This window comes from Molossus molossus, unplaced genomic scaffold (assembly GCF_014108415.1).
Source record: "Molossus molossus isolate mMolMol1 unplaced genomic scaffold, mMolMol1.p scaffold_m16_p_17, whole genome shotgun sequence".
Classification (NCBI taxonomy): domain Eukaryota; kingdom Metazoa; phylum Chordata; class Mammalia; order Chiroptera; family Molossidae; genus Molossus; species Molossus molossus.
The window spans coordinates 14,486,577-14,558,224 of record NW_023425352.1 but is presented as its reverse complement, the minus strand read 5'-3'; the positions used below and the strand labels follow the sequence as shown (position 1 = coordinate 14,558,224).

The following is a 71,648-nucleotide window of genomic DNA, read 5'->3' as shown; positions in this document are numbered from 1 at the left end:
ACCCACTTTCTTCTGCAAAACAGATGAGTCAGTGCGATGGCTTTGAAAATAATTCAAGAACTTGGGAAATGACTAATTGTGTTGAGAAATGGGTCTTCGGGGCTACAGAACCAAGGCACGAGGAAGCTGAGCAAAGCTGTGGAGCATCATTTTTCTCTCTGACTGTGAGTATTATTACTTTTTGTCATGTCAGGATGCAGACACATGGCTGAGTAATGACTGGAGCTGCTGGGGCCATCAAACAGCGCGGTGATGATACCGAACATTTACGCATTTCCTGCCACTGAGGTGTTCAGAGGCTCTTGACTAAATTTTTAAAAGCGATTTAAAAACATCCCTGATGTCTCAGTGCAAGTGGTGATTGGTATTCCCACCTCTGTAGTAGAGATTAATGAGAGTCCAACAACACTGGAAGCAAAAACTGGACACACCCCCACCATGCACACTGTGACCCGGCACCCTCTTCTTGCTCTGAACCCGATTTACATGAGCTGCCTCTGCTTCAGAGGTAGTACCTGCTGTGGCAAAGACAGTCCGTGCTCAGGACATTCTCCATGGGTCCCCAACACTTCCTGGGCTCTATGGAGTTAGGGCCAGGTGAGTTCTGGTCAAGGGACGATGAGCAGAAGTAAAGGATGTCACTTCCCGGTTGAGGAAATTCACATAAATGCCTCCCTGTCATTCTCTCCCTTGTCCTGTGGCAGGATGGAGCCCACATACGATGGAGGGACATGGGAGCGTGGTTCCAGATCAGCTGCTGGAGGACTTCATCTGACCTGCGTCAGACTTTAGGACTGCGAAGTGAACTTCAACTGTGCTAAGCCGCTGGGATGCAGACTGTCCTACCCTGCCAGGTGCTGTCCATCACTCATTCCTTCCTGCAAAAATCCGCAGTATCTTCTTGGTCACATTTTCAGAGTAAGTGATTGTCTCTCCAGCCCCAGGAGGGTGAATCGTAAATTGATCTCAGTAGGTCACAATCATTTTACTTGCCTCACCAAAGACTGGTTTAGGCTTGGTCATGTGACTACTCTGGACAAGAAGTTATCAGGGAAATCTCCTAGAGAACTTCTAGAAAAGGCTTTCATCACTCTTAAAAGGAAACATATATGGGAAGTCATTCCTCTTGTCTCTCAAGACTCAACTGATATGGAAGTGATGTTTGGCACCACTGCAGCCATATTGCAACCATGAGGCTGAGGCAAAAGCCAACGCAGCAGAGAAAAAAAGCAAAAGATGGAAAAGAAAAAAAAATGGAAATAGCATGTGTTCTAGAAATAATTAAGCCATAAAATTAATCAACTCTGGAACTACTCTGCCTATTGTATTATTTGAGATGTAAAAAGTACCTGCCATTCAAATCAGCAATTCTCAACCCTGGCTGAACATAAGAAACACTGGGGAACATTTGAAACATCCCCATGCCCCAGTTCCATTTCCAGAGATTCCAGTTTAATCAAGCTGAGTTGGAACCCAGACATCACTTTTTTTAAAGCTTTAGGTGATTCTAACATACACTCAGTGCAAAAGATCACCATAGAAGTATAAGCTTCCTGAAGACAGGAGCTGCATCTTTCTCATATTTGATGCCCCTACAAGCACCCAACATAAGGCCCAGTGTGCAATCAATATTCTATAAAGCAGATAACATGGGTTCATCTCTCTGGAGGTATATTTTCTCGTGGAGGAAACACTGAGTGCACCATGGGAGGAGATTCGTTGTGACTGGTAGCAGGGGCCTGGGAAGGGGGTCAGAAGCAGCTCCGCTAGATGTCCACATCCTTTGGTGCTCAGTGTGCCCTTCACGCCCTGACACCCACCTGGCTTCTCTGTGCCTTCAGCAACCAGGCTCTCAGCCCTTCCCAGGCCGGGGGTGTTATCCGGGTCAGGTCTGCACAGACGGTTCTCTACAGTGAGTCTGTTGAAGCCTGAGAGAGTGACATTCACCAGCACTGCCGCCATCTAACAGAACAAACAGCAATCTGCTGTTCCTTTACTTTGAAGCATCCAATTCCATCAAGGAAATGATTGCTTCACTTACTGCTGAGAGCTCAGATTTCGTCCAGCAAGTGAAAGCAAGTCTGGGCTGCAAGAGCAAAGAGCCTGGACCTGATGCATCCCCTACCCCCACCCCACTGGCCTGGGAGCCCCCACCTCCAGGAGCTGGGGCAGACTTTTCTCCAAAGCTATGACCTGCCTCTTTCTTCCTATTTCCCTAGAGCTGGAAGAAAAAGCCTGAATTCCACCCACTTGCTCACAGTTTCCTTTTCACAGGGAACACAGTCGGAGGCTGGAGCTCTCAGACCGTCATCGGTTACCAGCACCCTGCAAAGGAAGCTCAGACCGCGCCCTCCCATACACCTGTCCTTACACATAATGACCGATGTCTATTACCATGTACTGTGCACTAAGAGCTTCACAAGTGTTGCTCTGAGATAACATTATTATACTCATTTTACAGTTGAGAGAACAGGTACAGAAAAATGAAGCAATGTGTCCATGGTCACATCACTAATGTATCAGTTAGCTATTGCAGAGTTACAGAAACTCCTGAAAGGTTCGGCCAGGCTCAGCTATGCATTTCAGCTACGGATGTTTCTAGGCATCTGTTCCTGGCTGTCAGCTGACGAATGTCCAGTAGCCTCCGGCAGGTGAGGTCTGGCCAGGCCACAGGTTAGAAGCAGTGTTCATAGCGACAGCAGGATGCAGGAACTCTTGAGGTCTAGCCTTGGAAGTCACACAACATCACGTTTCCCACGGGCTGTCGACTGGAGCAGGTCAAAGGCTAGCCCGTGTTCATGGGGTAGGAAAACAGACTCTACCCCTTAAAGGGAGGAGCAAAGACACATCACAAAGACATGGAGTTGAGGAAGGCCATCCACCTCCCACATTTTATTATTATTATTTTTATCCTCACCTGAGGATATTTTTACATTTATCTTCAGACAGAGTGGGAGGAAGGGAGAAAGAGTGAGAGAGAGAGAGAGAGAAACATCGATGTGAGAGAGACACATCGATTGGTTGCCACCTGCACCACCCCAACCGGGGCCAGGGATGAACCACAACCTAGGTACGTTCCTTGGTCAGAATTGAACCTGGACTCTTTGGTCCATGGGCTGATGCTCTAACCACTGAGCAAAACTGGCCAGGGCATGAATCTTTAAAGCCAATCTCATTCCACCCAATAAACATGGTCATGGTGGAAACCGCTCGCACCAACGAAGGGCAGGCTAAAGGCTTTGCGGGAGTCTCTGGGATTCAGGCCAGTGTTTCCCAAATGTAGAGGGCCAGCAGCAAACCTGAGGGAACCCCTCACAAGTTCAGATTCCTGACTCATCAGACCCCCCCCCCATCCTCGAGAAGGCTGGGCACCTCCACTTAATCCCTATCATTCTGATGATGGGCCAAGTTCAGAAACAAGCAGAAAACCTTTGAGGAACCAGACATTAGCAAAATGACATCAAACAGGGACTGCGTCTCAGGAGGGCTCTGAGGGGCACACTTTCCCCGGGTACCTGCTGCTGTCCCCGGACTTCATTAAGAAGTGGCCCACCAAGCCCAGTGGTGATCGAAGGCCACCACCCCTACTTTTTATCTTAGATGCTAAATTGCCAGGGGCCCATAGAAGAAAGCCCTCCAGATAGTACATAACATTTTTAAATTGTTCTTTCTTTCCTTTCAGGGATGAGTCTGTGACAAGCTGAGCAATAGCCAAGGTACACCTTCCCCGGCAGGTCCAAAGAACAGGTAACTGCGACAGATTCCCACCACCATAGGTAGTCACAACTGCTGAGCCTGCTCTCTCCCCAACTTGCCTTGAACAACCAAGGTTGACTTTGTCTCAGGGGACAATTGTTAGCATCTGGAGATATTTTGGTTTTTCATCACTGGGGTCATACTGGGACCTAGTGGGTAGAGGTCAGGGGCTCTGTTCTGTACCCTCCAAGGCATAGGACAGCTTCCGCAACAAAGTATCCACCCAAAATGTTAACAGTGCCCAGGATGAGAAACCCCAGCTTAGAACAATGTTCTGTGTCGTATTTAGTCAGCAATTAATACGTTTCATTTCATCCTGAAGCAATAAAAATTATTTTCTAATCTGATGGTGGAGTGGTCGATGTGACAGATCTAGAATGCCACAAACCTTTGTTCATTCACTCAACGACTTTCTTAAATACCAACTGCCCGCAAGCATCATGCTGGAAAGAGGGGTGTAGAGCAAAGAAGACATGGTCTCTGCCATCGTGAAGTTTGCAGCCCTGTTGGAGAGCTGGGCGCTGGGCAAAGAATCACCTAAATCAGGGTGAAATCTCACTATAAATATTGTAAGAGTGCCCGGCTGGTGTGGCTCAGTGGTTGAGAGTCGACCCATGCACCAGGAGGTCACTGGTTTGATTTCTGGTCGGGGCACATGCCCAGGTTGTGGGCCTGATCCCCAGTGAGGGGCATGCAGGAGGCGGCCAATCGATGTTCTCTCATTGGTGTTTCTATCTCTCTTTCCCTCTCCCTTCCTCTCTCTCTAAAATCAAAAAAGAAAAAAAAAATTTTTAACTGTAGGAGAGTAATGGTGGGATTTCCTCTAGGGGTGTGCATGTGTGTGTGTGTGTGGGGGGGGGGGTTGTCAAGAAGCTTTCCTGAGGAAACAGTGGCTGGGTTCAGTAGGATGCATAGGAGTTCACTGGGGTGAGGAGGTGAAAAGAGCTTTCCAGCAAAAGAAAGTACCTCCCAAGGTCATAGAAGGGAGGAGGGTGTACCTGCAAGAGGCTACGGTGTGTCAGAGGAAATAAGAGCAGCACCAGAAGACACCAAAGTGGAAATAGAGTCCAGGTCCTGAGATGCTTTGGCTTAGGGGCGTTAAAAGTGTTGGTCTCTTGCCCTGGCCGGTTTGGCTCAGCGGTTAGAGTGTCGGCCTGCGGTACAGAGAGACCCGGGTTCGGTTCCCGCTAGGGGCACATACCTCAGTTGCAGTTTGTCCCCAGCCCTGGTTGGTCGTGCGGGTGGCAACCACTCAGTGTGTCCCTTTCACGTTGATGTTTCTCTCTCTCTCTCCCTCCCACTCTATCTGAACAAAAAATGAAAAAATGTCCTTGAGTAAGGATTAAAAAAAAAAAAAAGTGTTGGTCTTTCTCTTCATAGCGATGGGAAATCATTCAGGTCTTTCCAACTGGAGTGGGGGTGATGAAGGATTGAGGCTCCCTTAGTCCATTGGCTCCCAACCCTATTTACACATGAGAATTGCCTGGGGAGCTTTTAATTTTTTTTATCCTCACCCAAGGACATTTTTTTTCCATTTTTTGTTCATATAGAGTGGGAGCGAGAAACATCAACATGAAAGGGATGCATCGAGTGGCTGCCACCCGCACAACCCAACCAGGGCCGGGGACAAAGTGCAACCGAGGTACGTGCCCTTAGTGGGAACCAAACCCGGGTCTCTCTGGACCGCAGGCCGACGCTCTAACCGCTGAGCCAAACCGGCCAGGGCCTGGGGAGCTTTTTAAAAATACACATCCTCAGGCCCCACCGTAGACCAAATGAATCAGCATTCCTAGGGGTATGTCCCAGGCATCAGTAATTTTTTACAAGTTTGATAAACAATGTCCTAAACTATCATAAACACATAAATTCACATATTTGTCTATAATCTATCATTCCGTCATAAACATGTGCTTGAGGATAAGAAAGAATGACGTTGCCCAGAGGCAGACAGAACCTTCCCTCAATGGAGAAGTGATTCCATGCTAAGGGCTGGAGTCAACCTTTGTTAGCAAAGGGCCCCTCTCTCTGCAACACCAGCCTACAGGAAACACAGCTCTAATCCTTGTCTCCACAAGGGAATAACTGCAGGGCCCCTAGAACCATCGACCTCATGAGTTCAGAAATCTGCAAATGCCAAGGATCTACTGTATTCAGAAGATGGCAGTGCCAAGGCCGAAGTCAGGCCTACATGGCACAGCAACGCAATGGTCAAAACAAGAGAAAGAGCCCTGGCCTGGTGGCTCAGGTGGTTGGAGCATCGTCCCATATCCCAACAGGCTGCAGGTTCAATCCCAGTCAGGGTACATACCTAGGTGGCAGGTCTGGTCCCCAGTCAGGGCACATACAGGAGGCAACTGATCAATGTTTCTCTCTCTCTCTGTCTCTCTCTCAAAATCAGTAAAAACATGTCCTTGGGTGAGAATTAAAAAACAAAACGAAAACACAACAACAGCAAGAAAAAGAAAAATTGAACCAAACAGCAGACTGTGCAGTCATGTGGGGAGAGGGTCAGGTTTTAAGCCATTTCAGGGGGAACAGGGGAGGAATCAGTGTCTGAAGTTTGCAGTCGCCATGTTGCCTGGAATTACAAGTAATTTTTGAAATGATGTGAGATACCGTAACATAATACTCCCGAACAAAGGAGACGGTCCTCTGCTGACTTGCTTAACTATGGTGCAAAACAGGCAATTCCACCTCACGGGTGCGACAGAGAGAGAATGCCACAGCATGTTGTCTGAGCACCACCCACAAAAAGACTCGGATTTCAAACTAAAAAAGACAGGCAGAGCATTGGGAAGTATTTCAATGAAACTTATTATGCCGAGCGGTACAGATAACTCAATTAAACAAACTACTTTCGTGTTGTCAGCTTTACACCAGCAGATAATTCAACCACTTCGCACCACGCACGTTCTGCACCCGCACCACACACGTTCACGGGAGCCGCCTGGGGGCAGAGCGTGCGTGCGGGGAGTTCATGCCTGTGGCTCCCGGTCAAGGCCACCGGCAAGGAGTCGGAGGTGGCCAATGATTCTTCTGGTGTTGCTTGTATAAGGAAGGGAGGGAAGAGGCAAAGAAAAGAAAGAAAAGGATGCATTTGGTATCTTGGGTCAACGTTAGGCTCAAGTACCTCCAACTTTGAATACAGGACATCAAAATAGATGGTAAATCTTTTCAGAAGGTTCCAATCGAGGATGCTCTCAAACTAAACAACAGCATTGTCTCCATGTGAGCTGACATTCTGTGATTCCGTGACACCAGAGAGCTAACTTTAAGAGAAACAAGGCAAGGGGCAATGCCCAGGCAATGGCGAGGCAAAGAAATTTGGAATAATTTCACCAAGAAAACGATGGAGTCTTATTGTTTATATTCCAATTCTTTGTAAAAAAAAAAAAATCAAATCAGTAGAAACCTTTTAGTAATCCAGTGATCTGTACTCATTCATAGACCAAACTCCTCTGGCAAAAAAACTTCCCTGTCCATCACAGCCCCTCTTTGCCATTCAAATGATACACACTTGAGAGTTATAAAGGGTAAATTGCTATTAGGATCATGGATTATGTTATCACCACTTAAAAAATAAAATTGTCTCCATGCAAGGAGAAAATATAATGACTACTTCATAGGAATTGCTTCTTTATTGTTTTTACCAGCCAATTAATTTAGTGATAGTGAATGATGCACACGGCCTTTTGATTTACAGGACAAATAGTGACTTAAAGCATTAATCAGGAAAACACCACATAGTTACAGATTTCCGCAAAACGAGTGTGTACGCTGTTTGTTTTACCTTTAAGACATATTCCTCTAAACGCAAAGATAGATGTAGATGATATTTACAGAAGGTACACGCCATTTTCCAGACCATGGAGGATTTTGTCTTTCTCTGATTCGATTTACAGATCCATCAGAAAATGAACAGATGGCAGGATCCTTTTGTTTATATTTTATTTACAACCAAATGAAGCTGATAACGAAGAGCAGTCCTGGAAGGGCCCCATTTCCAACCAAACAGGCCCATGTCCCTCGTACGTAGGCAAGAACAATGACCCCAACAAACAGCAAATCGAATAATAATCTTTTAGCAAAACAACAAGCCTATATCCTCTGTATATGTTCTTGAACAAACAACTTAATTTTGTGAGGGTTTGGTGTTTTTAAATCTACAGTTTTATTTTTTGAGATATGTTCTCATACATCAGGAAGAAAGACAAGACGAGAGCCAGTCTGGCGGCCTGAGGAATGGGGAATTAGGGAGCACACTGGGCTCTGTGCACTCATCTCCCTCTTTGTCCCAAGCCCCAGGTCCCCACCTGGAAGATCCCCTCTCAATCATCCCCTCAAAGGGCTGCAGCTAATTGATTTCCTGAGACCAACCGAGACACAACAGGAAGCTACGAAATGATTTCCACCTTTCTTCGCAACTTTAATTCCACTCGCTTGTAAACAGTGACTAAAAGTCTACTGTGGAGTCTACTATTTCCCCAGCCTCGTTCTAGGAACTAAGGAAGCAAAGACCAACCTGTCTTCATCAGACCTGATCTAGCTGTGGACTCACAAATGTAACCAAGGACACACGAGGTAAAAACCCGCTCAGAAATCTTAGGGGTTCCAATCACAGCGAACACGGACGGAGGGCTCCGCATCCGGGCACTTCCATGCATCCCCTCATTGGATCCAGAAAATAATGTCCTGGGCAGGGCACTGTAATCTCCACATTTCAAAGAGGGAGAGACCGAGGCCCAGAGAGGTTCTGTAACCAGCCCGGGACCTGGCAACTCCCCACACTGAGGCGCAGAACATTCGTCACAACTTTTCCACGTCCTTGCCATCCCGGGGCCCGTCACTAAAAAACACCTATTTCCAGAGGGGACCAATGATGAGCCCGATGGGGGCACCCGCACTTTTCAGTTTCCTTCCGCTGCGGAGGGCGAGCAGTGTCCCAGATGGACGTCTGCAGCCTGAGTTCCCCAGGGACTCGTGGTCTCAGACGCAGAGCCAGAGGCTGCACCTCGCTCGGGTTGCTCCCGAGTGTGGTCCTGGAACCAGCCACAGCGCGTGGAGCTTGTCGGACGAGCCGACGCTCGGGCCCGCTGCAGCCCCTTGAATCGAAGTCCGCCTGTTAGCAAAATCCTGGTTCACGTCCTCGTGAAAACTCAGCGTGTGCTGTTCTTGCACGGTGATTCTCAAACGCGCCCTCACACTGGCATCACGGAACAGTTTTTACATACAATCGATGCCTCATCCCACGCCTAGAGATTTTGCTATAATTGTTGCCAGGTGTGGGCTGGTCATCAGCATTTTGAAAGCTCCCCAGATAACTAATAAAAAGCCAAGGTCAAGACCTGTTTAGGAAGGCATGACTACATCCAGTCCAGAGCACCCTTGGAATGAACACATACTCATGAAAACTGTGTCAACGCACGGAGTCACATCTCAACCTCTCCCTCCCAGCAGGAATGCATTAAAGGGCCATCCCTGGAGAAGTCATTTTAAAAGCCACAGCACTGATTGGTCACTGTCACTCTGAGCTACTTACTCTGGAACTTGGTGGCTTCATGTTTCTCCCTAAAGCAGTCAAGTTAAAAACAAACAACAGGAACAACAAAAACAGTAAAAGGGACCCCAGAGGTCATGGAGTCTAACCTTCTCATTTTACAGTTGTGGAAACTGAGACACACAGAGAGGAACTCAGTCTCCAAGCATAACCAAGGAGAATTCCAACCTTCTGCTCTCCGGGCGGTCCCTGTCCACCACCACTGCCTCTCCAGCGAAGATGAGCAAAGGATGTTTGATGAGGGCCTGGTCAAAGTTCATCACCAAGTGGCTATTGTTAATAACGAGGTGACCAGCTTCCAGGGCGGTCCAGGGCCGGTGGCGCCCATGAACACCATTCTTCCCGTTGGTTCTCACCTAGTTATGGGTGCAGTGCAGGGTCGCAGGGGATGGAACCCTCTACTGCAATCTGCCTGGGGAGAGTCAGCTTCCACTAGCACGTGCAGATTTGCCCTGGGGGAAAGGATAAAAGGAGTGGGGACAACAGCCTTAAAAGACAAGATGACCAAGGTCTGGAAGAGTTATGGTCCCACCAGGAAAGCCACACGCTGGGCTCCTGGGCAGTGGGGCCTCTGGGCTGTGCCAGGGCTTCAGGGGCTGTTACTATGTCCGGAGTTATGCAAACCCCTCATGGGTGTGATTGGTTATGGTCTTGAAGTGACACTTATGACTAGGTGCTAGGTACTAGGTACCAGGTACTGACCTAAGTACCGCTTATATCACCCCATTGAATCCTTGCCTCCATTCCATGAGATAGGTGCCCCCCTTTGACAGAGGAGGAAACTGAGGCTTAAAAGAGCTTTGAGTCACTTGTCCACAGTCCACAGATGGAGCTGGAGCCAGGACTGGGGGCCAAGTCCTTCGGAGCCCAGAGCTCCCACATCCAGATGCTCCCCTGTCTGGCCCCGTGGGTGCGGCAGCCTGGTCTTCGCAGGGGAGGGCAGCAGGTGCACAGGCTCCCAGGAGCAGAGGGCCAGACGCGGGTCCGAGGAAAGTGGCCGCTGGAAGGAAGATGATGGCACACAGAGTGAACAGGAACACATGTGTCTGTCCAGTGCCCTCGGAGTGCCAGCCGCATGGGTTCAGCTGGCCCGGGCGCCGCCAGCCCGGCATCTGCCGCAGGACGTGTCTGCTGCCGCGGGGCCGTGGTCCCACTGCCACCATTTGCGCCATCTGGCCCTCCAGCGGCAGAGAGGCTGCGGCTGCGGCTGTGCGCACGCTGACCGGGGCTCCAGGGGCGACCACGTAACAAGTTCCTGGCTCAGTGTTTCCCGAGATGGATTACTGGAAGCCCGAGCTCGGGTGCCAGGCTTCGCGGAGCTGCAGGTGGCTTATCATGGTTGCCATCAGCCTCGTTAACAGGACTGAGCTGCGGACAGTCGCTCCCACCTGCTGCCCACCAACTCGGCTGCCGGTGCTGGGGGTTGATTTCCATCCCCCTCCACTTTCTCTCTCCTGCTCCCTCTCCGCATTTTATTCGAAGCCTCACCATCCATTCAAACCCTCATACCCCGTTTTGTCCCCGTTTTTAAACCCAACCTCAAGTCCGTGTCAGCTGGGAGTGCGAAAATACTCTTTTTTGTCTAATTAGGGTGGTGGATGAACATCAGGTAATTCAAGACCACCCTGCTTTTCCCCCGAGGTGGCACAGAAGGTTCCGGAAGGCCAGTGCAATGCTGAGGTTTTGGGGGGATGGGGAGGAGGAAAGGGCACCCAGACATTAATGTCGTCTGCGTGTAGGTCACGGCCAAGCCTCCCCACCCCTGCCCCTGAGCCCCCTGCTGCTCTCCGGACCCCCCGCATCATCTGCTCCTTTCATTTCGGGTGGGGGCGGCCTGAGGCGCTGCGGGGTGTTCCCTAGGAAGTCATTCTCCCTGGGGTCCTGCTGCTGCCCTGGAAAACAGCCACGAGGCTCCTCTGCCCTCGGTCCCACAACCATCTGGCAACGTGGCCACTTCTTCAAGGCTCGGCCTCGGGAGCGGAAAGCCAGGCCCTCCAGGGTCTATCCTGTCTGCACCTTCCCGTGTCCCCACCAAGCTGCCCTCCTGGCTCACCCCTGGTCAGAGACAGAGATACAAATAGGGACCTACTCTCGTGTGCCTTGTTTCCTTCTAAATCTTTTCCCTCTGATAGGAGTCCTTTCTGTCCCCCAACACTGAAACCCAAAAGCCGGGAAGGGAGTTCCTATTATCACAGGGAGGCGGATGGAGAGAGCCAGGACTCGAACTGACAACTGGAAGGAAGGGCCAAGGAGGGAGAAAAACACAAAGATGAGCTAATATTTTAAAAGTATGGAAGAACCAGGCTCAGAGACGTGTGACATCTTACCCAGAGACAGAGCAAATGCTTGTGGGAGAACTCGAACCAGAAGTTAGCACCGAGAAGATGAGAAATGGGCGAGAATCCAGCCCCTTTAATCCGGTGGGTCGGGCTGGGAGGCAGAATCACTGGTCTCACCGGGGAACTCGGACTTAACAGGACGCAGGGAGACTGCGGAGTAAGTCCACACTCTTTGGAAACCATTTTCCAGGTGGAGAGACTAAGGCCCAGAGAGAACATCCTCTCACCAGGAGTAATAATTTATTACCTATCTACTTCCAAAGAAAGCGAGGCCATTCAGAACAGGTTTGTGGCATCAAGACCAGAACGCGAGGCCTGGTTCAGGTTCCTCCAGACCAGCCCTCTCCCGCCTGCATCCCCTCTGCTCCGGGCAAGGAAACATTGTATCCACTTGTTACCGTCTGTAACCCATTCATTCCCCCAGATCATCCAGGAGGGCAGTAGGGCTGGGAGAGAAACAGAAGAGCCTGTACCCAGGTGCAACTGTGCCAGGTTGGCTGTGCCCAGGTGTGACTGTGCCCGGGTGTGCCTGTGCCTGAGTGTGCCTATGCCCAGGTCTGACTATGCCCAGGTGTGCCTATGCCCAGGTCTGACTATGCCCAGGTGTGCCTGTGCCCAGGTCTGACTATGCCCAGGTGTGCCTGTGCCCAGGTTGACTGCCATGACAAGAAGTGATATAAACACACAGTCAACATCCACCTGTCCTACCCCGGGGTGTGGCGGTGTGTTTGGGGAAGCAGGCTGACGATAATTCAAACAGACTAACCTGACCAGCAGCCATTACTCAATCAGACCCACGCACGCAGGCCCTGCCTGTGTCCACGGAAGGACTGGGAACTTATCCCAAGTGCAGTGAAAGCCCTTGACAGTTTTCAGCAGAGAACAGATATGAGTTGAGAGACTTCCATCTAAAAAGCGTCACCTCTCTTAAAGTGGCTTTGGGAACCGTGGACCATACGGGAGACAAGGCATCTGGGACAGTAAGACGGCTTCTCTGAGCAGCCGACGGTGGGGTCGGGGCTGCGATGGTGGCCACAGCGACAGAGAGCAGAGAGGCATTCAGACCATGGAGCCGGTGCCCACGGCCCTCGGAGGTGGGTGGCACGTGAAGGAGAGGAGAGGAAGGACGAGGACGACCGTCAGGGTCCCCGTCAGAGCGGGCGGGTGGGGACAGGCTCCAGGGTCCTCCTAGCTCGGAGATGCCACATCCCTGTAAGTGAGAGAGACTTCAGGGAAACGGACTGTGGCGTAAGTTACAAACAGAACCATCTAAACTGCAGGTGCTCACACCACCCCTGGCTGTCTGTTGCCTTAGTCAACCTTAATGAGGCACCAACGGTGTGCCCAGCCCAAAGCCAGGGTTTTAGGCCTCTCCTGGATGGGTGGGCAGTCTAATGAGCCATCAGGACAGGTGAGTGAGGTCACGGGCCTCCTCTGTGGCCATGCCGGTCTGCGCGGCCCCACCCCGTTGTCTCAGGTCCCAGGCAGGCAAGAATCAGAAGGTCAGCGTGGCAGATGCTGCAGAAGGACAGAGTGACCCGCCGGCCTCGGCTGTGACCATGGGAAAACTTAGGGAGACGTGAAGTTTCACTTCAAAGCAGAATAGAACTGTCACCTTCACCATCATTAAGGAAAAGCCGGGTCCCATGGGCAAACCTCAAGCTGGGAGAGATGCTCCTCAAGGCCCTGGCATCTTGTCTGTACCATAAATCTGCTCTGCTGGGTGACGTAACTCACCCCAGTCCCTGGCCAAAGGGTCCACGCCCAGGTCCATCCCCATCACCTGCCTCCGTCTGGGTCTCAGCAGCCACGGCGCAGAGAGCGGAGAGGCCCTGCCAGCTCCATCCAGGGCACTTGTCACTGCAGGCAGGGCCGCGTTCTGTCCTTTGGAGAGGAGCCTGGCGCACGGTGACAAGCGTACGCCACCCGAGTTTACCGTGTAATGTGGAGAGCTGGCACTGACCTCCGTCATCAACCTGTTCTGCCAGCCCTCTGGACTGGGTCTTCCCAGACTGCAAGCCCCCCCCCCCCGTCCCTGCCCCTGGACTCCTATACAGCCGCGTCGCATGAAGTGTTTTCCCTTGAGGACACGGGCTTCACTCACTCGACACGTTTTCACGAAGCGCCTGTGAGGTACCAGATGCGGAATAAAGAGCTGGGGACATGGGACACACAAAACACAGACGCTGTGCCCCCCGGGACCCACAGTTTACCCTAAGTGGTAACTTGTAACAAGCACGGTGAAGGAAACTGGAAGCAGGTGGGGTGAGGGAGACCTGAGTCAGGCGGGCGCAGGTCAGGGGCGGGGGCTTCTGGGAAGGCCTCCCAGGAATGACATTTGAAGTAAGACCTTGGGGTGACCAGGAGGACCGGAGGCACATGAAGTGGGGGAGGGCATGGGCCGGGATGACAGGGGAGAAGGGGCCAGACCATGCCAGGCCTAGTGGGACATGCGAATGCTTTTAGATTTAATTCTAGATAGAAGTCTGAATGCCATTTATTAAGGGTATGTATCCGTTTTCTAGGATGGCCACAACACGGTGCCCGAACTGGGCAGCTTAAAACAACGAAATTTCATTCTCTCACAGTTCCAGAGGGTCAAGCCTGAGATCAAGGTGTCGGCGGGCCACGCTGCTTCTGAAGGCTCACTTCCGTGAGTCCTCCGGCCTCCTGGTGGCGCCACAGTCCTTGGTGGGCCTTGGCTTGTCGGTGTCACTCCCACCTGGCCGCTCTGTGTCCTCTCCTCTTCTTGTAAGGACACCAGTTGCTGGGCCATAGGCTCACCTTAATCCAGTGGGACCTCATTTTAATTACATCCACCAAGGACCTAGTTTCAAATGAGCTCGCATTCTGAGGTCCCAGGTAGACATGAAGTGGGGGGTTAGAGAGGGGACGGGTGTGCTGGAATCTGTGTTTGAGGTCGGACTCTGGCTGCGGTGTCAGGAATGGGTGGGGAGGTGGGGAGACGGAGACCGGGCTGGGTGGGGGAGATGAGAGACAGAGGCAGATTTGAAATCTGTTTGGGAGGTTGAGCTGACACCGTTGGCCATGGTTTGGTGGTGAGTGAGAAGGGGGAGGGGTCAAGAATGCCTCCTGCTGTGTGGACGCTGGGTCAGACCCTGACCACACACCCTCTGAGGGCATGAGACGATCCTTTCTTCCCCTGGGTACGTCTCCCCTAGTTCCTGTGCACTGGCCGGGGGCTCGCAGAGCAGGGCATTCTGTTGCCAGGGCAGGAATCTGAGAAGCTGGGTACAGGCCTCTCTCACATTGCCACTGGCCCCTCCGGCTCAGTGTCTGGCTTGGCGGGTGGTTCCCATCCAGCTGGAGAGGCAGAGGGCAAACCTGTGCCCAGCCCCTCCCCGAGCCCTGCCTCTCCTCCCGGGGCTCTGGGGCATCCACAGGGCCCGGGCCACAGGCTGGGGTGTGGGTAAATGTTGTTGCTGCAGTTTCCAGGTTAGACCATCCCATCAGCCACAAGACCTTCTGGCAGAAGCAGAGGGCGTGTCTACCTTCTTGGGTTTGGCAAAGGGCTGGTACTGAGGGAGTCAGGGGTCCTCAGACAGTTAGGGTCCCTGACAAGGAAGAGCCTACGTCAAAATCTGGGCAACAGAAGGAGACAGCGGGAGAGCAGACATTCCCCCTGCAGAACACAGCACCCTGGGCACTGGCTTCGAGAAGGGGCACATTCCCCCTGCAGAAGACAGCACCCTGGGGACCGGCTTCGAGAAGGGGCACATTCCCCCTGCAGAAGACAGCACCCTGGGGACCGGCTTCGAGAAGGGGCACATTCCCCCTGCAGAAGACAGCACCCTGGGCACCGGCTTCGAGAAGGGGCACATTCCCCCTGCAGAACACAGTACCCTGGGCACCGGCTTCGAGAAGGGGCACATTCCCCCTGCAGAACACAGCACCCTGGGCACCGGCTTCGAGAAGGAGCACATTCCCCCTGCAGAAGACAGCACCCTGGGGACCGGCTTCGAGAAGGGGCACATTCCCCCTGCAGAAGACAGCACCCTGGGCACCGGCTTCGAGAAGGGGCACATTCCCCCTGCAGAACACAGTACCCTGGGCACCGGCTTCGAGAAGGGGCACATTCCCCACTGCAGAAGACAGCACCCTGGGGACCGGCTTCGAGAAGGGGCACATTCCCCCTGCAGAAGACAGCACCCTGGGCACCGGCTTCGAGAAGGGGCACATTCCCCCTGCAGAACACAGCACCCTGGGCACCGGCTTCGAGAAGGAGCACATTCCCCCTGCAGAAGACAGCACCCTGGGCACCGGCTTCGAGAAGGGGCACATTCCCCCTGCAGAAGACAGCACCCTGGGCACCGGCTTCGAGAAGGGGCACATTCCCCACTGCAGAAGACAGCACCCTGGGGACCAGCTTCGAGAAGGGGCACATTCCCCCCTGCAGAACACAGCTGAGGCAGCACCCTGGGGACTGACTGGCTTCGAGAAGGGGCACCTCCTGTTTGTTCCTTGTCTGCTCTTCCGAATGTAGCCTTGAAGCAGCTTTGTAAGCTTGAGAGGAGCTTGTGGCCATTGGAGGGCAGTGGTTTCTGGGAAGTGGCCCAAGGGGGTAGAGACCAGCCCTTAGGCTTATATGCACATGTGTGTGCACACACGCGCACACCCATGCACACACACATTGCTCAGCAGGCTGCCTTTTGAGTTTGTGCTCTAAGAATACCAGCACTGCAAACCTGAACCCGAATCACACCAAGGCCCCGGATCTGAGCACCAGCTTGCAAGTGCGGGGGACAGAGGAACATGTTATGCAGGACCCCGAGGGTACCAACAGCAAGACCTGGTGTGGGATAACTGAGCAGATATCTCGAATACACTGCATGGGGGAAGAAAAGGAGAGAAAACCACAGCTCAAGAGGAGCACAGAAGGCGTAACTGCTTGCCCTGTATGGCCCCTACTGGGATGCTGACTTGAGCAAACCAACTGTTTAAAGAGAAAAACCGGACAATGGAACATCGCTCCCTGGCGGGAATGACGGCTGATTTCAGGTGAGATGATGGTGGTGTGATCATGCCTTACAGAGAACCATCGTCTTCCAGAGCTGCCTGCAGACACACTCCTGGAGGAGGCGCCAGGCTGTCGGGGACTTGCTATGAAACCGTGGGCGTGGAGAACACAGAAGTGGATGGAACGGGCCGAGCTGGCCATTGTTGACGCTCCGTGAGGGAGCGTGGGGCTTTGCTACGTGCTCTCTTCACTTTTGTGTGCGTTTTTGTTCTGCAATGAACAGGAATTTTTTTTTTAACAAGCCCTCTGGCTAGCAGATTCCCAGCTCTGCCCCTGACCAGCTGGGGCCCTGGGTGCCCCCTGGGTAAAGGACTCCTGCCTGGCAGGGACTGGTACGTAGTAAGAGCCCCATCACTGTGAGGTATTTCTGTTGTTTGTGTTTTTGTTTGCATTTTGTGTGATTCTTTGGGGATACTTTCCACAGGGCATCATCCTCCAACAGGACTCAACCATTGTTCACTTCCTCCAAGGAGGCTTGCTAGCTACCCCACTCAGCCGAGGGGAGTTCCTCCTCGGGGTCACCCGGACCGGCTCCCGGGACTCTCGCACTGGTGCCCCCATCGCCCTGATGCTGTGATGGCTGGTGACTTGCCTGCAACCCCCACTAGACTCCGAGCTGTCCCTGAACTCAGTAAAAATTATTTGACCCCCTGAATAAATGAACTCTGGGCGGCAGACTCTTTGGTGTCCCGTTTTGCAGAAAGAACTCTGAAGATTAGGATGCAGAAATCTGCCTCTGAGCCTTCCTGTCTCTACTTTACTGTGTGGCCCTGGGCAAGAATCTCAACCTCTCCGATCCTCCCCCCTTCTGTAAAGTCACACTTACAGTCACACCGTAAAGCAGAAGGGAGGGGAAATCAGCTGCTGCTCTCTGCTTCCCAGTTTCTGGCGAAGCCTCATGTGTAACACGGCCCCTCCATGCCGCCTCCAGCCCTGCCTTTGATTCCCTCGTATCCACACAGGCTCGGCACGCATGCCCAGGCTCTGGACCAGCTCTGTCACTAAGGCTCGTGTGATGATGGGAACCATCCACCACTGACATTTAAAACATATATATTAACAATCAGACAAGCCCATTGTCCAACGGACCCAGTGAGGGATGATCTCAGACAGGAGAAATGGCTGCTGGCGACCAGCAAACAAGAAGCATCCTCAGCAGCCAGAATAGAAACTAAATCTGCCGGGAGAAGAAAATGCAGCCTGGCCAGCCTACCTGTGCCCACGATGCCACGGGGCAAACCTGCACCAGAACTGCACGGACCTCCATGCCCAGTTGGCAGTGCTCAGAGACGCTGGTGCTGAGAACCACACCAACCCAAATCCTGCAGAGTGACCCCTGCACCTGCAGCTGTCAGGGCCTCTACGGACCCTGCAGGGCACACAGACCCCAGCGGCCCCTCCAGAGAGCTTGGCCCCATGGCTGGAGCTCAGGGCAGAGTGAGGAGAACTTCCCCCGGTGTTTCGCTGGCCCCAGCAGCCCGGAGGAGAGGGCTGTAGAAGCGGGAGCAGGGCCCTCATGGAGCCTGGTGTTTTTGTTCCATAATAATGGCAGGCCCCAGAGGCCAAGGCCAACCCTCTGCAGAAAGCAGGTGCTCTCGGCCCCCCAAACCCTCCTCCAGGCTTCCCAGAGCAGCTCACCCCTCTCCCCTTCCTGCCCCTCCTCCTCCTCCCCTTCCTCTTGTTCCTGCTGCTCACTCAGTATCCCCAGCTTCTGAGCCCATTCTGTAGGACCAGCTAAGCTCTCGTCCGCACCACCTTCTCACCCGGGCACCCCCACCACCCTCTTCAGGACCTGCCAGGACCTGACACCCAGTAGGCACACAGGCCCAGTGGATGCGATGAGCTCCTGTGAGTGCAGCACCCAGCTAGGCCCTGAAGGGCAGATGGGCATGACAAATACGCCCAACACCATTCTCTTCCCCAGGAAACCCACCATCCAGGGAGGAGGCCATAGGCACCACAGGCTCCTGGGAAGGCAGACCCGACTGCACACACTGGGACTGGCTCAGGGAGACCCTCTGAAGTTCATCACGGCAGGCCAAAGTCCCCGGGGCTCTGGCTAGGGGTCCCCACTCCCCAGGGCCGCACCAACTATGCTGGGTCCAGAGCTGGTCTGTGAAATGCCCCAGGAAACAGCAGCCACATTTGAGCAGCAGAGGGGAGGAGGGGCGTAGGGGATGTGAGGCATCAGTTTCAGGCCCCACAGTATTTGTGAGGTTCCTGAGACACCCCAAACATCTCCCACTATCAGCAACTTGGAAGCACGCACCAGCACCCCACAGGCTCGGAGGGAACAGGCGCCCTCTAGTGGATGGAAGAATCCTGATTCTCAGGCTCTACCTGGAGCCCCCAGCTTTAGGACCTGTGTCCCTGTGCCCTGATAGTGGGTTTGTTCCCAGAGAGGCATACCCCCACCCCAGCCAGAGCAAAGAAGCGAAGCACAGGACACTGCCTTCCAGCCTTAGCATCCCTCCCCTCGCCCCTCCTCAGCATTTCTCCCCCTTCCCAGAGATCCAGACACAAACCTACACGCTCTCCCAGGGCCCTTCCCGGTTTGCCCCGTGGATCTCAGCTATTCTAAGGCACAAGGTCTTGCTGTAAATAAGACTTCGTGCAGTGGCCTGATCAGGAGGAAGTCAGCTTATAGCTGCAAAGTCTTTGTCAGGAGAGCTGCCGATGGGATCGAGGCTCCCAGGAGGCGTTTCCGGGTGGCATAAGAGGCACCTATTCTCCCGATTTGCAAGGCAACCCCAACTATAGGACTCCTGAAACCACTGACACCCCACTTTCCAGAGGAGGAAAAGTACACAGAGGGACCAGAAGGGGTACTTCAGCAATAGCAGTGGGGCCAAGTGGGCTTAGAGTCCCGGGGTTCAAGCAAAGGAGAAAAGTGATGGCCTGCCCTGGCCCCCTCTGTGACCACTGTAGGCATCCTACGTGCTCCGAAGACAGCAGGTGGCAGGCAGCAAGGGGGCCTGCTTCAGTCCCATTGGTACCCATATTTCCAAAAGTATCACATCTTTATGCATGTTTTTCCAAAGAGAGGCCACCCCAGAAAATGCTTTTTAGTGACACTTTAGTTAATCAAGCACAGTCCCTGCCCTCAAGGACCTTTGAGTCCATCAATCAAATGTCAAATCAATTGTCCACGCCCTGCTGCCCCTCCTGCGCCCACACAGAGCTAGCTGCTCAATCGCATCACTTTGCCATTGAAGTTGACATTCAATGTGACACTGGACCCCATCCCTTTGTGATAAAGAAGACCTGCCAATCAATCTCCAGAACATACCCGAATCCACCCACCTCCAACTCTGTCTCCACTGTGGTTTCATTTCTTCCCCTACCCTTCAAAAGGCTGACACCTCCATGGTTTCCTTTCCATGGCTTCCCTGCCTGGGCTCTGGCGCCCCCTTGGCTCAGCTGCTGGGTTCCAACCTTCTCCCGGCTCCTCTACAGAGCAGCAGGGGGTCAGACTGTCTCCTCTGCAGGAACGACCCACTCTCCCTGGCCCCCTTCGCAAAGCTGGCTCTGTCTCAGCCTTCAGGCTCTCAGGGTAAATCAGCTAGCTGGGGGAAAACTGCCCCAGCCCACACCCCGCAGTCACTCACCTACAGCCCCCCCACCCAGGCTCAGCTGCAGCGCCCGGCCCCGGCAGCACTCTGTGCACTCCTGTCTGCTGCTGAGACCACCTCACCACCGGAGCGTGAGCTGCACGGGCAGAGGATGTCAGTCCCAGCCGGCACTGCGCCCCCAGCACCTTGCTGCATGCAGTAGACGCTCAGTAAATACCGCAGTGAATGAATGAAGCTCTGTGGAATGAGAGCTCAGCAGAAGGAACAGTCACCTCTGGGTGACCCAAGGTGGTGCCAAACTGCAGCAGCAAAGGTGCAGGGGGCAAGGGGGCTGTCTAAGAAGCCTGGAGGGGTCGGGTTTGCCGGCGGTGAACAGTGATGGCAAAGAGAGAACAGGTCATCTTGGAGGGCTCTGGGGGCTATTAACAGAGGGGTAGAAAGGCTCATGGAAGATGGACTATAAGGCAGAGGTGGGCCAGGGGACACCTGTGCTGGGCCAGGCATCCCAGGGAGGAGAGTGGCCAGAGCCCGGCCCAGCACAGGATGATGGGCATAGACAAGTCCACAGAAATGAGACGGTGGCAGAGGCTGCCTCCAGCCATATCAACTCACATCTTTGTTCCAGGGGGACAGCAGACAGGAGATGGAGACCAGGAAGACAGACCTGGGGCAACAGGCGGCCCCTTCATTCCCACCATCCCCACTGCCTCTCCCTTCCCTTTCCTCAACTTGGAGGACCCATCCTGGGGGTCTCATTTGTCCGTGAGAAGCCCCAGGGCTAAGGAACATCCCAGGGCCCTCCTAGGAAACACACTTTAGTCCCCTGGTCTGGGCGGTGGCCAAACTTTCGGCCTGAGTCTAGGAGCCCTGGATGGAGCTCTAGCGCCACCTCGTGGCCAGTGCCGGAGGCGCGGCGTGACCACACCCTGCATCCCGGGGCAGGTGGGGCCAGATTCCAGCAAATTCGCCTCGGGAAGGTTGCGGGGGCCTGGGAAGCACAAAGCACCGTCCTGAGCATGGCCGCCCCATCTCCACCGGGGCTCGCCTAGCGTCTGTCAGAGATTCCCAGGAACCCCGGCCAGGGAGCCAGGGGCAGGTGGCGGCGGGAAACGCTGGGGGAACCGACGACACTTCTCTGGGGCACCGGGAAAGGCGCCCCCTGCACAGAGCTAACGTCTGTGCGCCAGGCTCGGCCGGTCATCACCCCACTGCGTCCCCTAGTGTGTGGGGGCAGCTGGTCAGGGAACCGGAGGAGTCGCTTGCTGGCGGGGCCCAGCCCGGCGGCCGCTGCCAGACTCCGGGCACCGAAGCGCGAAGCCAACACCTGGGCGACAGTCCTGTCGCCAAGACAGCTAACCCAAAGACCCAGACTCCCGCGAAGGGCCCTCCCTGACCGAACTCGAGTCTGTTGGCAGTTTGGGGCTCTGTACCCTAATAAAGCCATGGAAATGGACTCACCCCTGACGCCGGGGCACAGCCTTCTTCTCATCATCCCGAACCTGGCATGGCATCGGTCCGTCATCGCCCTCAAGGCCAGCCCTGGCATCCCCTCCTGCAGCAGCTGTGCCTCTTGGTCCCAGATTGGTCCTGGGAGGCGGGCTTTAAATAACGGGGGTAATCAGAATGCCCCACTGCCTAGGGCATCACCCCCTATTTCTCCCTTCACTCTCATCCCTATCCCACCCCCAAATGTGGTGACCGTGGGGACTTACCACACTGCAGGTCCTGAAATTCAGACACTCAGGAAGAAACTCAAGGCCAAGGAAACCCCAGGGTTCGAGGAAAGTGCAGGGGTTCGAGGGCCAGGCTGGCTATGCTTCCCCTAAGAAACCTGAGGTTTTTCCCAGACTTGCATAGCTTCGCTCCCTCTTCTGTAGCGGGAGCAGTAGCTGGTTGTGCCTGCAAAGCTGTTGGCGGCGGCTGGCAATTACTTCGCGCTCAACACGCGTTACTTTATTCTCCCACCGGAGACAAACTGCCCATCCGCAGGCTCACGTGGCTTCTTGTTTCCGTTTTAAGCAAAGGCGTGCATTTAGAACTACTGCTCACTATTTCGAAAAATATAAACAGAGTAAACTGAATAAGTCTAATGTTTTCATGACCCCCTGACCCTTGGCCTCAGGGCCGGGGACAATGGCCAGGGAACACTATAGCAAACTGGAAGGCCACGCCCTGTCTGAATGACCTCTGTTCATTCCCAGCCCATTGTTCCACGTGAAAGGCAGACCCAATGCTGCCAGGCCTAAGTTTTAACAGAAGCTAGAATTGTAGACTTTAGAAAATCTGACCTCGTTTATTGGATGATTCCAAGTTACCAACCTAGGCAGGTCTGTGGTCTGAGTGAAGCCTACAGTTGACCAGTGTGCACAGGGCAGGGGAGGCCGTCAGCCGGGAGGTCCAGGCAGACGGGAGCACAGGCGCATCCCACAGCGTCTACTGCAAGAGCCCTGCCTCGAGAAAACTCAGCGCATGATGCAGTCCTGACCCTTGGAGAACAAACCACACTCTCAAAGCACTGCCCACGGGCTCCCAGCACTCAAGTGTTTGCCAAAGTCATGCAGCCGGTTACTAACTCTAACATGCAGACTTGATGAATTTCACGTGACTAAAGACCTCCCCAGGCGCTTACGTTACATAACAAAGCATTTCATCCTTTAAAATTACTTTGTAACTTTTTAAAGCTGACGTCCTCATAACTTTTCAGGAATTTGTCTGGTTGTTGGCGTCCCATCTTTGTGCTGATGTGGCTGTAACCCCAAATTCAGTGGCTGCCCCTTCTGGCCCATCACAGTGTCCTGAAACCCAAACGCTCCTTGTGACAGGTCCTCTTCTTTCAACCTCTACATTTCACCTTTATTTGTGTAAAATTATTTTCTGGGCACTGACAAGATTTTATTGTTCATGAAACTGAATTAAAACAACAACAAGGACACAGCCTATAAGCGGACCACCCTCCTTTAATAGATTAGAGCAGCACACTGAAGTCTCGCTGAGAACAGGCCAAGGGCAAGGTCGAGGCCAAGAAGAGGGAGGTTCCGTGTGCTAAGCACCAGGGCTGTGTTCCGTTGCCCGGTGTAGACGCTGTCCCAGTTGGTTGGCTCTGGGCCTGCAGTGAGGAAAAGTCCAGGAGACTGGGAGCCTCCGACAAAACCTTCTGCAAGAATTCCCCACCCGGGCATGAACCAACTTTCCGAACCAAATGACTTGTCGTTTAGAGCTCTAAGCAGAATGGAGCTGTGGCCCTGTTAACCATTCTGGTCACAGGATTTCAGATTCAGAAGTGATTCATTCAGTGGGTTGGAGGGGAGAGGATACCTCCTGACCCCGGTCAGAGGGGCCAAGACGACAGCCTGACGTGTGGGTGGACAGGGTGGACAGGGCGGTGTCTGTCTTCTTCCCCCACAAGACACAGCGGCTTTTCCAACCCAGTGAACACAGTAGAATTCAAAGTGAGCCCAACCGAAGCCTGCCTTGTGCTCGGAACACCTCCCAAAACGTTACCATCTGCAGATTCTGTTTCAATGTGTTTCGTTCTCTCTTCCAGACACGGACCCACCAGGGATAGTGAGTGTCCCCACTGAGCTCTTTATAAATGACAGTGTTGAAGATCAGGTTGAAAACCCAGCCCCACAGCCTGCCAGCAACATGACCTTGAGCAATTGCGTTAGGACCACCACCAAGAGGTCAGCATGGGGTCTGGCAGACAGGATAACAGAAATGTTATCATACTGTTGGGTCTTAAACTGGCCCTCGTACACAGAGAAGGAAGAGAAGCAACCACTCCAGATGGGTAGGTGGCAGTTTTAATGAGCAAGGGATGTACACACCGGACCTGACCGGGGCAACTGCAAGACAAGGAGATTTCTGCACCCCCTTCCAGAAACATAAAAGTCTATGCAGAGGCCTTAACCTGGTTCAGTCCCATGCACAGCCCAGATAGTCTGGCAGACAGGATAATAAAAATATTTTCATACTGTTGGGTCTTCAGCCAACTACCTGACCCCTGAGCCTGTTTCATGCTGGTAAGATGGGGCTAACAGCACCTGGCCCAGAGGCATGAGATGATGCTTAGCACACTCAGTACCTACCTCTGTGCGCACAAATGCCTCCCAGGCATGAGCACATCAAATGCATTGTTTTGCTGGTGCAACTTCCTTCCAGTTGCACAATATTATGTAATTTTCCAAGCTCCACACCAAACACACAGATGATCTCTACCTCACTGGCGGCAGCTAGACATTCTGCTCATGTGTTCACATTCCGTTTGGTTGGTGGTCATAGGACCGAAAGTCAAACAAGGTTTCTGTTCTAGACTACCATCAACTGGCGGCGGGAGCCTGGCGGTTTCCCTCTGCAAGCTTGAGGGCCGAATGCTGGGTGAGTCCTAATTCCAGGTGCAGAGCTAAACTTTCTGTCCTAAATAGGAAATAGTGAGAAACAAACACCACACAGTCGCAACTCTTTCACACTTGCCAGACGTATTCATTCCACCTAATTTCCTCCTCAGAGCTCCACTGTGAGGCCGTCTGTCCACGGCCGGAGGACAACGCGGTCACCGAGGCGACCAGACTAGTCTGACCTCCTGCAAGTGCACAGGGAGCCAGACGCCGCCCCAGGTCTACTGCTCCCCGACTCCGCTCTGCCTGCTGTACTCCTTTTATCTAAAAGGATGAAAACCGGTTTGAAAGGCTATATAAAACCCACAGAACAAACTTGGGCTAGCCTTTGTTTTCACAGATGGAGGCCGAGGAGCACCCAGAGGACAAGCCCCACAGTGCAGGAGCTCCCCCGTCGTCCAGAGAGGCGGCTCCGCAATGACAGGGTTCGAGACCACCGTGACCCAAAGTGGAAGCGTCTCGATATTCACCGAGGGTCCGAGCAGCACCGTTCCTTAAAGCTGAGTTCGGTCAAGTTAATTTGCTGGCTTTAGTACTTCTCTGAGAAGAAGCCGGTTGGGAAAGGGTGGTTATCACCATCCCCCTCCCCTGTTTTCGCCTCCGGATACACGCAGAGCTGAGACTTCCGCTCCGGCCAGGCAGTGTGCCTGGAGTAGGGTTCTCACGCTCATGCGCGTACAATCACTAGGGGTTCGTTAAAATGGGTGCGCTGGGCACTGGGGTGGGGCCCAGAGTAGCTGCTTTTCCAAGGTACCAGGTAGTGCTGAGCCTCCTGTGCAGGGAGAACAGCCACATTCCGCCCGGCCTGGAAATCCCTACGATGGCCTGTCTGCTTCCTCCTCCCGAGGGCACAGGCTCTGCCCGCCGTGCACACCTGGTCACCCAAACACAAGTGGGACGTTTTGCTCACCACTGCAACAGTGGAGAAAGGGTGCAGGACGTGGCTTTGGCCTCATATCTTCCAAAAGTCCTAGGGTGGGTGGGCTTCGTGGGGCCCTGGGAACTGAGAGACCCCCTGGGGAGCACCTGGGCCGATTCTCTGCTGTCTCCCAATAAGCGCTGGCTGGTTCGAGCAGCAGCAGTTAGAGGTCTATGAACAGTTCCTTACAAGTAAGTTTGAAGGTGGCTAAATTCTCAGGGGATAAACACGTGTGTGTGTGTGCATCACGTTACCCAGACCTAGACTCTTTGGGGAGCAAAGGGGGCATTATTAATAGTTATGAGGGGACCGTTGAGGCAAACAAGGATCCAGGTGCTGGATCATCCCAGTAATAAAGACCCCGGAGAGAAGCAAGGAGAAGGTGTCCGTACCTACCTCACTCTCCCAAGTTCTCTCTCTCAGCTTTGTGAGTTGAGAACTTGCAGGGGGCGTTTGAGGGCGGAGTCTTTTCCTTCTTTTATCCAACTACCCTGCAGCAGGAATGGCCAGGTATTTTCCCAGAGGGCTGGAAAGTGACTTTGTTCACTTATTCACTCCTAGCACTTCGAGTCGTCCTAAGTAGCTTTTACGCTAATACCACGCCCACTACCTGGCAATACCGGCTCGTTTTGACACGTGCTTTCCTTGACATGGGCGACGAGGGAGCTGGACATCGAAGGCCAGTCGGGCCCACTGCGTGGTGGACATCGCGGGGGCCCCACCGAAGCCGTGCGTCAGAGCTCGTGCCCGCTCCACGCGGTGAGCACGGCCCGCGCCCCAGCGGAGCTTAGCTCGGCTCCGGGAGGGGCACCTCCAGCGGATTCTCACCCACCCTTCTCCGGGCCAGGAGGCGAGATGGAAATGACCCAGGGATTTCCTGGGTCACAGGGTCCAGTTTGCTGTACCGACATGAAAATTGGGGATTTTCACATTTAAAAAAAGACAAATTTCAGACAAAGATTTACTTTAAAAAAAAAAAAGCTCGGGCAACACCACCAGGCCCGTCCGGTAGAGGAGGGGGCGGGGAAGAGGGGGAGAAGCAGACACCCAGGACCGCGGACGAGAGCGCCGTGGGAGTCAGTGCAGCGGAGGCGTCTCCACGCGGCCAGGCCGGGTCTGCACGCCACGGCTGCTGCCACGACGTTAACACCATGCCTGGTGCTTGTGGAGGAGGGACACTGGAATTCCACTGGACACCCGTGTACCAGACAGTGCGCGGCGTCGGACAGGGATGGACTGGAATGAGGGAGCGCAGCACAACGTGGGATCAGGCCTCAGAAGGAGTATCTGCTTAAAGAGACAGGGCCGTGGTAAGGGCAGGTCGTGTTTGGGGAGCAAGCGAGGGGCTACAGCAAAGAATGAGTGCCCCAGAGTGTGAGGGCCTCGTCATGGCAACATCCCAGAGGAAGTCAGGGACCGGCAGAGAACGACGGGGTGGTGGTGGGTGTCGGGGTCACGGCCCCGTCCCGCACCCCAAGGTCACGGTCAGCATCAGCAGGCACGGGTGGACCCCCTTCCAGAGGGCGCCCTCCGGAGCGAAGGCTGCATCTGAGTGCTTTTCAAGGACCCACAGAAAGCCGTGCTTTAGTAATATGCTTGCCTTGTCAAAAAAGTAAACTAATACTTTTGAGCAATTATGAATTAGTAGGAAAAACCATCAGTTCACTACATACTTCTATAAACTTTATAAAAATACGACAGAAGGACCAAGCATAAAGGGGTGTTTACAGACACCCGGAGAACCTCTGCGAGGTGACTGTTCACTGCGGAGAGCAGCTGAGACAGTCACCTCTCCACATGCTGCATCCCGTCTCCAGAGCTGAGTCAGTAATAAAATCACACGTCGCAGGCTCTCACATTTATGTAAGATTATTCTTACAAGCATTTTAGTAAAGTTCTGTGTAAATTCAAATAAGAACAATTGTTTATATAATGAATTATATGAGGGAAACTTTTAACAACAAATGCAAGACATCAAGAATATATTTTTTTGGTTTATTAAAACAAAACTACAATTCTGTCTTCTTACATTAACAGGCATAAAAATCAATTAATGTTTCCAAATAAGTCTTGCTCACAAAATCACACAGTGTTATTTCACAGTCAGAGTAATTCTTTTTACAATTTAATATTTCTTTGTACAATAGGCAAATAGTTTAACACCTTCCCTCAAGGCATTTCTGAGCTTTAGGTGTTTAGAAATAAAGTCAAGTCTCTTTCCAATGCAATCATTAGTTTGTATTAAACTAAAATGCCAGATGCCAAGTCTCAAGTTCCTAAAAAGAATGTTTTAAAAAACAGATTTACATCCAAATTAAGTCTTATAAACTTCAGTAATAGGTCCTGTCCCTTCTAAACACTAAAACTATTTGGATAAAAATCTACATTCAATTGTGCAATTTTTTTTTTCTAAATCTGAATGAAAATCTTAATTATTTACCCCAGTTAATCTTTATGTTAATTTTGCTACTTTCAGCGAAAAAGCCAGGATCACTGATGGCTGATCTTCCCATCAAAGGACAGGACCTGGCCTCCTGTGTTAGTTTTCTGTGCTCAGTCTCTAGGGGAAGACGTGTACACCATGAAGTGTAGCGTCTGACTGTACAGAATTCATGCAAACTCGCCTCGGTGCTGTCTGCTGGTTACTGTTTCATCCCCGTAAAGAACTACCTACCCTCATGTTTCCCGAGGGAAACCAGTCAGAGGCTCCCAGATGTCCTGACGGGGGAAAGGTCCTGGGGTCACAAGTTTGGAAATGCTGGATAAACAGGCTTAGTCCCGGACCCTGAGCCCTTCCTGTGCTGAAGCGGTTTCCAGGGAAGAGATCCCCATCCACATTCTCTCGTAGTGACACTTTCTGCTACAGAACAGGTAGGGACCTCAGAGCCCTCAGGGCAGGTTGCAGGAGAACCGTGGGCCAGGCTGGGGGGGCACCGCTGAGCGCACTCACCTTCGGGTGATTCCCCACGTGTTTTCTCCCCTCACTTAGAAGGAAGGCTCATGGTATTTCTGCTGCTAGTCCTACACATTCCACACCAGTTCTTTCCCTTTACTTTTCTTAAAATTTAAGAGATCACAAATTCCTTCCCTTCCTCTGGATTACTTAGGACGTTCTCATTTTGAAAGCCTACGGTTACACATTGTTTATCGTTGGGGGTTTTTTTGTTGATTTTTAACTTGACTCACAGTCCTTCCCTGGGGGGCAAGTGTTTCGGTTCCAGAGTAAACTGTAATAACTTATTTACAAGCACCTAGTTTGTTTGATCGTACATGAAGCCATTCGTTTTTGGAAAACAATGAGAATAACCCTTTCAAGCAGAACTGCCGTGAGGCCTGCGGCGACGGCGCATGCGTTCCGTCCCGGCAAAGAGGCACTGAAGAATGCGCTGAAATTAGCTCAAAGGTCCGCTTGTCTGGATGAGCATGACTTTGGTTGAGATTTTTCTTCCTTAGAAAAGGTTTTCAAAGCACCAGATAATTACAAAAAAGCATGCATGTTTACTCTCACAGTGAGCGAGGTGGGGGAGAGCTAGTGTCATACATCGCATTCCCCGAGGCAGCCGACTGGATTCTTAGGGAACAGTGCAGCCGAACGGGCAGTAAGGCCTGAGAAGCCCCGGCTCTGCTCAGGCCGGGGCGGCGTGGCTCCAGCGGACGGCACAGGCAGGGCAGCAGCATCGCCAGGAAGTCAGGGCCGACCTCGATGTCCCAGATAACCAAGGGACAGTCTGAGTCACCCTGACCTTTAATTTAGGGGATGAATAGAAGAGACAGTGAAGGGTCTGCTGGCCTAGGTAGGGAACACCCAAGGGGATCAATAAGCCTCCTGCGTACTCCCCCAAGAGCGGAGCTCCGGGCTAGTGAATGGAAGCCCGAGGCGAAGGCCCGCTCCACACCGGAGCCGCTGCAACCTGGCTTAGTGGCGCCCGAGTCCTGTCAAGGAAGAACTGCCCCTAACGGGGAGCCGGAGAACAGTGCCGGTCACAGGAGCACAGCCTCATCGCTGCGAGTTCAAGGAGACATTTCATACGAAATGAAGTACCAGCCGGTGAGTACCCTTCCCTCTCCCAACACACACTGAAGAGTCATGAGATATGATTAGTGTTTAAAATACAAGCCTAGGAAAGTACAAACTTCATTCCCAGTACTTTCTATCAAATGCAAAGACTATATCAATATTCATTAGGAAAAGTTCCTCATTCCATATTCCTATGGATAGAAGGAACAATGTGCTAGCAGAAAACATTTTAATGTCACATGATCTTTAAGAAATCACCACAATGACAGCCGACTGACACGTATGTCCCCAGCTCACAAAAGGCACCTGTCATGAACGAACACGTTTCCACGATGACTTGCCACTACGTGGCCTTGGGGTTGAGCATATAACCTGCTAAATTTTTAATGAAGCACGATTTTCCCTCCAAGCTAGAAGTCCACAAATGCCCCGACCACTTACTGGCCGGCCAGCAGCACCCCAAGGCCGCGCAGGGGACTCGGCACCCTGAGGGGTGTCCGCCCCCGGGCCGGGCTCGGCGCGCAGGCTGCGTGCGGTGCAGGGAGCCCGGGGCCAGCGGCCTGCAGCCAGGGCACTTTCTGCCAACAGCCTACCAGGCCGAGCCGAGCCGGCCAGGACGGCTGCTGCTCGGTTGGAGAAGCTCCAAAAACAGCTGGCCTGGAAGCAGGGGTGCCTGAGGGGCGGAAGGGTGCAGACACGAAACGGAAGTCATTCCTGAATACTTGCTGGTCACTGAGACTCTGTGGTACTTTCTATCTGAGCAAAAGTTTTCCAAGTCAGTTTTCTGGCCAAGTTCGCCTTGGATCTTGCCTGCCAAATGTACTTCTTGGTGTTAGATGTTTGATCATGTTCTCTCTGTCCCTGACCTCATCTAACACATTTTCATATAGCCCTAGAACACTTTCTCAATCTGACTGCACAGGACAGCCCAGGGGTACCCGGGTGCGAGGTGCGCCAGCCCATCCTTTCTGAAAGCGCTTTGGAATGAAAGGGGTTCCCATTTAAACTTTACCTTCTATTGACAAAGATAAAGCTGGGGTGGGGGTGGGGGGGCAGTAAATGGATGACTCGATTATTTTTAAAGGAAGATTAACAGTTAATCAGAAAATACACCAATGAGTTCCCGACAGCCTTACGTACACCACACAAGATTCAGTTCTAAAATACAACTACATTTTTCTGTCCTTCACAGTAATTAGTGCTTAACAATTATACTTAAAAGGTAAATCTTTAATAAACTCCAAAACCATTTTTGAGATCTCATTTTTAACCTACTGATCAGGAACTGCAAATCAACTTGCTGGCGGAGATGGGGACGCGCAAGGGGGTCAACAGGCCCCTGCGCGTCCCCGAGGGAGAGCCCCGGCTGGGGCGACGGGAGCTCCGAGGTGAGGCCCAGGTGCTATCTGGGCTGCTCCTCATCTCAGAGCAGGGTGATCACAGATCCACGGAGGGGAAGGCACTTGTCTTCAGGAGGTCACCTCAGGACAGGTCAGGCCTGGCACACGGGGCACCTTCCACTTTCGAGCCAGAGGCTGGAGCTCACAGGACTCACCCCAGGCCCTTCACCGGCCGGAGGGGCCGGGCGGTACCTACAGCACCACAAAGCTCAGAAGATACTCCAGGAGTCTCTGCCGGTTGCTCTGAGGTAGGAACGTGCTGCTGAGTTCTAGAACAGACACTCTCTTTTGTTTGGTCTCTTTGAAAACCTAGAGAGGACATTTAAATTAGACACAAAGGAAGGGACGTTTCTGTTACCAACCTGACCCGCATCCTAGCCCCCAGAAAGCAGGAAGGCGTGTGAGATCACATCCTGACTGTAAGTACACGCTCTGCACGGACACGAGGAGGTGCAGGCACGGGCGCAGGCGGGTGCTGCTCTCCGTGGGGCCAAGGGCACGGTCCTCTCACGTTAGTGAGCAGTCACATACAGTGCCTGACAAGGACCACGGCACCCCCACGCACTCATGCCCCACTGACCGTGAACGTAAAGGGCAGCTGAGGAAGCATCCAGCTGCTCTGGTAAAAGCACAGCACAGCCCGAATCGTAGGGCACAGTCAGCACCCCACCACCCTGCAGCAGCACCCTGAGACACATCGACACACTCTGCAGAGTTCTGGGAGGAACCAGCAAATTCTGGAACTTCCAAAAAAAATCTGTACTGACGAGCCTCACCTTTAACATGTCCCCCCGCCCCTGTCCCCAGAAACGCCTCCATGGTTAACCCAGCAGCAACTGCTTCCCTCAGGGCCCCCCACACACAGGTGGCTCAGACAGACTAGTTCTAAACAGAAAGTGGACATGCCCGGCCAGTGTGGCTCAGTGGTTGAGCGTCTGCCCCTGCACCAAGAGGTCACAGGTTCGATTCCTACTCAGGGCACATGCCCAGGTTGTGGGCCCGATCCCCAGCGGGAGGCATGCAGGAGGCGGCCAATCGATGTTCTCTCTCATCGATGTTCCTCTCTCTCTCTCTCCCTCCCCCTCTCTCTAAAATCAATAAAGGAAAGGAAAGAAAGAGGACGGAAGTTAACGCCACGTTCGCACCACGCGCAGCGGGCACTCACCCCAATGTCCTTGAACATTTTCACGGCGTTCTTCACGAGGCAGTAGGTGGCGCTCTCAGCTGTGGGGAGGAGTAAGAGCCTGTCAGGTGCCCAGGCCAGCAAAGCCCCAGCACCCACAGTGGGAAGGGGCAGAGGCCACAGAGAGGACTACAGCAAGTCGGCAGGCGGGTCAGGCTCCATTTCTGCTACTGGGGACCTGCCTGTGAGGTCTCAAATGATTTGCTGTTTCTCTTTTTCTTTCTTTTTTTTTTATCCTCAACCGAGGACATTTTTCCATTTTTTGTTCAGATAGAGTGGGACAGAGTGGGAGGGAGAGAGAGGGAGAGAGAAACATGGACGAGAAAGGGACACATCGAGTGGCTGCCACCCACACGACCCAACCAGGGTCGGGGACAAACTGCAACTGAGGTACACGCCCTTAGCAGGAACCAAACCCGGGTCTCTCCGGACCGCAGGCCAACACTCTAACTACTGAGCCAAACCGGCCAGGGAGGTTTGCTATTTTTTTAAACCTACTTTGTCATCTTTTAAGAAGAAAAAAGAGAGAGAAGGTGAGAAGAATAAGGAGAGAGAGAGGAAGGAAGGAAGGGAGGGAGGGAGGGAGGGAGGGAGGGAGGGAGGGAGGGAGGGAGGGAGGGAAGAAGGGAGGGAGGAGGAAAGTTAAGAAGAAACACCTAAGCTCCTGTCTTGAAGGGGTTTTGTGAGGCTCACATGAGACATGGGCAGAAATCCTCTTAAACTGCACAGATGATTCCCACAGCCGTGGAACCAGAAAGAGCACTGGCCTAGAGGTCAGAAGAGTTCTAACCCAGGTCTGCCCGTTAATTAGCTATGTGACAGGTGATTTCCTCATCTACAAAGCGAGATGACTCTATTTCTAGATATCGATCTAGATCAAATCTAAACATCTCTCTAGGTAGAGCTCTATCTCTAGATCCTTGTCTGTAAAACTTACTGATCCACAGCAGTTTCGGCCCTAAACCATAACTGGATAAAACGCGATCCCACCCCAACCACACCTCACACGGCAGACAGCTGCGTGCCGGCCGGGGTGTGGAGCCCGCCCCCTGAACAGACTCTGTGGTGGGAGTGCGCACTGCACCACCCAGGAAGCACCTGCAGGACCTACTAAAGCAGAAGGCACCACACCCTGTGACTAGACAATTCTGCTCCTGGACGTGCACCCAACATAATGCATGTGTTCGCCCACAGACACACTCAGACACGCATAGAGCAGAACTAATCACAGTGGCTCTGAACTGCAAACAACCCAAATATCCATCAACAGCAGAATGAATAAACAAAGTGCGGCAAATACACAGCGGACGACTACAAAGCAACAAGAATAAACAAATAACCGCATGCAACATGCGTGAGTCTCACAAAGGATGGGCCTGTGAGTGAGAGGTCAGGGTAATTTTGCAACTTTTTTCCCCAATTTTGTACAACTGGCAGGTGCCTGCAATCAAAACAGGGCAGCACTGTGAAGGGAGCCAGAGCAGTGCGCGCTCACCGTAGACGGCCACGCTCCGCTCCGTCCTGGTCAGGAGGTACCTGTGCAGCCGGTGCAGGTACTCCGGCTCCGGGACCGGGCCGCTGAACGTGTGCACAAAGACGGCCGCGGAGCTGTAGGCCTCCAGCAAAGGGCCCAGCAGCCTCTGCAGGAAGGTGATGAACTGCTGGTGCTCCTTGGACTGGCTCACCTGTGGGAGCGGAGACAAAGTCAGAGGAGGGACAGAAGAAGCGACACGCCGGCAGGGGCACCTCCCAGGAGCCAGTGGCACGAGAGGGTGGCTGTCACCGTCACTGCCCAGAGCGCCCGCTGCACCTGTGCGGAGCCCCTGTTGGAAATGACAGGGTCTGAAATGTGTTTTCTTGTAATCATTGACTTTTACAGTCCTCGAGGTTTGCGCTCATTGAGCAGCTGCCTAGAAGGGACGGTGGGACTTGAATGGCCTGATCGTGACACCCTGTCACCACTAAGCAGGTGGCCCGGGTTAGACTCCACAGCGGGGACGCCTGGCTCGACAGCCACTCCAGTGCACAAAAAGGTCACATGGCAAGACACGGATCATCGCAGGCCTCCCCAGCTCCCACTTCCTGTCACCTCCCGGGTCCTCCAGCCCAGGCCGGCAGAGGCAAGGTGACGGCGCTGGTGACGGTGAGGCTCCCACTGTGCCACCGGAACATGCGCACGCAGCTAAGTCCTCTGGGCTGTGGGAGCGAGATCGCGGCCCCATCTTGAAACAGACAAACTCAAAGTGGAAAAACTCATTGTCATTTGGAATCTCCAGAAGCTATAGCTATAGTCATACTTCCTAACGTGTGTGTGTGTGTGTGTGTGTGTGTGTGTAAGCCAGGAGTGGCATCCACTCTGTGTGTGTGTGTGTGTAAGCAGGAGTGCCATCCACTGTGTGTGTGTGTGTGTGTAAGCCAGGAGTGCCATCCACTGTGTGTGTGTGTGTGTGTAAGCAGGAGTGCCATCCACTGTGTGTGTGTGTAAGCCAGGAGTGCCATCCACTGTGTGTGTGTGTGTGTGTGTAAGCAGGAGTGCCATCCACTGTGTGTGTGTGTGTGTGTGTGTAAGCAGGAGTGCCATCCACTGTGTGTGTGTGTGTGTGTAAGCAGGAGTGCCATCCACTGTGTGTGTGTGTGTGTGTAAGCAGGAGTGCCATCCACTGTGTGTGTGTGTGTGTGTGTGTGTAAGCAGGAGTGCCATCCACTGTGTGTGTGTGTGTGTGTGTGTGTAAGCAGGAGTGCCATCCACTGTGTGTGTGTGTGTAAGCAGGAGTGCCATCCACTGTGTGTGTGTGTGTGTGTGTGTGTGTAAGCAGGAGTGCCATCCACTGTGTGTGTGTGTGTGTGTGTAAGCAGGAGTGCCATCCACTGCAGAAAAAGTTATCCACTTAGGGTATTTAGAAAAGATGGGTCATTATTACTAATCTCTAAACTTACAAATTACACAAAATTAATTTTTCTAAATCAGGGACAATCAAACTTTTAAAAATCCAAATTGTCATCCAGCCAGTGTGGCTCAGTGGTTGAGCATCGACCCATGCACCAAGAGGTCTCCGGTTCGATTCCCGGTCAGGGCAAACGCCCAGGTTGTGGGCCAGATCCCCAGTGGGGGGCATGCAGGAGCCGGCCAATTGATGTTCTCTCTCATCGATGTTTCTATCTCTCTCTCCCTCTCCCTTCCTCTCTCTCTCAAAATAAAGAAATAAGAAAAAAAAAAAGAATCTTGTCAAAAAAAAAAAAAATCCAAATTGTCTCCTGGGCTAGGATTTGTTTTTGCTGAAGGGGAAGAGCTGGATGTACAATCTGGAGACGGCAAGGCCGAGGATGACTCCGAAAGAGCAGCCAGGCCACCAGCAGCTGGAGCAGCTGGAGCAGCTGGGGGTCCCTCTCCACCGCTGCTGTGGCACCACCTTGCTCAGTGATGCTTGCGCACAAACCCCGCTCTCTAGGAGTGCGTGTGGGTATGGGCACAGGTCTGCACCTGTTCCTTCTGGTGGGAGGGTCATGGACAGAATCACCCAGGACACTCATCTTCCTTTTCCACTTAATTATACTCACACCGAACAGTTTAAGGTATTAATTCAACTCAAACAGCTTGAGTACCTTTACTCACTAGGGAAAAAGTACCTCAGTGGGTCTGTGGGTGCTTTAGCTATGAATAAGTCACCAGGGTCCCAGTTGATCAGAACCTCATTAACTAGCGGCCACATAAACCTCAGCTCGTCACTGAAACGTCCACCGGAATTCTTCACCAAAGTACCTTCAGGTAGCAATCTCGCTGCTCCTCACCGAAATCACTGTCTTCATCTTCTTCATCGCTTCTCCAAGACACGGGTCCAGGAAGCTTCTTGTCCCACTGCTGCTCAGCAAGACCAGGACTGATGTCTTCCTGATCATCTTGCTATGCAAGGAGACGAGCGACCGTCCACAGGCAGGCACAGGCACAGGGCACTGCCAGCCGGACCGCCACAGGCCCCCCCCCCCCCCCCCCGTCAGCCACGTGCACGTCAGTGCGCTTCCCCCTCCAGACCCAGGATCACTGGGGAGACAGGGAGGAAAGAGAGTGGGGGAGCTACCAGACATCACACCAAACATCCTCTCTCCTTCTAAGCTGCTGTCTCCTTTCTTGGGCCCCACCCGCTCTACTAAATTTACCAAAATTAAAACAACAATCTCCAAAAGGAAATGCGCATAAGTACAAGCTACAAGCGCACTGGGAGGTAAAACATCTCATCTTAGAACATCTCCCGCATCCGGAATCAAGTGCAGGTCTGTTTTAGACGGCGCAGTTGCGCAGAAGGAACCGAAGTATCACACAAGCCCACTCTGATCTTTCCCTCTTCATCTGGGTTCGACTACACAGCAAGTGTGATTACCAGGTGCGGTAGCTGGTTGGGGTAAGTTAGAACAGTCTGTAGCAAAGACAAGGAAACGAACAAGAAACGAAACAGGCGACAGAAGACAGCGCTTCCTCGTACCTCGGCCACTGTGAGGATGCCGTACTGGATGAACCTCCCCACTGTTTCGTGGCAAACCTGGTAAAACGTCTGGCAGGGCTGAAAAGAACAGACATTTAAATGTTAATGTCACGGTCTTTATACCTCGATTATCAAAACCAGAAAAGCACTGCACAAGGTAGCTGCCAAATACGTCCATGATGTAACCTACCGACTCCACTGGGCAAGTCCTAAGATTTCCAACGCCCACCCCCTGATAAACACACCTGGGCACGGGCAAAGCCACAGACCTCGTTCACTGGCTGGCAGAGCACCCAGTGTGGCACCGCCCTGCAAAGGGTGCTCCCCGGCTCAGTCTCCCCCACCCTCAGCGAAGCCAGCCCTCAGGAAGGCTGCTGGTCAGGCCCCCACCACCTGCTTCACTTTTTTAGGATGACTTCTCTGCAAAAGCCATCATGTGGTGGATATTGTACACAAAGGTGGAGGGTGAGGACACCCACTATTCAAGCAACTCAAAAAAGACCCAAGAAAAAGACGAAGCAATTCTGAGAGCCTATCTGTCCTCTCCCCTCCCACTCCGCCCCCCAAGATCGAAGCAAAACAGGTTTCCCAACAGGACCACCAATGTGCCACGTACAGGAGCACTGTGGAGGAGGGCTGTGCTCACGACACACGTACTCATGTCCCAGGCACACTCACTTGGGTGCAAGAAAATACTCGTCTTTAAATAAAAGATGAATTCCACTTGTTGATGTTTTTGAGAAAAAAATCTCTACTGCTTAACACGTATGCCTCGTTATAAACGTCTACAAGTGCTGGACGTAGCAAACACGCCCTCAGGGCTGCTGGGCCTCAGTTTCCCTGTTTGTAAAGTGGAAAAGGGTAGAGCAGATTTTTTTTTAAGATTTTTTTTTATTTTATCCTCACCCAAGGACATTTTTCCATTTTGGTTCAGATAGAGTGGGAGGGAGAGAAAGAGAGAGAGAAATATCGACGTGAAAGGGACACATCGAGTGGCTGCCACCCGCACAACCATCCAGGGCCGGGGACAAACTGCAACCAAGGTCCGTGCCCTTAGCGGGAACCGAACCCGGGTCTCTCTAGACCGCAGGCCGACGCTCTAACCGCTGAGCCAAACCGGCCAGGGCCAAATGATTTTTAAGACTGTTTCTGACTCTATCTTCCATGGTTCCAGCATCCACGGGCGAGTTGACTACTTACAAACCCCTGACCCAGAGCCTCGTGTGTAATGAGAGCTCGGCAGCCGTGGACAGACTGGTGCAGAACACTGCGCCATCTCCCAGCACCCCTCAGGCGCACGAAGGGGTCAGTGGGGCAGTGACCCAACCCCACACACCCGAGAGCAAACAACACATCCGTCTGGAAGTCACTGAGACAGGAGAAGAATGTAGAGCCTTGGTAACAGACCAAAAATTCTCTACGAGAAAAGCAAAGGTGGTTTATGTTTTCATACAAAGGTTCAAGAAAAAGAGAACAGGCAACACCAAAGACCTGCTACTTACGAGGGAGATGGTGCCTTCGTTGGACAGCAGGTAGCAGAGGCTGGCTGCCTTCCGCACCAGCTGCTCCTGGCTGATCAAGCTGGGGGGCCCTCCGGCAGTCCCGCCCGCGCCCCTCTTGTTCAGAACTGCGTAAAGGCTGCAGGCTGAGGAAATGAAAGCATCGATGAACACGGCAGCCTTCGAGCTCCAAGAAAAACTCGCCTGGCTCGGATAACTTGGATTACCTCAACAGACTGTTACGTCAAAGATAATGATCTGCACTGCGCTGGAGAGATTTAAGTAAACCCCTCAGTACTCACTTCGCAGGAAGCATGTGATCCCAACCCCACAGGGTGCCGTCCTCCGGGGCTTCGGCCCCCGCTCTCCTCCCTGCGCCCCCGATCACAGACGAGCCCCACCACTCAGAGCACTACTGGCGTCTGTCTCCTGTCACTCAGCTCCTCAGCTCCCCAGCTCCCCCTCCCTAGTCATAACTGTGAAACCACGCAGCAATCCAGGAACACTAGTTGCATAACAGATGTCAAGGGAAGCTGTAAACACTGATAGAGCAGATTATATTTTATCTGAAGGCTAAGAGTATAGCAGCACATTCCCTCAGGAAAGGGGCCGCCATCCCAACGAACACAGTCAGGCTATGTGCTTTGGGTCCTTGTGTTTCCGTGAAAACATTCCAGGACCCCACCTACCTACGATGGCCTCCGGGATAAAGACGTGCAGGACCCTCCTACCTACGATGGCCTCCGGGATAAAGACGTGCAGGACCCTCCTACCTATGATGGCCTCCGGGATAAAGACGTGCAGGACCCTCCTACCTACGATGGCCTCCGGGATAAAGACGTGCAGGACCCTCCTACCTACGATGGCCTCCGGGATAAAGACGTGCAGGACCCTCCTACCTACGATGGCCTACGATGGCCTCCAGGATAAAGACGTGCAGGACCCTCCCACCTACGATGGCCTCCAGGATAAAGACGTGCAGGACCCTCCTACCTATGATGGTCTCCGGGATAAAGACGTGCAGGACCCTCCTACCTATGATGGCCTCCAGGATAAAGACGTGCAGGACCCTCCTACCTATGATGGCCTCCAGGATAAAGACGTGCAGGACCCTCCTACCTATGATGGCCTCCAGGATAAAGACGTGCAGGACCCTCCTACCTATGATGGCCTCCAGGATAAAGACGTGAAGGACCCTCCTACCTATGATGGCCTCCAGGATAAGACGTGCAGGACCCTCCTACCTATGATGGCCTCCGGGATAAAGACGTGCAGGACCCTCCTACCTATGATGGCCTCCGGGATAAAGACGTGCAGGACCCTCCTACCTATGATGGCCTCCATGATAAAGACGTGCAGGACCCTCCTACCTATGATGGCCTCCAGGATAAAGACGTGCAGGACCCTCCTACCTATGATGGCCTCCGGGACAAAGACGTGCAGGACCCTCCTACCTATGATGGCCTCCGGGATAAAGACGTGCAGGACCCTCCCACCTACGATGGCTCCAGGATAAAGACGTGCAGGACCCTCCTACCTATGATGGCCTCCATGATAAAGACGTGCAGGACCCTCCTACCTATGATGGCCTCCAGGATAAAGACGTGCAGGACCCTCCTACCTATGATGGCCTCCAGGATAAAGACGTGCAGGACCCTCCTACCTACGATGGCCTCCATGATAAAGACGTGCAGGACCCTCCTACCTATGATGGCCTCCAGGATAAAGACGTGCAGGACCCTCCTACCTACGATGGCCTCCATGATAAAGACGTGCAGGACCCTCCTACCTATGATGGCCTCCAGGATAAAGACGTGCAGGACCCTCCTACCTACGATGGCCTCCATGATAAAGACGTGCAGGACCCTCCTACCTATGATGGCCTCCATGATAAAGACGTGCAGGACCCTCCTACCTATGATGGCCTCCAGGATAAAGACGTGCAGGACCCTCCTACCTACGATGGCCTCCATGATAAAGACGTGCAGGACCCTCCTACCTATGATGGCCTCCAGGATAAAGACGTGCAGGACCCTCCTACCTATGATGGCCTCCAGGATAAAGACGTGCAGGACCCTCCTACCTATGATGGCCTCCAGGATAAAGACGTGCAGGACCCTCCTACCTATGATGGCCTCCAGGATAAAGACGTGCAGGACCCTCCTACCTATGATGGCCTCCAGGATAAAGACGTGCAGGACCCTCCTACCTATGATGGCCTCCAGGATAAAGACGTGCAGGACCCTCCTACCTATGATGGCCTCCAGGATAAAGACGTGCAGGACCCTCCTACCTATGATGGCCTCCGGGATAAAGACATGCAGGACCCTCCTACCTATGATGGCCTCCGGGATAAAGACGTGCAGGACCCTCCTACCTATGATGGCCTCCATGATAAAGACGTGCAGGACCCTCCTACCTATGATGGCCTCCAGGATAAAGACGTGCAGGACCCTCCTACCTATGATGGCCTCCAGGACAAAGACGTGCAGGACCCTCCTACCTATGATGGCCTCCAGGATAAAGACGTGCAGGACCCTCCTACCTATGATGGCCTCCAGGATAAAGACGTGCAGGACCCTCCTACCTATGATGGCCTCCATGATAAAGACGTGCAGGACCCTCCTACCTATGATGGCCTCCATGATAAAGACGTGCAGGACCCTCCTACCTATGATGGCCTCCAGGATAAAGACGTGCAGGACCCTCCTACCTACGATGGCCTCCATGATAAAGACGTGCAGGACCCTCCTACCTATGATGGCCTCCAGGATAAAGACGTGCAGGACCCTCCTACCTACGATGGCCTCCATGATAAAGACGTGCAGGACCCTCCTACCTATGATGGCCTCCAGGATAAAGACGTGCAGGACCCTCCTACCTACGATGGCCTCCATGATAAAGACGTGCAGGACCCTCCTACCTATGATGGCCTCCATGATAAAGACGTGCAGGACCCTCCTACCTATGATGGCCTCCAGGATAAAGACGTGCAGGACCCTCCTACCTATGATGGCCTCCATGATAAAGACGTGCAGGACCCTCCTACCTATGATGGCCTCCAGGATAAAGACGTGCAGGACCCTCCTACCTATGATGGCCTCCAGGATAAAGACGTGCAGGACCCTCCTACCTACGATGGCCTCCATGATAAAGACGTGCAGGACCCTCCTACCTATGATGGCCTCCATGATAAAGACGTGCAGGACCCTCCTACCTATGATGGCCTCCAGGACAAAGACGTGCAGGACCCTCCTACCTATGATGGCCTCCAGGATAAAGACGTGCAGGACCCTCCTACCTATGATGGCCTCCAGGATAAAGACGTGCAGGACCCTCCTACCTACGATGGCCTCCATGATAAAGACGTGCAGGACCCTCCTACCTATGATGGCCTCCAGGACAAAGACGTGCAGGACCCTCCTACCTATGATGGCCTCCAGGACAAAGACGTGCAGGACCCTCCTACCTATGATGGCCTCCATGATAAAGACGTGCAGGACCCTCCTACCTATGATGGCCTCCAGGACAAAGACGTGCAGGACCCTCCTACCTACGATGGCCTCCATGATAAAGACGTGCAGGACCCTCCTACCTATGATGGCCTCCAGGATAAAGACATGCAGGACCCTCCTACCTATGATAGCCTCCATGATAAAGACGTGCAGGACCCCGTTGCTGTAGAAGTTAAGCTCGAAGACCGAGGGGATAGTTGTGCTGGGAGTGATGAAAAACTCATCATTCCTGCTGGTGTGGGTGACCGTGACGCAGTTTCCCAGCAGCTGTACGGCATGTATGACCACATCTTCTGAATTTCCCGAGAACCCCAAGTCAAAATCCCGGGCCAGGACTTCCTCCTTCATCACAAAGAAGTCTTCCACCAATGTGGAGAGATCAATTCCCTAGAGAAACAGACACCAATGCTCTCAGGACAGCAGAAAATTGCTTCCCAAAGAGCTGAGAGGCCGTTCCAAGGGTTTTCTTTCTGGCCTTGGCTTTCCTGCAGCTCCCCGTCAGCACACAGAGACAAGGGCCGCAACACCCGCCAGCACACAGAGACAAGGGCCGCAACACCCGCCAGCACACAGAGACAAGGGCCGCAACACCCGCCAGCACACAGAGACAGGGCCGCAACACCCGCCAGCACACAGAGACAAGGGCCGCAACACCCGCCAGCACACAGAGACAAGGGCCGCAACACCCGCCAGCACACAGAGACAAGGGCCGCAACACCGCCAGCACACAGAGACAAGGGCCGCAACACCCGCCAGCACACAGAGACAAGGGCCGCAACACCCGTCAGCACACAGAGACAAGGGCCGCAACACCCGTCAGCACACAGAGACAAGGGCCGCAACACCCGCCAGCACACAGAGACAAGGGCCACAACACCCGTTAAAAAGCAAAAACACCCAATTAAAAAGCCGGTCCTGCAGAAGGTCAAGAAATTGCTATTCTGCAGAGTGTCAAGAAATTGCTATTCCACATCCAGAGAGCACTAGCCACGCACAAGTGAGCACTAGGATCACAAAGGGGCCCTGGCCAGTTTGGCTCAGCGGTTAGAGCATTAGCCCCTGGACCAAAGAGCCGTGGGTTCGATTTCAGTCAAGGGCACGTACCTCGGATGAGGTTCAGTACCGGGCCCTGGTCGGGGTCTTGCGGGAGGCAACCAACTGATGTGTCTCTCTCACATCGATGTTTCTCTCTTTCTCTCTCTATCTACCCCTCCCTCCCACACAATCTAAAAATAAATGGAAAAATATTCTAGGGTGAGGGTTTAAAAGAAAAAAGATCACAAAGAAAAGAAGCCACCATCTGAAAGTAAGATGTGCTTATTTTTAGCAAGAGTTTCCCTCACAGTAAATACATATATGACAAATATTTATTGGGTGCCTGTAGATACTGGCACTATGATTGGTGTTGAGAACATGGCCCATCACAGCACAAGTGCATTGTGGGAGGGTGGAACGTGGTCCTAAATGCAAGTTGAATGGCTGAGAAACCATTAGCTACCTGCATGTCAATTAAAATATGTCTTATTTACATGAACTATATCACTCAAAGAACGTCCTACTAATATATATGTAGCTGTCTCTGAGTCATCTTCATGTAGATTTCTTCATCGGGTGTATAGCTCCCATGCGCAGGGTCCTCGGCTGACATCACTATTACCTCACAGTACCAGCAGGAGTGGCCCAAACCTACCAGCACGCCAGCAGGAGAGCGCCAGCATTCCCACGCCCCCCCCCCGGCACACGACATACCTGCCTGTGTCTGTAGAGCAGCAGGCAGGCCACGATGTGCGTCGACATGATGGCACAGGACTTGCTGGCAGCTGCAAGGTGAACACAAAGCTTCAGTTTCACTTTTTAAAAATACATAACTGAAACTTGTTGAAGTACCTAAATATAAATAGGAGTATGTAAAATTATAGAACTCCTCTACCACATTTCCCACAGAGGTGACTTATCAAAAGGAAGTTACAACATGATACCACGTCCTGGGCCATTACAGATCGCTATTCATCATGTAACAGAATCCAGGATCATGAAATTCCGTCACTGAATGGCCAAGAGACACCGTTATGGACACCCAGACCCAGAGTGTGCGCCTGGTCTGCGAGCTCCACAGGGCACCGGCTGTGCTTCTGGATGTCTTCCTGGCCACGGTCTGCGTGCCTGCAATTCTACAGTCCTCCCCGGGCACCACAGTAACACAGTCTGCGTGCCTGCAATTCTACAGTCCTCCCCCGGGCACCACAGTAACACAGGTCTGCGTGCCTGCAATTCTACAGCCCTCCCCCGGGCACTACAGTAACACAGGTCTGCGTGCCTGCAATTCTACAGCCCTCCCCCGGGCACCACAGTAACACAGGTCTGCGTGCCTGCGATTCTACAGCCCTCCCCCGGGCACCACAGTAACACAGGTCTGCGTGCCTGCAATTCTACAGCCCTCCCCCGGGCACCACAGTAACACAGGTCTGCGTGCCTGCAATTCTACAGCCCTCCCCCGGGCACCACAGTAACACAGGTCTGCGTGCCTGCAATTCTACAGCCCTCCCCTGACAGGCACCACAGTAACACAGGTCTGCGTGCCTGCAATTCTACAGCCCTCCCCTGACAGGCACCACAGTAACACAGGTCTGCGTGCCTGCAATTCTACAGCCCTCCCCTGACAGGCACCACAGTAACACAGGTCTGCGTGCCTGCAATTCTACAGCCCTCCCCCGGGCACCACAGTAACACAGGTCTGCATGCCTGCAATTCTACAGTCCTCCCCGGGCACCACAGTAACACAGGTCTGCGTGCCTGCAATTCTACAGCCCTCCCGACAGGCACCACAGTTACACAGGTCTGCGTGCCTGCAATTCTACAGTCCTCCCCGGGCACCACAGTAACACAGGTCTGCGTGCCTGCAATTTTACAGTCCCCCAACGGGCACCACATTAACACAGGTCGGCATGCCTGCAATTCTACAGTCCCCCGATGGGCACCACAGTAACACAGGTGCAGGGTCGAGAAAGTGGATTCAAAGTAAAACAATTTGGGCTACAAACCTAACTTCTACACTAGGTAATTTCACGACTTGGGGAAATTCAGGCAATTCCCCAGCCTCCGCTTCCTCCTGGTGACATGAGAGCCCCGCCTGGCCCTTGGGTGTGCGAGAACGCCCTGCCCGGCCTGCCACAGACCCACCGCAAGGCGCTCCGCGTTTTCACGGCCTCTTCCAACCTGGCCTGAGGCAGGTCAGAGGGAGGGAAGAAGGGGACAGAAATACGTTTGAGAATGACTCGAGTCCATAACCCAATACTCTGAATTTTCAGAAAATTATAATCATATAAATCAAATATGGGAATGTCTATGAAATAATCTCAAATAAAGAGACCATTTGTGCCCAGCCAGTGTGGCTCAGTGGTTGAGCACTGACCCACGCACCAAGAGGTCGCCAGTTCGATTCCCGGTCAGGACACATGCCCAGGTTGTGGGCTTCAACCCCAGTGGGGGGCATGCAGGAGGCGGCCAATCGATGTTCTCTCTCAACTATGTTTCTATCTCTCTCTCCCTCTCCCTTCCTTTCTCTCTGAAATCAATAAAGAAAAAAAAATATTTTTTTTAAAAAGAAGTGTAAGTGGAAGCAAACTACAGCAGCCTCCAGAACCCGTGTGGTCCGCCCCCCGGCTGGTCAGGACTGCAGAGCCCCGTCTGTCACCCGGCTTACTGAAGAGAATGTGCTCCGCCAGGTTTGCGATCAGTCTCCTCCGGAACGCCTCGTCTGTGGCACCGCTCGCCGCGGTAGTGGACGCGTCTGCACCTTCAGTAGCAGCATCATTGGGTCTGAAAAGTTTCTTAAAAATTAGACTTCGACAACCCCACTCTTTTACAAAGCAAAGTATGTGGGCCTAAAGGCTGAAGGTATGACACACTGTAAGTTACTACATATTCTAAATGTAAACCACAAATAGATTATTTCTGTGGCTTGTTTTCCCCCACGATATACCCTGTTATGTCCAATACTCCTCCTGGCCAAAACACATTTTTAGTTATAACTAAACAGTCTATTGGTACATCATTTGTAAAACCTACTGGCTGAAAAAATGCATAAAAGCAAGATACTTTGTTTGAAAACATTTATGAAAATTTGACACTTAAACACATTAAAGGAAGAGTTTAATATTCAATTCCTCTATGCTACAACTCATTCTGAATTCTGGAAAATTCACACAGAAAATCTCTGACACATTGCACTTATGTACAATGTGTATAATCTAAGCTACTGTCAAAAAGAATTCAGTTCAAACATTCAAAAGCACAAATAAAAACGCCTACCTGATTCACAAATTAAATAGACTTTATAATGAAAATAAATAAAAACCTCCACACTATGAAAGTGCATTACTGCACCATCCTTATAAGACCAAGAGCAAAGTTACTCCAGCTAGAAAGTGAAAACAAGAACATGCACGTTCTTACTAAAGCTAACCTACTTTTCTATGCAATATAAGAAGTAACAGACACTTGATGGTTTAGTTAGTATAAAAAATTTAGTTAGTATAAAAAATGTCCACAAACCTCACCTCGAAGGAAGGATAGCTGGTAAGAGAGCTTGCTCCAGAGAAAGTGGGGCAGACACGGGTTTCTGACTTTGGCTTTCTAAATATTCCTGGGGGAGGGGAAATTGACTCTTATTGTCTCATTTAAATACACGTATAAAAATATATTCGATCTTCAAAAAGTTTTCATGAAATGAGCCATGCTACAGAGCATGAGGATTACTTCTTATACCCTACACTGTCTTCAGAAGTCCAGAGTGATTCACAGAACACTGTCAACATGAAATCTAAGAACTGAAGATACAAAGAACAGGACGATGCGTAAGCAAAGTCATTTATAAATTAAAGGAGAAAATTTAACTTTTCTCACATTTTAAAGAAATTTTATATTCCCAATATATTATTACCAATAACTGACATAATCATGCTTTCTAAATGAAATCTAACAACCTGAGGGTCACATAACATTCCAAAGAACCTCAACCCAAAAGCAAATCACAGCAAGACAGAGAAGCTATGCAACACTGGTTTTGAAAGTGGTAAGAAGTGATGAGGTTCCTAGGAGTCGAAAGTGCATAAGCCAGAAAGCATCTAGCACAGCAATTCAGTTTTAAAATAAAACCAGGAAGTGGAAGAGAGAAGCGGGACTTCTGTCCTGATCCCCGGGTTCCCGCCTCCTTTACCCATCTTCTCTTTCTCTTTAACCACTTCAAACATCCGAGCAACTGAAAACTGCCAGGACCTCAAAGACCACCAGCCCCCCCCCCCATGCTGCTTCCCATGAGGAAGACCCCACCCCTCAGAACATGTGGGTCCCAGATCGCTCTTAGGAGGTCACAGCATCATCCGAGGTTGACTTGTACCCAGCATTTAAGGTTCGTGTTTTGAAAAACTTCCCCCAAAGGCAATTTAAAAACATAATAAAAAATACCGATATATGTTATTAAACAACATGCAAAAGTCTCATAAATTGAAAAAAAAAACAAAAAAACAATAAACAATGAACCCGCTATCTCCCAAAGACAGATATTTACTGTCCCTTGTTAACAGGCATAATTTGGTGGGAAAATTTAGGAAATGCCATTTTTGACCTAGTCCCCATTTTACAAGAGGAGAAACTGAGGCGACAGAGGCGGGGCTGCAGGCAGGACGGGGACTGACACCAGCCACGCCCGTGCTTTCAAACAGCTTCGTCCGGCAGACACCCACCTTCAAGGAGAACGGCTGGGCGAAGTCCACTCTGACACACCCGTAGTTTTTCCGTAACATTCTGATCACGCCCCTAGCTACACTCCAAAGGCTCTCGTTCTTCTTAGGTTTTCCCTAAATCCAATGTCGAAAGAATAACACGGTAAGAAATACAGCTCACACATATGCAAACATTCTGTTATCCAAAGAACACAGTTCTTTGTTTTTGTTTTTTATGGAAACCGGAGGTTCATATTGAAAAAACAACAATGAACGAACAAGGAAAGTAAGTGTTCATTGACTGAGACCTGTCATCGGGACAGGTAATCTGGCCAATGAAAACATTTAACACTAATTCATTCAGTACACTATTTATAGCGTTCACAAACACACAACTGCACACTAATGAAGGATTAAATGACATAGGTTAAAAAACGATTCTGCACTTCTCAGATAAAAATCAGATGTCAAAGGGGTCACTTAGGTAAAGTCTGATGATCACCAGAGCCCAAATACCTAACATTAGACAGCTGAATGTCAAATCCAGCCCCACAGTGGCCTGTAAGTTAATTATTCACTTAGTAAGCATTTACTGAATATTTAATATACATAAGGCACAATGGTGGCCGTATAATGGACACAGGACTCAGATCTATGATCTGGAGACAGTCAGCATGAGAGGAATCCACATTCAGCACAGACACCTAACATACTCGAGGGGGGGTCTCCTAAGAGGTACAGAAATAATCCAGGTCTACCACTAACTGTTAAAGCCTCCAATTACCAAGTATCCTGGAGCTTCTGACATGTTTGGGGCAGTTGGCTTGAAACAAGTACTTTGCCCAAGATTGTCACACTAAAAAGAACAGCACTGAAGTGCTCTGGACCTTCACAGTGCTGGCAGTGCTCAGTCGGGAGAGCATCCTGGTAAACTGCTTGGCAGTATTTACTAAAGCTGAACATGCATATATTTTATGACCCAACGATTCCAAACTCCCAGGCACACGCCCAGCAGAATGCACATATATGGTCATCAAGAGAAACTTACAAAAAGATCACAGTCAAAAACTAGAACCAAACTGTTCTTCTACAACAGGATAAATACACTATGGTATATTCAGACATTGGAATACTATGCAGCTATGAGAATAAGTAAATGCAATGACATGGAGGAGCGTGCAAACACCTGCTTGATGCAGAGACCACACACTACGCAACGCCACCTGTGGAGTTCCAGACCAGGAAAACGACTCTGCTCCTTAAGAAGTCAGGGTAAGTGGTGACCCCCGAGGGGTCAGCAATGAGAAGGGCACAGGGGGGTTCCCAGGGTGCTGATAATATTTTCTTGAGTTTGGTGCTGGTTATGTGGGTGTGTTAACTGTGTGATAATTCAAGCTATATGTTCATGATTTGTGCATTCTTCTATAACTGTTATACTTACTTCAGCAAGAAGTTTACAAAAAACATTACTGCCATTTCTCAAATTAATTTATAGTAGTTTGACCGACATGACCCCACCAGTCCTTCAGGCTTAACTTAAAATCTGAACATAAACAGTAAGCCCTGGGGAGAACAAGCCACACAAACCACCTCCCCCGAGCAGAGATGGCAGCTCAGTGCCAAGTGACCTTCTACTTCCCAGTCCCATGACCAAGGCTGCACTGATACATCGAATCTGGTCACTTCCTCCAGGTGCAGGTAAGAGCCACATGAGCACTGCCAATCGGGCGGACCCAGGAGGTGACAGCTATGCCCAGACCCACTCTGCCAGGTTTACGACAGTGCTTTAAAACTAGGTGGTACCAAGAAAAAGTCCTAATAAACTGTAAAAGCAACAGACTTGAAAGCAAAGAAGATTTGGGGTAGGCAGTCCTCTTACCAGCTGTTCGCCATTGTAGTGACCTTCGATAATACGATCGTAGGAGATCCCAACGGGGATTACCAGGATGTCTGGGATGGTATTGGTGGCCAGAGTGTCCACCACAACTGACAGAAGTCCTGCCCGAGCACAGGAGGTTTTCCCACTCCGGGAGCGAGTGCCTTCCAGAAAAATCTCCAAGAACTGCTGCTGTCGGAGTAGTTCCACTATGTGCTGGGTATCAGGAGAGTAAAGCATGAATTTAAGACCACCAACTCAGAAAAGGTTCAGCCAAGTTAAATCTTAAAAACACACCAAAGACCAATATAATTTCACTACTGACAAAATATTTTACTTACATAAATAATAGCAAGGCAGCTCCTCTAATGCTATAGTCTGATAACAAAAAATAATCACCAAACCCATACCCAAGCAATAATCAATTACATAATTACTCAGACAACAATTTTTAAAAATCTCAATCAAGCCCGGCTGGCTCAGTGGTTGAGCGTCGACCCCTGCACCAAGAGGTCGCTGGTTCGATTCCCGATCAGGGCACATGCCCAGGTTGTGGGCCCGATCCCCAGTGGGGGGCATACAGGATGCAGCCAATTGATGTTGTCTCTCATCAATGTTTTTATCTCTCTCCCTCTCCCTTCCTCTCTAAAATCATTAAAGAAAAAATACTTTAAAAACAATTCTCAATCAAGTCTCTCTTCTTCCCTCTCCTGTGGTACCTATCACAATGGCTTTAGGATAGTTAGAGATGACACCTACCCCGTGGAGCAGAGCTCTGTAGAGAATATCCTTCCGTCCATCTGGAGTTTCATCCAGCCTCCGTCGTATGAAAAAGCCCCCCAGCTTATGGATCAAGGTACTGTAAATTCAAAAATGCACTAATTATTTAAAAGAATACTCAGATTCCAAGTCCCTTCCAAGCATTTGCCATGGAATATAAACCACGTGTCGCTGGAGCTGCTGGCAGTGAGCAGGGGGACACTTGCCCGTCTTCTTGTTGCTGACCTGTTCCAGCCGTTCATGTCACTCATCAGCCTTTAGAGTATCTCTTCGCGGGCTGAGGCCCTGCTGCCTCTGCTCCAAGCCAAAGTCGAAGCTTTGTCCACACGATCCCACCAGTCCTCCAGGCTTCACTTAAAAACTGATGCAACTCCGATGCGCTAGAGCTTAGGATTGTGAAATCCTGCTACATTTCAACCCCGTCCAGGGTCTCCAGACACTGACTGTCCGAAATCCCAAAACCTGCCTCTGGCACATTCACTACGAAATAACTGTGATGTTACAAAAGCCGCTTCAGAGAATATTCTCCAATAAGTATTGCTCACAGATTGTTCCGTGAGACCAGGATAATGTTATCAAGCTGAAACCAAGCATAACCATCTTCTGAAAACATGAAACAAGAATCTGCTTCATGTACCTACATATAGGAATAAAACAATTTTTTTTCACAGCCCCAGGTCTCTTTCTATAATGCTGATTTTTTATATGAACTTGCAATGTTCTAATACTCAACCTCTCCAAACTCAGAACCTTCTCCTATTCTTTCCAAATACAGTGCTATTAATATAAATATAACTTAATTATATATATTTGGTTCTCCCATAGTCTGTATAATAAGGCAACAGTAAGATGTTCCTAGAGCTTAATACCACCCTTTGAGAGTAAAATTCTGCAAAATAAGTTCATAAGGAATGAGATGAACCACCCACAAAAATAAACCACCCTGAAAAGTGGTCTGTGAATGTGCAGACCAGCATGTGACAAAAGATTTGCCAACAGGCCAGGTCACCCAGTCTGTCACGTCAGAAGCAAAGGCGGCTAGGCAGTCCTGGCATAGAGTTACATAACAAGGACAGCTGAACCGGGAGAAGTAATCCGTGCTTAGCAAACACTTCCAAGAGATCCGAGTTGAACCTGGAGAGAATGACTACGTGAGTTATTCTGGTTACTGTCTTCTAGCACCCAGACTTTGCTCTAAATCTGTGCCTTCCAGCGACTTTCTGATGCCTAATTCAGCTTCCCAGGTTGCTCAGTACTAGGAAGAGGTGCCCAGGAGAGCAAACATAGATATTCAGTCCCTGGAAAAGCACATCTGCCCTGTGGGGTCATGTCACGCTGTATGATAGCTAGTTCTGTTTGTCTACATTCCCCATTAGATTATGAGCTATTTAAAGGCAGGATTTATGTATCTTGTTCTCTCTTGTCTATAGCATAGCTGAGTAAATATCAGCTGACTTCTTGCCAGTCATTCACGTGAGTCCGTTAGACAGAACTCTGAGCTAAGTGATTAGGAAGGAGCCACCTGGACTGAGGCTGCGGCTCCGACTTCACAGCTGGCAGAGGTAATGAGGGCCACTTTGTGACGCCCACCTGCACACACTGCCGGCCCACTCCCTTCCAGTCCCCCCCTAAAGCCATCCTTGACTCTCTGCTACCCACAGAGCTGACCTTGCAGATGCTTTAAGCTTTTAAGTTTCAAACTGCAATTTCCTTAACCAGCTGAACCTACTCCTCACCAACTCCCCCTTGGGGAGCAGCTGGAGACCTACCCAGTTCCCTGGAGGTAAACACCTGGGAGTCTTCCTCCCCCCTCACCCCTTGCGCTTCTCCCGCTCTGTGGAGCCCCTCCTCTGGACTAGCATTTGCTCTTGTAAATTCAACTTACTAAACACTGTTCAAATCGATGCTCACCTCTCCTCCACCAGTATCACTATGCTTTTCATGTAAGCCTTCATTATTTTGCCTGAACTATTGCTACAGAGTCAGAATTGTTCTAACTCCCTCTAATCCACAATGACTTTTTGAAATGCAAATCTGACCATGTAATTTCTCAAGTACAGAATACACTCTGAAGTCTGGGCTCAGAACTTACTTTATCTTGTCCTCACTACCTATGCAGTCACCACCTACTGCCTCAACCCCGGCCAGGACATCCAACATTGTCACCCAGCTAAACTGTCCACCACTGCCTGGACAAAACAAGCTTTTGAATCTTGCTGCCTTGTCACATACTATTTCTTCTGGATGGAACACATTTCATTCTCCTGAAAACCTCTAAGATATATACCTTCATGTTATGCTGTAGTTGTCACAGGTTTCTAGCTGCTCTAAATTATAAGGTGGAAGTTAACAGGTATGGTTCTTCTCACCTACCTTTAAACCACCATCCCACGGCCCATCCCAAACCCCCACTGCCAAGCCTGACACAGTAATTTGCTCTCTTGTCTAATTGCCTTTTATCCTTTTGGTAAATGGAGCCCATTAAGCTTAGTACTCACAGCTCACCAAGTATCCCATATAAAACCCAGAAATAATGATGATAGTCTTAATGCTTTTTTGTACTTTTCACAATGAACATGCATTATTTTTACAGTGAAAATAAAAGGCTAACATAACATAACATCTTTATAATAACATGTCAAAAGGTATAATAATAAAAGAATAAAAGTTCAGAGTATCATCTTTTCCACACTTTAAATTACAGAAGCAGCTGATCTGACCTGAAGATGGGGATGTTGAGATTATTGCCTGAAGCGATGTAGGGCGCTTTGATGTTATGGCAGAAAAGAACAAAAGTGAGCAGCAGGTAGTCGATGTGCGATCGATGAACCGGCAGAAATATAAGTGGCAGATTCATCTAGCGAAAGGAAAACGCCAAATTTAACATGCGAATGCATGGTTCAAGCACACTTTGTAATTTCACATTTGTTCGAGTCACTCAGACTGGGCTAATCAGTGAGTTGTTCTTTAAAAACATTTTCCAGTAACATGAATTCTTTCCATTTAATATATATCTAGCTAAAAACAACGACAAAAACAAAGAATCGGGGAAGGAGACGAGCAATCGCGAGTTCAAGTGGAGCCGATGTCTCTCAGGGCAGCTCTGATCGTGCACAAAGCGCTGGTTTCAGAGTCAAGCCCGGTTCGGTTTGAAATCCTAGGAAGTCACCTATGAGCTGGGCCTTGGAAAATGTCTTAATCTATCTGAGCGTTTATTTCCTCATGCGCAAAACGGGGACTGTTCAACCTGACGTTCAGAATTGCTGCCGGGTGACTCACTAAAGGGGCCTGCACGCTGGTGGTCCTCCTTCACCCGCCGCTCCTCCCGCACACAGCTCTGTGGTTACCTCCCACGGGGGAATCTCCCGGCTGGGTTGGAATGCACAACGGTACACAAGAGAACACTTTCAAAAGATTATCAAATCCCTCCACAAACGTGGAGAAGGGCAGATCCCCAGGTTTCTTGCCTCGGTTGCAGCTTTAACCATCTCGAGTTGGCCCTTGTGAATCTGAATGTTCCAGAAGAAGCTATTGAACAGCTTTAGCAGCACCCATCCGGTCAGTCTGAAAGGAAAAACGAAAACAAAAGACAAAGAAGTTCAAATGTACGTGTGTGTGCAGTGCTTGGAAGTGACTGTGTGCGTGTATATGTGTGTGAGCCTGAATTGTGGGATTAAACAGCTGACTCTTCATATTATACTACTTATAAAAGTATCCATTTAGTATAGACTAAAATCTTACTTTCACTCTCACGGCACACTTTAGATGTTAGAAGCAAATGGCCCAGAGTACATCAGGGAGCAGAATGACAAAAAACCACTCCCTTCAAGACATGGGCATGTGAAACCCAGCTCACACCCAGTCCAGAGAGTAAGTATGAGCAGTAATACAATCCCTGCTAACATTTAGCAGAGGTTAGGGCGTCTTAAAGCCTGCCACAGCTACGCCCCATGAAGTCGAACAAGAACATAGAGAGGAGTTGTGTGTGACGTCATGTACGTTCAGACGTGTGGACCGAAGGCGCTGTGCGAGGAGAGGAAGGTGGCCGAAAGCGTTCGCTCGCCTGGTGATACCTGATCATTGCTGGTGAGACAGTGGCGACCATTTCTTCGAGGATCCTTCTGGCTCTCTTCCGCACTTTGCTGATGGCTTTCGACTGCTGCTGGGCAGAGCCATCGGGGTTTAGTTCGGCTGCCACTTCTGCAATGGCATCTTGCACTCTGATTTGAAGAGAAAGACAATGCAACTGGTTCTGGGCTCCATTCTGCATTCAGTATTTTGTAAACCACAGCTACGGATCACAAAACAAAACGTACCTTCTCTCTAATACGTGGTAATGTGAGAGAATACGCTCATTACAAGTGTTTTCTTTGGTTGTCTATTCAATATTAAGGATATTGTATTCCTAACGCAATGAACCCCTGAGGACCCTGAAAAGCCAATTTAGGGATTTAATTCAAATTCCCTGCATAACAGCTATGTGGATTTGAATGTTTCAGCTACGCTGGGAGAGACACAAAGCTGCACTCTGGCAGAAGATAGAAAGGGAATAGGATCCATTTAGGCATGTGATTCAGAGGCATCCAAAACCTGCTGTCAAAGTAATGTCTAATTTTACTTTGGAAGACCCAATCGTTCATTTACAGTGTGACGCCATTAGAATTCCATATAAAACTCTCTAGGAGGGATGCAAGAGGGACATATATATTTACAAGTGTTTTCAAATAAAACCGATAATTTTAAAGAGGCGGAGCTCAAGACTAAGAGAGCACAGAACAGTAAGCAATGAGGTAAAGGAAAGATCTAGCCAGTCTCGTGAATCTCTCACATGACGTAGGGAAGAACACATGAGGCCAGACCTCCTCAAATCACTTCTAACATTCTAGTTACTAGTCAAAATACATGCATAGAATGAAACATACTTGAAGGTTTTTACCTAGAAAACAGAATATATAATATTCCAAGGGAGTTTCAAATAACTGTGTTTTCTCTCACCGTTGCAACTGATGTTATCAACTATTCACTCATTCCATCACTCAATCAATAAATATTTGAGGACCTATTATGCGCCACCACTGTTCAAGCCTTAGCAACCACACCATAGGCCTGCACTGCTGAACATCTTCCAATCCACCCATCTCCAGGCACCCAAATCCAGGTTGATGCGGAACGTGGACCACACCAACGATGTGGACAGAGACCAATCTTCTTCCAAACCCCCGATTCTAATGCCCGATTTTCTCAATAATGCACCTCCCCAGTCCACCTGAGTTCAAGCTAGTCTCTTCCATTTGTAAACAAGCTCCTCTAAGATCAAGGATAGGATCTTCCTCTCTTAAAATTTCTAACATAGATTTCCTAGTACAAAGATTTCTGCCTAGGTACTCAATAACTGTTCAACTGAAATATCAAACTGCCCTGGCCAGTTTGGCTCAGCGGTTAGAGCGTCGGCCTGCGGTCCAGAGAGACCCGGGTTCGGTTCCCGCTAAGGGCATGTACTTCGGTTGCAGTTTGTCCCCGGCCCTGGTTGGTCGTGCGGGTGGCAACCACTCGATGTGTCCCTTCACGTCGATGTTTCTCTCTCTCTCTCTCTCCCTTCCTCTCTCTCCCTCCCATTCTATCTGTACAAAAAATGGAAAAATATCTTCGGGTGAGGATTAAAAAAAAAAAAAACAAAAAAAAAAAAAAAAGAAATATCAAACTACCTTCTCTTTTGGCTACAAAATAGAAAATGGAAAATGTAATGTCCTTAAACTTTCATATTACAGAATACTTAACAGAGAACTTTGCAAATATGCGCATGTCTGACTCCAACTTGTCTTTCAAGTATAAAAAACCCCTTCACTTGTTAACCCATAAAACAAGCCTGCTATTCCTGCAGGGCCCTGCTCACCTAAACCATCGGTCTGCCTTTCCTTGGTTTCCATTTGGAGCTTAACATTTAACTTGGAAATGCAAATGCCTCTGGAGACAGAGTCCAGAGGCACTACAGGTTAATAAAGGAAATTACTTCCTCGGTCCCCCTCCTGTGGCCCATCCCCACCCTTCACCAAGCGCCCCCACCCTTACCCCTTACCGGCTGCTGTTCAGCACATTTTCTGCCACATTGGTGGCAAACATGCCTTTATGGACCTCTCGCTCCTGAACGAAAAGTACGTAAGAAAGACGCCTTGCAAGCCATCCTCGGTGCCTGCAACATGAAAATCCTTTAGCAGAGAAGTACTCCAGGAACACTTAAAACAAGCTGCTTAAATTATACAGTGGTTTTTCTCCTGTGAGAACAAGGTCTCATTTCACCCACTCCTGTAGCAAACTTTCCTCTGGAGTTCAGACAATATCATTCCGATGTCTTTCATGTACTCTCAGCTAAAATTTAAACTTAGAACTTGTGTATTAATGCCTATATTGTGTTACTTTGCCAAATAATAACCCAAATATAAAAACCAAAGAAACAAAGATATCTTACTTTATTAATGCTACAAAAAGTAATTCCACATACACACACACACACACATATATACACACAGCTTACAGCTAGAGCTATGGGCTATAAAAGATAATTTGGAAGTCTTTTCTTATTACTCAGGGCTAATTTTTAATGTTGTTGTTATAATAATTCTTCTAAGGTTGTTTACTAGGCTCCCGAAATCAGAAGTTCTTAATCTTAAAAGAAAAAAGAAAAATATATATATTCAACATACCTAAGGGATAGGACATGTTCCCAGCAGTGACTGTGTGTTATTTGGATGAGGGGGTTGGGGACAGGTACCTCAGAATAAGAATGCTACAAACTTTCATTACGCAAAGATTTGATACTGTTAGTAATGATTGTATAATGCCTTATTATTATGCCTCCATGGTATTCATGTAAACAAAAGATTTCAATGGTAAATTCACCAATTCTGAAAAGGGCCAAAAAGCCCTCGAATTTGAGGGAGAACTGATTATGAGTCACATGCACCTTCCTGGCATTCTCTTTTTCTTCCTCTTCTCTTTTGTCTCGGTTCTCTGAAAACTTGGCCCAATATGTTAAGTGTTTAATTCTAAACTCTTTCTTCAGTGAAAACTTTCATAATTATTACTGGAATGTACAAAGTCCAAACTCCCTATGGAATCCCTTTGCAATGGACTGAAAGCTGTGTGTGTGTGTGTGTGTGTGTGTGTGTGTGTAAATATTTAGGCTTTGCTTCATGTAACACACAGAAGAGCTAAACAGAGAACACACCTGCACAGGCAGCTTATTACATTGAACAGTTTCATTTTGTCTTGTCAATATGAATGTTTTTCTCAACTGCCTCCAATTGAGGGCAACAAACAGACCCTTTGGCTTTATATATTAAATGTGTACTTAATATAAAGAAGGGACCCTATGAGACCTCTTTCTTAGGATCTTAATCATGTCAACCAAGGGGGGTGGCAGGGGTCAATGAACCAGAAGGGGGAGTATGGGAACAGAAAAAACTACCTCCCTGGACTTCAGTTCTATTAAAAAAAACAAACCTTAACTAATATATCTGTAGATATTGTCATGTTTGTTCATGATCATCATCAAATTATGAACAGTAACATCAGAAAGACTTAAAATTTAAGATTTGATTTTTTGAATCAATTTTTCGTAGAAATTCAAGTATTTCTCATCACCTGAGCTTACTGCTTCCCTACGCCAGGCATTTACTTTTAGAATTCTAAGAACAGGTAGCATTTCTGGTGGCCACTCCTCTCGTGCCCCTAAGACATTCACACACCCTTCCCCCTCCTTCCTCTCTCCCTAAATCCACAGCAAACAACGCCTCTCTTCTCCCACTCAGCTGCCTGACGCCTATCCCCACTTGCCTGGAATTTGGAAGTAAGAATTCTAAGAAAAACATTAAGCTAATAATAAATCAAAAAATGTTTGCTCAATAGAGGAAAGTATCTTCTAAAACTCTAGATTGGCTATACTTTTTTAAAGTATAAAATAGTTATCCTTTAAGTATAAAATAGTCATAAAAGATCACAAGACATTCAAACCTACACCTCTCCTTAGACAAATCTGTATCACAATTTGGAATATCACAATGCAAAATCACGAGTATGTTAGAGAAAGCTATAAGCAATATCTACACTCTCAAGAAAATATTTATTATACAATTACAGCAGTGAGATAGTAATAGGTCTCTCAGGTGGCTATATTGTTTCCAAGTTTTGGATAAAGCCTCTTGTGCCAGAAACTCAAATTCTATTAACTCTCAAAAACATAATGAGATTCATCTTACAGTGCATTACTTATTATAGAGTTTTTCTCTTGAGATGTAGCGGAAGTACGAGAAATTTCTTTTTACCTTGTGTGAGTTTCATTGATATAAATAACATTCCTCAAGCCCAAAGACGGGATACTGGGGTTGAAAAACTTATCCTACATAAAACAAAAAATAAACATAGACATAAATATGCGACTGGTTTGCTGGTGAAGACCTTGCATTATGAGTACTTGATAACTTTCAAAATTCAGGCATCACTTTAGGCATTGCTTCAAAAATCAAGGTGATGAAGAAAACTTGTTAAAACTTTAAAAAGGTTACAAACTCAAAAATTAATCCTTAACACCTTGCAAAGGAAATAGTGCCTCTCCCTGCCCTGCCCTGCCCCACTCCCCACCCTCCAACCCAAAAAAGTTGGAGCTACAGACAGCTTAAGTCATTGACAGAAATACTGGTGAGTTCACTGTTTCCAAACTAGAAAACTACTATGCTAAAAGTAACATGTGTAAAATTTTTTAGAGGTGGGTGGGGGAGGCAATATAGGAAAATTGCTATTATTTTTTTTCCCATGGGAGTACCAACATTTCATATGTTCCGAACTCAACAGGGGGATCACTGCTAATTGTATTTGAAAACTCCCATGTGAGCTGGTACTAGCATGTGTAAACGTGAACTTTATCTTTGATGTTCAAGGGATGTAATTCATGGCCAGTTTCCACAATAAGCCAAGGAGAGGCTTTATATCTTGGTACTGACACTTTATGTATTAGGCTATAATCAACACTATTGGCTACATGCTCTGTCACTAAAATAAAACTGTGACTGTTCTGCAAATAAAGTTGAATTACTAACAACAAAAGTAACATGCAGTTATTATTAGATTAGTAAATCTCCCAACAATCCTGACACATAAGAATTATAATCCCCATTTTACAGAAAGAAAAATTGAGTCTGGCAAAAGTTTACAATTCAATCCTACATCTTGTCCCAAAGAGTATGGTCTTTTTATTCCTCTAAAACGACTATTCCACTTCATGGGATAATGTAACTGCTGAAAAGAAAAAGTCTATAACTCTGTCAAGTGGGACAAAAAGTAAACTTCGCACAAGTAAATACTAAGCAAGCATAATGTACCCTCAACAAAAGATATAAAAATACTAGGTGGAAGCTCTTTAGAGAAAAGGAAAATAGGACTTCAGAGAAAGGGTAGCAAATATCAAAAAAATTACTATAAAAATATTGTCAACCAAAAATTATTTTAAATAAATGTGCCATGGAAGAATTGCAAGATCAAGTTCAGCTCCTATATTTAGGTACAATGGTACCTAAAGTTGTTCAGGTAATATATTTAGGCAAAAATCAATGATCTCTTACACTACTCACCTATCCTCACCCCAAACCATCCCTGCTACCAAATAATTTCCCATACTCTCTCCTGACTTAATGACACATTAGAGTTAAGGTATTGTTTTGATCTTTTAAGCATTCAAAATTAGAATTAGATGAGATGCCACATCTAAAAATAAGTAAATAAAGCCACATGATCTTCTATTTAAATCTTTATTTTATTGCCTATTCATTTGAACTGGCTTTATTCCTGGACTAGAAATTTCCATGATCCTTCAGTGCTACCTAATTCTTGCCAAAAGGCACTTGTGATTTTAAAGGAATAATATTTATATCAAGACATTCCTGAGCAGACCTAAATATTTAACATAAACTGCTTGGGTCCCACACAAGTCTCTCCCAGGTTAGTAAATCCCTTTATCCCTGAACGGAAAATACACACAGCACAGTTAGCTATTCACACAGGTTATAAACAACCTCTGTAAAGGACAGGCCCTTAAATGGCAGAATTTCTGTGTCCTGGTAACTGACCCATCTCAGCGAGAACATAACATCCAGGTGTACCTTTTGACAGGTAACTCTACTGCTTCAGGACGCAGCCACATGAGATTCTACCGTCCTGTGCAAACTCATCCCTCTGGCAAAATGCCATCAGAAGCACCCCTCTCCTCTAATCAACTCTTGTCAAATACTGACACCCACACTGTAATGTGGAATATTGTACATGGTTATGTTTTTCACCAAAATACAAACAACAAGCCCATATACGTTCTTCTTTAAGTCTTCACCTAAGCTTTTAGTGACCATTCTTCGCCATCACGGAGTCAACAGACACCCATCCCCCATCACTCCGAAATAGAAATTTAACAAGAGTACAGCAAAGCCACGGGGCTGAGGTTCAACATCTAGAAGTTGCATCAAGATTTCCACCTACTCTCTGAAAGAATTAATTGAAAGTAAGATCTACTCTGCCCCCAAAGTTATACCAAAAACTACTAAAGAACCCAAATCTTGTCTAGCATCAACTACTGGCCCAACATTTAATGATGATATGAATGGAAAGAAAAATTGAGTTGGCATCTTTACTTGGAATATTTGGTTAATAAACATGGCTTTACATTCTAAAAATGAATGAAGTCTATTAGGTATTTGCTCAATACCAAATTCACACAAAGCTGGAAATCTATGGCACATGTTTCAAAAGTTTATTAAAGATCAACAAGCAGTCACATTCTTACCCAGCTCTGGGGAGTACAAGAATAACAACATCTTCCGACAAATGGCCTCTTCCGGTTCATTAGGCTTTCTTTCCATTTCAAGGTTGCAGATCTGAAGACAGTAGATCTGAAACCACACTCACCCTAATAAATATTAAGGAAAAAGTGGTCACTAAATGGCAAGAAAATTATAATTGTCAACGTTATCTCTAAAACTGAGATATTTCAGATAGAAGAGAAACTTTGGGTAGTGGCATAATTATGTGTTTCTCGGAGTGATTTTCATTCAAGGTACTCCCTCCCTGATCAACTCTTGGAACATGAGCAAAAGCAGAGCACCTAAGAATAGTAATAGCAGGCAATAACTATACACTCAAAGCGGCATTCAAGGTTTTAAAACAAAGTTGGAAAAGGTCAAACAGCCTCTGACAGTATCAGGATGAATAAAGTAAGACTCCTGGGTCCCTATGCTAACAGTCGATCTCACTGTTAAATCACACACTCCCACAAATGAACTACCAAGGCCTTACATAGTAAGCAAGTTGTTATAATACAACTTGGAATATTTTGCTTTAAATAAAAAACAAGGAATACTTAGAACAATCCTTTATTTTAACAAGGGAGTGTAATGGCTGAAAATGAATTTATAGCTGTACTGCACCATTAGGGTCAAACTCCACTCTTCTGTTCTAAACATTTTTCTCTTAACTTTGAGTTCATCTGTTGCTCAAATCCCACTGATATAGCATGCTCAAAAAATAAGCAAAAAACAGAAACAAAAAACCTCCATCATTATTTTTCATATAAAACAGATAGTGTTCAAGAACTATTTTAAACATGCCATGTTATGTTGAAATAGGGAAAACAATACAAGATAATGTATGCCCTTCGGATTGGGCTCATACTAAAATGTATTCCCTATTTTTAATATTTTAAATAAACTTCATTTCCATCACAAAATATATACTTATAGATGTAATTATGGAAAATAGATACAGGAACATTTTAAAACTATCTTTATAATGACACCACCCAAAATAATTACTAGTAGGCTTTTTTTTCCTATGCAAAATTATTTTGCTTTTAACATAATGTCTGTAGTTAAAATTTTTACCCAATTTTTTTCTTCCCAGTTATTGGTATTAACTTGGCTTCAGCATTTCCACATTCATAAACAACACTGAAATGAACATCTTTAGGTTGACCGCTTTTAAACTGCATTGTAATCTTCAACTTACCCATTCCTCACTTGCATGCTTACATGGGCCAACACTGTATTCTGATGAATTTGGCAGATAAGAAACATCTATTGTGTCAAGGGTCAGTGCAGAATCATCCATGTCACAAAGCGTAACTCCTAAATCATGTGCTATAAAAATATATATATACCATTTCAGTTAATAAAGAATCTAGAAAGTAAACACCAGAACTCAAAATTCTGACTTCTATAGGTTTTGCTCCATAATAGGATGTCAAATGAACCACTGACAGACTTAGAACAGGTTCAAAGTGTAAAAACAGACTTTGATGTGTTTATATGACTCAGTTAGGCAGCTTTGACTTTAAAATAATCAATCTTTGTATCTTTAGACTTTCTAAACAAAACAACTCTGAATTTGTAAGAGTAAATAGTAGCTTATTTCAGGTACATGACAAAGAATTATTTTGTCTGTGTTAATAGTTGAATAGTTCCTGGGGGTAGGGGTGAAGGCATGTGTTTAATTAAATATAAGTTACATGTACACACATAAGTAGATACTTTTTAAAATTATGTGCTAGGAATTCATGCATCCTATGCAATAATGCAAAAGAGTAAAGGCAAAGAGGGCACCTCTAAAGTTTCCCACTTAAACCGACTAAGCTCTTAATTTTCTTGTGCTGCCTTAATTGAAATATTTGCATGTACATTGACAAAGCTCTAAAATAAAACCACCTTATTTGAAAAATTTGATTTATAAGTGTTCATCCTTTCAATAAGCCTTTTCTTTTTCCTACCCTACTGGAAAATGTTCACTAAATGAATTGCTAAAGAAAATTGATACATACTAACCTAAAATATAAAAACGTTCTAACATAAGTTTCCAATTATTTTGAGATAGCTTTGGGCTATTTCGCACCTTAAATTATTCCTTTAAAACTTTAAACGGTCGATTCCAGTGTTCTTTGGAGGTCATACTCTGATTTCTCTATAATCGCCACATGGGTTTGCTGTGGTAACTGTTACCATCAGCAAAACTCTATCTGCGACCTTAACAATTTAACCTATGTAACAACTAACGCAAGAGGTGAGAGGAGAGAAGAGTAAAGCAATGCACATGGCATGAAAGCTGTTCGGTATTATAAAACTTCGCTATCAGTTGCAGGTGCAGAATGTAGCCACAATAGGGGGAGCCCCTGCAGCCGGAATATGAGCAGGCGCTGGCCCCAGTGCGAGGGGAGGAGGGAGGCTTGTGCAGAAGTCTACTCTCCGCTCTTCCCTCCCCACACCGTTCATCAAAAATCGAAAGTTTAAAAAAAAAAAATCCGGAGGTGCCACACTATGGGCTGACGGGAGCCAACTGTGAGATCTACAAGGGACCGAGGCAGGGGCAGCCCTGAAGTCATACTCGAGTTCAATTCCCAGTCTTACCCTCTGGGGGACGTTGGCCAAGTTGGTTAACTTCTGCGCCCTGGCTTCCCGGTCTGGAAAATGTGCATTAATATGACAGCCTCACCTCCTGGGTCGCCGGGAGGACCGGACCGTGCATAGAACGCGCCTAGCACAGTGTCTGTCACCCCGTGAGCGCTCCGCCCAGTCAATCAGAACCGTCTGTCGTGGGAACGTCCCCAGCCTCAGCTGCTCTCAGCACCCCTGCAGCCCCAACGCCAAACCCATGGCCCCCACGTCCCATGCAGGTGCGCAGGGTGCCGGCCCAAAGAGGAAGCCCGGCCTCCACCTGGTCTCCCGGAAGAGCACAACCCCGATCCCCACCGCGGCACAGGTCGGAACCCATTTCTCCAGGGGATCCCCGGAACTCGGGGGAGGAGTCAGGGGGACACAGCGCCCGGCGACTTGCAGGAGTCACGCCGGCTCCCGCGCAGAGAGCGGCCACGCACCTGTCCCGCCGCTCCCGGCCCGCGCAGCCTCCGCAGCCGGCTCCCGCCCAGGCGGCTCGCACTCGCGGCTCCGCGAGCGTCCGGGGCGGCCGCTGCCGGCACTTGCGGTCTCCGCCGGGGCGGCTGCACTGTCGCCCCCTGATGACGCAACGGGCGCGCGGGGATGACGCGGCCGCCGCGAGTCCGCCCGCCCGGGGGCTCGTGGCCTCGCGCGCGGCGCGTGGGTGTCGGGGGAGGACAGCTGCACACAAGCGGCGTCTTTGTGGCCCAGCCCGACGTGTGGGCGCGAGCGAGGGTATCCCGCCCGGGCGCGGCCCCGCGAGCGCGCGTGACCCCAGGCCGCGCTGTGTAACCCGCTCTTCGGGGGCTGGGATCCCCCCGGGCTCTGCCGGGCGTGTGCGCGGGTTTCCGTGCGTGTGTGCGGTCTGCCTCGTTATGAGATTTCTAAGACGATGTCGAATTTATTGGGGTGGGGGCGTGGGAATGGTCCTTTGGTGTCATTCCTGTAATAGTGGCCGAGGACCTTTTCCTTCAAGGGAGAAAATGAGGAATTAAAAGAAACAGAACGTCGGAATCCCAGTTTGCCCACGTTCAGCCCTTCAAAGCAGCACCAGGTACAAAGGTGGTTTCCCCAGCTGGTCGTTCTGTAGAGGGGCCGCGGTTGTCCAGAGCACTGGTACAGTGGAAGGGAGAGAGGACCGCTGCCCGCCCTTGCGCAGCAAGCAGCGATGTCAGCTAGCAGCTGGGAATACAAAGATGCTTGAGAAGTAGCCCCTGCCCTCAACCTCCCTTCGAAACAAATCGGTGCCCATGCCCACCGTCAGCAACGCTCCGGAGCTCCCTGGCAGTCCAAACGCCTGAGCCTGGCACACAGGCGCCCACCTGTCAGCTTCCACTTTCCCACTGGTCTCCAGCAGGAGTCCCTTACTTCATCCTCTGGACCGTCTGTCCTGGCCACGCCGTGCACGCTCACACTCCTAACTGCCCGTGCCACCGCTTTCCCTGGCTCTGGCGTTCCTGTGGAATCCCACAGGCTCACTGTGGCACCACACCGTGGGTCTCACCCACTGTGCCGTTCTTCCAGGAGATGAACTCGTCAATGTCAGTGACTTGCCTCAGACTGTAGGCAGGGGCACTACATGCGGTGTTGTATTAAGCCCAACAAGTAAATGCTTGTTGAAGCGGAGGAATAAGAAGGAAAACAAGAATTCCTTGTCTTGAACTTTCTACTTCTGTTCATAAATCTATCCCAAAATTCAGGTGTGGCCTTTTGTTTTTCGTCATAGCAGAAAACTTTTTTTTTTATTATTATTTATTTTAGAGGGAGGAAGAGAGAGAGAAACATGAATGTGAGAAACATTCATTGGTTGCCTCCCATATGTGCCCTGGGGATTGAACCCACAACCTAGGTATATACCCTGACCAGGAAGTGTGGATCTCTTTTAAAACGATCCCAAATAGGAGGTGTGGTTATTCATATATATATATATATATATATATATATATATATATTCATATATGTGGTTATTCATATATATTCATATATGTGGTTATTCATATATATTCATATATGTGGTTATTCATATTGATATCTATATATATATATAGATATAAATATCTATATATATATATATTCTTAAAGTTAAAGACCGAATTTTTATCAACCCCACATGCACTTTAGTTCCAAGTACTCCAGGACTATGTCAACTAGAATAAGATGGATTCTAATCCCAAAGAGGACAAGGAAAAAGGGTGGGGAGACAGGAAAGCCTCAGGGTTGTAGTCACTGCTAAAGAGAAAGTAATGAGAAATGAAGCAATGAAAACATTACAGGAATGATAAGGTAAGTCACAGGGGAAAATTAGACTGTTTTACATGAAGTTCATTTGTAGGAGTCTTTTGTAATATCCATTGCACAAGATTTTGCTTTGCTTACAGAAGATGTGGATTGCACATCTTCAGGTTACTTAATGAGAATTGTTTTGGAAACAAGTGACAAACCCTTGGCGATCTGTCTTGTCAACAGAACCACAATAACTTAAAGTATATCCACTCCAGCCAGCCAAGATGGAACAACAAGGACTGAATTTACTTTCCTGCTAAAACAACTAAAACAAACCAGGCAAAATAAATAAAAGAGGGAGCAGTGCAGGACATATTCATAAGGAAGAAGAAAGAAATGAGGTGAGCATCATGATTGGTTCAGCTTACTGTCTAGAGAGAATTGCCAAGCTGCTGTGCAGAAAGGGGGAACCTAAGAAGATCTAGGCAGACCCCTGAGTTGAGGAGATAGAAGTAGAAGACCAGGAAGGCCAATGCAGATGAAGTTGGGGACAGAGTACCAGAGAGGTAAGAGCTATACAGAGAAAGAGGGAACTCTGGAAACCTGTAGAAGGTCTTGCTCCAGTCTCCAGCTGATTCGCTCATGAATGTGAGGAAGGAACTGGAGGCCAGGGAAAGAACCACCTATACAGAGAAAAAGAACAAACACCAGAGCATGCATAAGGCAGGGAATTGATCTTGTGTTCCACAAGTCAGTGAAAAGTACAGCATAGAGTGGAAGAACAGAGTGATCATACAAGATAAGGAATAGGGCCTGATCCTAGCACCCAGGCTGGAAAACCTCATAATTCATGACTCACGATCTTGCCTCGGTAGTGGGGGAAATTAACCCTAAAGGAAATGCTGCTCTGGTCCTACCTAACAAATCTTAAAGCCGGCCCCAGAAGGATCACACCCTTTCCAAGAACAAAGTATCCCAAAACAAAGAACAAGAATACTTAGAGTAAATCAAAACTATCCAGCAATCAACAAGGTGAAGTTCACAATGCCTGACATCCAATAAAAAATTACTAGGCATGCAAAAAGAAGGAGGAAAGAATGACCCATAATGAGGAGAAAAACCAATCAATTGAAAAGTACAGAAATGACAGAATTAGTAGACAAGGACACTAAGAAACAATTATTATTATATTCTATATGTCTAAGAAAGAAAGATTGAGCATATTAAGTAGAGATGTGAAAAGTCTCTTTTAAAAAACACCCAAATCAAACATAGACCATAAAACCATCACCTGAGATTTTTAACATACACAAACCCCACTAGTATGGGACTAATAACATTACTGATAAAAAAAATTTTAAAGCCTGGAAATACTGCAATAGAAAGCATCCAAAATGAAACACAGAGGGACTAAAAAGAATGAAAATAAAAATAAACCTAGTATCCGTGAGTTAACAAACATGCAGTTGGAGTCCCTGAAGTAAAAGAGTAATATCACAGTGAGAGGGAGCTGGGGAAGACGGGAAAAAATGGTAGAAATGATGGTTGAAAACTTTCTAAATTTAATAAAAACTAAATTCACAAATCCAGGAAGCTCTAAGGAGAAACGTGAAAAAACCACACCAAGGAACATCACAATTACATTCTTTAAAACCAGTGATAAAAACCTTAAAAGCAGTCATAGCAAAGGAACAAAGAATGACATCAGACTTCTTATCAGAAATTTGCAAACGACAGTGAAGCGGCATCTCTAAAGTACAGGAAAAAAAAAAAAAAAGGTCTAGAATTCTTTCCCCAAATACACATATTTCAAAAACAAGACAAAATAAAGACATGTCCTGTCATATAAAAGCTGAAAGAGTTCATCACCAGCAGACACTATAAGAAATGTTCAAAGGAAATCCTTCAGGTAGAAAGAAAATGTAAGCAAATGGAAAGCTAGGTCTACACAAAGGAATTAAGATCTCAAGAACTCACATGTAGGTAAATAAAAGTTTTTCTTCTTTTAAAAACAACATAACAAGGCTCAACCCCGCCTCTAGCCCCCACCCCCACTCCATGAAGGAAGGCCAGCAGGAACTAGGGAGGGTGCCAGACTTCCAGAGACTAGCCCTGCCTCAGCTCTGACCTCAGTTCCAGAAGGGAGCCTGGACACTAGATCGGATAACTAGGACAGCAGGGTAATTAAGAAATCAGCTTCTTAAGTCCTTTTTTTTTAAACCATTGCTAGTTCATTCTTAGGAAATGGAAGGTGTGTTTGTTTTTGTTTTTCTTCTCCCAGCAATGTAGCCAGGCTCTGTGGCTTAAGTTCTGAGGTTCCCTAAGCCTTTGTGGGATGTTGAATAATTGCAATTAACAGCCTGTTGGTTATTGAAAGCCAAATGAAAAAGAGAAACTGTTGGTTGGGGCTGGTTGCCAGGAAGATGAAAGTGTCATGGGCCTTTGTTTTTTGTGTGGAATCAAGCTGGATTGTCTGAGAAGGAGGTAGAGGCCAGAAAGGCCCAGGCACTGAGAAGGGGCTCAGGGTTGAAGATTCTGATCACGGTCCCAATTTGAGATTTATCCAGGGCAAGGCCCTGGAGGCTGAAGGTGGGAGGTCTGTGAAGAATCTCCAGGCTTGGGAGCCTCAGCAAAGATCCCCCTGGCTGGTCCTGATGTGTAGGCAACGGAGCTCCATGTACCGGGCAGGGAACAATGAGGAAGGAGCCCAGCCGAAACCCAGTCAGGGCCTCTGCTTTCAGGCTTCCTGCACAACACAAGTGCCAGGGTGACGGGGAATCCCCAAAATGATCACCACTGGACTTCCAGGGACCCTTGACATGAGCAGTTTAGAGACAGATTAATTAGACATGCATTCATTCGTAACGCATAAACTGGCAGCCGATTTTGTGCCAAGCACCTTTTTTGGGCACTAGGAATACACAGATGAAGATGTCACGCGTAGATCCTGCCCTTGTGAAATTCATAGTCTAATGACCTGTGGCATGTTGGGAGAGAGACAGCTGGAAGAAAGTAATAGACAAGTAAACAAATGAAATCACAACCAATGGTGAGAAGTACAACAACAATCCAAACATCTGTCACAGAATAACAGAAGTGACCAACATTCGATAAGGTCTTGGAAGAGCTGAAAGAACAGGAGGGAATGGTGAGGCAGCCCAGAGATTAGCCACAGCAGAAGCCCACTACCCTCCAGCAGGGCTGGAGTGACAAATCAAGTTGTTAGCAGGGCTGGGAGCCAGAGCCAACGAGGTGACAGCTGGGACAGAGGAGAAAGAGGCTGCCTAAAAGGAGCTGAATCCACAGAACTGTCACTGCTAAAGATATCACCCCAGAGCCCTGGCCAGTTTGCTCAGTGGTTAGAGCATCAGCCGGTGGTCCAGAGAGACCCGGGTTTGGTTCCCGCTAAGGGCACGTACTCGGTTGCAGTTTGTCCCCGGCCCTCCCTGGATGGGTCGTGTAGGTGGCAGCCACTCCATGTGTCCCTTTCATATCGATGTTTCTCTCTCTCTCTCTCTTCCTGAACAACAACAACAAAAAAAGATATCACCCCAGAAAGGAGATACTCTCCCAGGCGTTCCCTTTTTCTGCCCTCCCACCACCTGCCAGCTGATTGGCTGAAGCAAACAAGCAAGGTAGGCCACTCCCCCAGCCCCCAAAACCATAGAGCAGGGTAAGGAAGGATGGGGAATAGGTCTGAGGATAAACAGACAAAAGAAGGGTCTGTCCTCCCAATAGCTCCATGAGCTAGGAACTATTGTTACCCCATTTTTCATATGAGAAAACTGAGGCACAGGAAGAGGGACTGGTAGAGAGAGGCAGAGCTCCAATATGAATTCATATCTGACTCTAGAGTCCAAACACATTGCTGATAAATGTCAGCTTAAGTGAGAGCCCGGTAGTTAGGACTGGGCCACCCGATCCCAGGCCCAAAAATCAGATCCTAATGTGAAACCCACTCTGTAAAGTACTCGGATGGGGTTGGCTTAAGAACTGAGTTGCTCACTGGGACATCAGTACATAACCCTGAGTCTTTTTAGCAGAATGTCCGAGGGCTCTGCCATGGGTTCCAATCTTGATTCTCTCACATACTAGCTGTGTGACCCTGGGCAAGTTATTTAACCTCTCTGGGGCCTAATTCTCTCATTTTTAAAGTGGATTTACTCGTGTCCACTCACTTATTGCATTATTGTGAGGTAAAATGGAATAAGGTATAACAAATAATTAGTACAGAGCCTGCCGCATAGTAAAATTTACTAAATGGCAGCTGTAATAATTGCTGTTAGTCTCTTCTCACAGAGGCTCTGAGGACGAAAGAGAGATCCTATGCCTTTGAGCTTGAATGCAGGTAAAGAACTTGTCCTAAAATCTGTAGAACTCATGTGAACCCTTATGTTCTTTGTTCTGGGAAGAGTGTTTCTGTATCAGTCAGGATGGGCTAAGTTATGACACAGTAAGAGACGTCACATTGTCTTAAGACAACAACGTTTCTGGTCTGTGGTGCATGCAAACTGCAGGTTATTAGGGGCTCTGCTCATAAAGGCCTCTGAGCAGGTCTCCCTCATGACCCTTGCTTCCTTGTGGCTGAGACTGGGAACAGCAACCCACTCCCTGGCTCTTAACCCACATGTCACTTCCATGCCCATTTTATTAGCTTAAGTGTCAGATGAAGCAAGTGGGTGAGGAAGTGTAATCCTACCACGTGCCCCAAATAAGATAACTAATATGATTGAAGACTTGACTGTAGATGACCAAGTAGCAGCACCTCTCTCTCTCAGATGTTGTCTGTGCCTTTTCCTATCCCCTTCCTCTGTGTCCTAACCCTAACAGTGCTGTGCTCAAAGACAAGGCTCACCATCTAGCTGGTAAATGTCTAAAGACAAGGCATGATTAGTTAGCTGTTTTATAAAGCAGAATGGAGATGGCTATTACAACAGTTCTGGACGAGGTTAGTTCTAGGAATAGTATTTGAAGTGGAATACAAGAAACATAGAGGCTCAGGGGCTCAGGTGCTGTAGGTCTTAGAGAAGCCATGTATGCAAATAGAAAGCAGATTTCCCGTTCCTCCCCAGGCCACTCCCTGGGCCGGAGTAGAAGGACAAAGTGCATAACTGCAAGAGAGAGTAGGAACCTGGGTCCCCAGTGGTCACCAACAACACGGGTGGTGACCCACCATGGAACGGAATGCCTCCGTGGAGAACAAGGCAGCGCAGAGGCTGAAAACGCACGTGCCCAGTGCATCTGAAGGAAGGAATCTGAAAATGCTTGAAAGGGAAAACTAGACGTGGCTGGAGACAGACTCATCTTTATTTTCCCTCCCTAAGAATCAGCCTTTATTTAAAAAAATTATTTGATGAAAAGGACAGGGAGAAGGTGAACTACCTTGTATTTAGGTTCTTCTTTTTCCAATGTGTTCAAAGTAAGCTAGAACCTTACTTATTAAGTCTAATTGGGAAGACAATTAATCTAATTTCCATTAAGCCTATTTTTTTAGAATGTTTTTTTAAATTTAGTATTATTGGGGATATGGAAGTTCTAAAGTTTTCTTTTGGAAAATTTATTCTTTTGGATGTTCTAAATAAACTCCTTATAACTGTCTTTAGCTATAACTTACAGATTTCCCCAAGGAAGAGGTTTACAAAGTAGAGTGTTATCCCACCCACTTTCCAGTTAGCTAAATTACCTGGTAGAAAGCAAAACCTGAATAAGCATAATCCAACTGACTATGGTTTTAATCAAATATTTTCTGTCATCACCATATTATTCCATAAAGCATTTGAAGTTTATTACAATGATGATCTCCAACATGAAGGTAAGATATGGGGTAATAGGCTTTCCATAATCCAGGGTTAGGGGTGCAAGGCTCTCAGCCCGTTTGCTCTACAGCTGACTGGGTGGGTCGTGGAGCCCAACCC

At 49.1% G+C, this 71,648-nt stretch overlaps 1 protein-coding gene across 3 annotated transcripts; it reads right to left on the bottom strand.

Annotated features, from left to right (window-relative positions):
- Positions 1–30,635: 30,635 nt before the first annotated feature.
- GPAM (glycerol-3-phosphate acyltransferase, mitochondrial) lies at positions 30,636–64,005 on the bottom strand. Of its 3 annotated transcripts, none has more exons than XM_036265389.1 (21): positions 63,951–64,005; positions 62,093–62,223; positions 60,876–60,998; positions 58,372–58,445; positions 56,127–56,240; positions 54,124–54,270; positions 53,518–53,614; positions 52,771–52,907; positions 50,030–50,129; positions 49,274–49,486; positions 47,416–47,529; positions 46,231–46,316; positions 45,375–45,490; positions 43,421–43,491; positions 41,794–42,058; positions 38,160–38,302; positions 36,658–36,735; positions 35,940–36,080; positions 33,675–33,864; positions 32,162–32,220; positions 30,636–31,305 (listed from the first exon to the last, which is right to left on the bottom strand). In XM_036265389.1, the coding sequence occupies exons 2-21, from the start codon at positions 62,192–62,194 to the stop codon at positions 31,189–31,191; spliced, it is 2,487 nt and encodes an 828-aa protein (XP_036121282.1). In that variant the 5' UTR covers positions 62,195–62,223; positions 63,951–64,005; the 3' UTR covers positions 30,636–31,188. The 3 variants fall into 3 exon arrangements, 2 of the variants coding, with proteins under 2 accessions (XP_036121282.1, XP_036121281.1); XM_036265388.1 differs by lacking the exon at positions 63,951–64,005 and adding an exon at positions 63,484–63,862; XR_004960013.1 differs by lacking the exon at positions 63,951–64,005 and adding an exon at positions 63,484–63,861 and having other exon boundaries at positions 31,253–31,305; positions 35,969–36,080.
- Between the last annotated feature and the right edge of the window lie 7,643 nt (positions 64,006–71,648).

Bases quoted from the DNA above. Each gene is read 5' to 3' on its own strand.
- GPAM (XM_036265389.1), bottom strand. From the start codon at position 62,194: ATGGATGATTCTGCACTGACCCTTGACACAATAGATGTTTCTTATCTG. The intron at 56,241-58,371 runs GTAAAAAGAAAT...TTCATGTTGCAG, and splicing joins ATCAATGAAACTCACACAAG to GCACCGAGGATGGCTTGCAA. The intron at 36,736-38,159 runs GTAAGTAGCAGG...TGTTCTTTTCAG, and splicing joins ACGAAGGCACCATCTCCCTC to CCCTGCCAGACGTTTTACCA.